Here is a 72089-nt window from a genome sequence, read left to right as displayed (position 1 = left end):
CTGGTAACGACAGTATTACCGGTTTCTTATCAGTCTCATGGGACCACATCTCAAACACCATTACAAGCTACTAATGACACCCAACATCATATCGACCCTATAATCACTACTGAGGATTCATAGCCTCATGGTAGCATAGATACCGGTATGGCTCAGCCTCCCATTAACAGTCCCGTTACTTCTCCCTCTGTCGATGCTTCTCCTCATCCATCTCCACCAGGTATTCAAACACGTGGTCGTGCCGACAAGTTCTTTCCCCATGAATTTACCGATGGAACAGTTCTGTATGATCTTAACAAGCGAGCATTCGTTGCTACACCTACTTCTTATCGCACCGCTTTATCTGAGCCCAAGTGGAAACAAGCTATAGAAGCTGAATTTGCTGCTTTGCAACAAAATCAAACATGGTCACTTGTTCCTCGACCACCTGGGGTTAATATAGTAGGATGTAAATGGATTTTTAAGCTAAAACAACATCCTGATGGCACCATTGATAAATATAAAGCTCGATTAGTGGCACGGGGTTTTACTCAGCAACGTGGTGTTGATTATCAAGACACCTTTAGTCCAGTGGTTGAATCTTCTACGATTCGTTTGATACTTGCTTTAGTTGTTTCCCGTCGTTGGCCTCTTCGACAAATCGATGTTAAAAATGCTTTTCTCCATGGTTTTCTCAATGAAGAGGTGTATATGCAGTAGCCCCCTGGCTTTGCGGATCCACAAAGACCTCATTTTGTGTGTAAATTAAGAAAAGCTATCTATGGTCTCAAATAGTCTCCCCGATCTTGGTTCTCTAGACTCAGTGATAAGTTACTACAACTTGGTTTTCCGACCTTCTAAAGCTGATACTTCTTTATTTGTTTTTCATCATAACGACATCATTATCTACATGCTTGTGTATGTCGATGATATTGTCATCACTGGGTCCTCTTCTTCAGCGATTACCAAGTTGGTTCATGCCTTATCCACTTCTTTTCCAATTAAAGATCTTGGTCAACTGCGTTATTTTCTTGGGATTGAAGTACTTCACAATTCAGGGGGGATAACACTATCACAACACAAATATGCTACAGATTGGGCAGGGTGTTTGGACTTTTGTCGATCCACAGGTGGCTATGCAATATTTCTAGGACCTAATCTGATTTCTTGGAGTTCTCGTAAACAACCGACCGTGTCAAGATCTAGTACAAAGGCTGAATACAAGGCACTTGCAAATGGAACAGCAGAAGCAATATGGCTGCAGAGCTTACTTAGAGAATTAGGAGTCAGACAACCAAGACCTCCTATTTTGTGGTGTGATAATTTAGGTGCAACATATTTGACAGCAAATCCTGTGTTTCATGCTCGTACAACATATAGAAGTCGATTTTCATTTTGTTAGAGAAAAGGTGGCAATGGGTGCACTTGATGTTCGATTCATATCGGCTAAAGATCAGCTAGCCGATGGTTTAACTAAGCCAGCAACTAAGAGCATGTTGGAACATTTAAGACACAATCTCAACCTAATAATGGTTAAGATTGAGGGGGAATGTAAACGTATAGATAAGTGTTAAAATATTTTGAATGTATTTTATTGTAAAGATAGGATCAGGTTTGTTGATCTATCTTATCTCTTAGTTGTATTGTTATATAATACCAATCAATACCCAAAGGGTCATTTACGGCAATAACATTCTTCTACTGTTTTTATATATTTATTTTCCGGTTTAAAAAAAAACAATTTCATCAAAGAATATATCTTTTAATCTTAATACATTCTATCTTATTCAATTATTCTATTATTAAAGTATATATTAAAATAAAACTTTAATATACTATACTATCAAAGTTTCCAATATAGTTTACCTAATTTTAATTTCTAGCACTACAACGTGTTATCACACTTTTTGTCTTGATTTTAACATTATGACATGTAATAGTCTTATTAGCCGGTTCTGATGATGAAGAGATCCTGATTATCTATGCTTGGCAGTCATCTTAACCTAGTTGTTTGAAGTCTCATATCTCATTAATAGTTGTTTGTGTGGACTTATATAAAGTAATAAACTTAAAATTAGTGAATTTGAAGGGACGGGTTTGATTATATTTGTAATGAAGAGTGTTCATTCATACATGTTTTGTTAAAAAGATAATTATTGTAAAAAAAAAGTTAGAACGTTAATAGATAACAAAGGGTAAGATTGTTTTTATTTTATTGTTAATATTTTTTTTACGAAATATATTGGTTAATTGATGGTTTTGTCCCTATTAAGTTTTTATGACATGTTAGTAAGTTTCCGGCGTAACATTGTTTTTGTTTTGTATTCATTTTTTTTTGGAAAGGGAACTTCCCTAACAAGGGTTTCCGGGTCAGCTTACGCGCACCGACTAATCCCCCGCTGCAAACATAAGACTTTGCCTCATACCCTGGAGTCACTGCAGGCGAACCTCCATGACCACAAAGACTGAGTGACTAATGCGATTTATTTATTTATTTATTATTATTTTTCTTTTTTGTAAAATACAATGTTTAACTCTTTGGTTTTGTCCACGTTACCGCCAAAAGATGGATTTTCCGACGCTATTGGCATCTTCGAAAAACCTCCGATCATCTTCTTTAGTGATTGTTTTTTTTTCTACTAATCTCAAAAAATTATATTTTGCCAACAAATCTCCGGAGATTATGCTTTTACGGTCAATCTCCGACAATTTTATTTTTCGGCCCATCTTCAATAACTTTGTTTTTAGGTCAATCTCCGACGATTCTGTTTTTGCGGTCAATCTTGTGATTATGTTTGTGGGTTTCTCTTTCTTCCTCAATTTGTATTTTTCTGGTGTTTCTGTTTTTTCGGCAAAGCTCTGAAGTACATCTCGACAATCATGGCGTCAGCAACCTGCCACAGCTTTGCAATCAGAGTCTTACACTTGTCCTCAAACTCCCTGAGTATACCCATAGCCTTTGTCCACTTTCTGGAGGTTCGCATCCAATGTCGCACCACCAAAACAGCAGCAACGCATACCGTCGCCGTCAGAGATTGGCCCGAAAAACAGATCATTGATGAATTGCCATAAAAAACAGAATCAACAAATTTTGGCCAGAAAAAACATATTCATCGATTGGCCGAAAAAATAAAACCGCCTTAAAAGATGACAACAGGTTTGCCGGAGATCCCAAAATCATCGGAAAATCTATCTTTTGGTCGTAATATGGACAAAACCAACAAGTTAACTAATGCATTTTGCTAAAATAGTATTAGTGACTAAGTGTGTATAAAACAAAGTCAATGTTACGCCAAAACCCTACAACTAGTCATAAAGATGTAACGTGGATAAAACAAATAAGTTAACTCATGTATTTTGCATAAAGAAAAATATTAATGATGAAATACAACAATGTATGTATTGCATATTCTAAATTATTTGGTGGATGTAAATATATGATTTGCAACACGAAGGACAACAACACAAAAATGGCTAGCCAATTTTTGGAAATAATTTGAATTTTTTTAAACGAATGGAACGATGACATGGTTGCCACCATGTTACTTCAACTTTTTGATAAATTTTATAACCCTACAAGCTCAACATGTCATTTAAATGATATAAGTCAAAAATGGCATTAAAATTGTGTAGATGGAAAAATACATGCACATTCTTTCATCGGCAACCCATTATCGTGGGGCTTCTCTTTCTTTGGTATGCCACCATGGTGGGGTGATGTTTGCCGAGTATGCCATCATGGTGTTGAGCTCTTTTCCCCTACCCCACCAAACATTATAAAATAAAAATAGAAAAACAAACGGTTCGGACTCACTGGGTCTAAGGTTGTGTTTGACGCGATAGCTGAAAAGCTAGCTAGTAGCTGAAAAAGAAAAAACTGCGGAAAAGTCCCAAACTTTTTTCCCAAGTTTATGATTTAGTTTGAAATTAATTTTGTTTTATGAAAAATGATAGCTTACCGGATATTACACTCAGTTTAGCCATTCGAACCAATAATCCTTCTATTAGCCGTTTACTCCAGCTGACTCGTCCTTATTACCCTTCATTAACCTTGTAACACTCAGTTCCTGGTATGTATTTAAAAGTATAAGTTATTCATATTTGTATAGGAACTTGACGAGTTGGAGGCCCCAAACTCGTCGAGTAGAGATGGATATTGGACACGGGTGATGAAGTCTACTTGACTAGTTGAGAGCCTCAACTCGACGAGTAGGTCTGACAGAAGGAAACCTTAATTTTAAGGGTTTTACACCCTATTTAAACACCTTAACCTACAAAGGCCGGCCTCATTTAAATCCTTCATCATCCCAAACCCTAGCCTAGAAACCCTAATCCACTTTTGGAGAGTTTTGAGCCATTCTATGCATTATTTGTAACTTTGAAGCTTGTGAATGAAGGAGAAGTTGGAGATTCAACAGGAAGCTAGTAGATCCAGAGTATTTCTGACTCATTTGAGGTATAAAGTTGATACATTGGCTTTATATTACTTAGATCTTCATTTAGGGTAGTATGTTGTCACTTTTGGGCCATATTCAAGTCATTTTCGGGATTTGGGTACATCATGAAGTTGTGACTTCAGATCTAGGTACTCATGAGCTTATAAGTCTAAAAGTTGCTAGCTTTGTTAAGCCTTGGCCCTTCCCCATGCCCTAGATCTCTTATATAGCTTAGTTTTGGTGCTTCTAGCTTCATGACACCACGCATGGACGTAAAGTTAGCAACTTTACATGATATAACAGCCCTAGGGGACCAGATCTATGGTTTGGCAGCATTGCACTCGATTGGAAGTGACTGAATGGATTTAGACAAGGAGAACTCGACAAGTTGTTCATTCAACTCGGCGAGTTGGATCGTGGTCCCCCAAACTTTCTGATTCCTGAGCAAACTTAGTGAGTCTAGGAGACGACTCAGCGGGTTGGTTAAGGTTTTCCACATTTTGAGGATTAAAGAACTCGACGAGTTCAGGGAAGGACTCGACGAGTTGTAGCGAAATGTACAAATTCTTTTATAAGAAGGAACTCGACCAGTTCATGAAAGAACTCGACGCGTTGGGTTGCGATTTCAGGGTTTATGATTTATGGAACACGACGAGTTGAGTCAACCCAGAAGGTTGACTTTGACCAATATGTTGACTTTGACCAGAAGGTTGACTTTGTCTTGGACTTTGACCATATTTGACCCTTAAAGGGGTTATGAGTATGAAAGAGTAATTAAAGGAGATTTTTATATGTAAGAGTTTGAGAGGAGTTGATCCCAGAGTCGAGGACAGTTCAGCTACTACACGACATTTGAGGTGAGTTACCTTCCAGTAGAAGTGGGTCGAAGACACCAATGTCGGCCCACTAGTAAGAGTTATAGTAGAGATAACTGTCTTTATGATAATTATCTGGTATGCATTATCTGTTATGCTTTATGTACTACTATGTTATGATCTTATGTGATAGTGGTAGGAGGGGTAGGATAGGCCCTAATACTGGTTGAAAGGACCGAAGGGGTAGGCCAGCACCCTTATAAGCTAGGCAGTGTGTAGCTTATGTATTTATGTACTAGGATGTTGCATGGTAGTAGTAGGGGGTGGAATAGTCCCCGGTACCAGTCGAAAGGACCGAAGGGGTAAGCCAGCACCCTGATATGCTAGGCGAGGTACCGGTCGAATGGACCGAAGGTGTAGGCTAGCACCCTGATATGCTAGGCAATTTACCGATTGAAAGAGACCAAAGGGGTAGGCCATCACCCTAATATGCTAGGCAGTTACCGGTTGAAAGAGACCGAAGGGTAGTCCAATACCCGGACATGTTAGACAATATGTTTATTATATGATATGTGGTATGTTTGGGGAACTCGCTAAGCTTTGTGCTTATGGTTTTCAGTTTTTGTAACAAGTCCTTCTTCTTCGAAGGGAAAGAAACCGACACGATAGCAGTGCATCACACCACGATTTTCAACACATAAGATTCTTGGGATTTGTACTCTGACATTATCTTCCTATGATATGTTTTTGAGATAGTTGACTTATGGTTTTCATGATATGAGATAACATTGATGGCATTTTCAGTAATCTGTTTTATGAATATTTTAAATTAAAAATGAAATTTTTGGTCTTGAATTTTGGGATGTTACAACTTAGTATCAGAGCCTTGGTTTGAGGGATTCGATCACACCTTCGAGGATGTTTGGACTCAAATCGAGGGTTTGAATTTTTTTTACAAAGAAAACAATTTTTCAAAAATTAAAATTAAGGGTTTTGAGAAAGAACAAGGTGTGTGATGCATTCAATCAGCCGAGCTCAAGTAAGTTTTCCCCAAGATACCCATACATGTTTGTTATGATATATGATATGATTATGAGAACTGCATGCTAGATTAGGGCTAAGGATCTAGGAAGATGCCTGATGTGCCTGCTATATGTGCTTATGGAATTACATGCTAGAATTGGTTAGTCAGTGATATGATGGCCTGAATAGGATATGCTTGGTTTGGTTACTCAATGCTCGAATGTTGCTTGCTTTGTGCTTTTAAGATTTCTAGCTATCTTTAGCTAACTAGTAAATGAATATGCTAAGTTATATATTACGAGGACTAAATAATTTCAGAAGGTTAGTTTTAGCCCAATTTCACAGCTGTTATTTGAGTTTAACCGTTGTTGAGAGTGACATCTCATTCGAAGAATTATCTGGTCTTAGTAATATGTAATGGTATCCACAAGCTAGTTAGGTAAGGGTAGACATAATTTCTTATGCAACTGATGGTGGAGAGTGGATCAGAGGGTTACCCTAGGATAAGCCTAGGATAAGATTAGCATGGAGAGACATATCAGTAGAAGGGACCTGGTGAAGTCAAGGAAATCCTCAAGGAAAGTACGAATAAATGTAGAAGGTAGTATGGGCCCGTACTATTGAAAGCAGAGGATTCGTACTCGAGTCAAGGAGAGCTGAGATAGAACTAGGGAACTTGTAGAGTGTGTGAGACCTCTCGAAGTTATGTATGACCCTGAAGATTATGTATTTTATTTTTGAGTGGTGGTGACACATCACAGAGCAGGAGGTTCAGGTTCTAGATTAGGTTTAGGTTCAGGTTCGAGTGCAGGTTTCGAGCTGGTTGATGACGGATTACGCAATTTCATCACATCTGAGATTACGAGAGGCATCCTTGAGGCAACCCCGGTGATTTTTGGTTTGATCAAGGAAGGGATCATCAAGTTGATGAAGGATCGCCTTAGAGCATTCCAGAGTGACATTGCATCTAGCCAGTCAGGGACGCGCGCACTCCCCCTTACGAGATGAAGGACCCCATTGTAGCCAGGAGATGGATTATAGACATCAAATCCGCACAGTTGACGAGCTTTTACCCCTGAGGGGTCGAAGGTCCGATATGTTGCGGGATGCTTGAGAGACAGAGTTAGAGATTGGTAGGAGGCAGTCAGTGATTCGTTCGGAGCCCCAACCATTGAGGCTATGACTTGGTCAGATTTTGTGACCATGTTTAGGGCTGAGTTTGCGCCAGCTGTGGAGATTCACTATCTAGCCAGGGATTTCTTGATATGATACAGACAACTGAGTCAGTGGCGGAGATTACCGCCAAGTTCAGGGAGAAGGCCTTACCGGTCCCTTAGTACACGAGTGATGAGGATATGAGGAAGACTCGATACTACGATATGTTGACGGCTGACATCTGGAAACATGTCAGCTACTCATCATGCTCGACCTTGGAGGATATGATAGCCAGGGCGAGAGAGAGGGACATTGATATAGATCACATCCAGAAGAGGAAGGCGGAGGCCGGGCAGGCGACTGGGGTTTCTGAGAAGAAACTTCCTAAGGGAGTTGACTCTAGGTCGAAGGGCCAGCAGTGTGACATCCCCTAATTTCTCGGCCAGAAAAGACTGATTTAATTTATGCTTTTTAAAATCAAATCACAGAAATCTTTATAAAAGATGTTGTGGAATTGGTCCCCAAAACAAAATATGATAAAAGTTTTTTCAAAACCTTTCTTTAAGAAATATATCATTTCCTTTTATATCAAAACCTCGGGATATCATGTTCCGATACAGATTAAAAGCATAAACAAGACATTATAAGCCTTACAACAGTTATTTATAACTACTGGCCAATAATCCAAAATTACTCACCATCATCATCTGACTATGCTCGAGGTCCTCTACCTGTAATATAAATAACTGAGTGGGTCAGGCTTGGAAGCCTGGTGAGCATATAGGGTTTTCAACCCACAATACATAATTTAATATGCTTAAACATCAATCAATCAACCAAATTACCCCAACCCCATTATCTTATTTATTTCTTAAGGGTTTACCCTAAGAATCAACTATCACTCCTTCCTAAGGATTCATCCTAAGGAATAGACACAAAGTCACCTCATTACCGGGGTTTATACAACGGGCACTAAGTCCATAGCTGTCAAGGTTTATTCAACATGTGCTAAGTCCATAACTCTCATTTATCGACAGTATTATTTACAGGTATTCCCCCTGCAATACATGTCAATGGGTTTTTAGAGTAAAGCAAATGAACATACAGTTCATTACACCTACAGGTTGCGGGCCTACTAGTGTTCCACAGACTGTCTAGAATAGTCCATGGTTGTCATCCATACTCTACTGAATGACGGGGGCCCTTGTTTGGGTTAGGGCTTTTCTCATATTGCACCACTCACGCCACATGTTTGGGTAAGGGCTTCACCCCTCACTATCAACTCATGATCTCATTTCACCACTCACTCTCAACTCATGATCTCTATCACTGATCATCTCAAGTATCCAACTCACCTTTCATCACACCCACTATTTCATTTACCCATGTTTTACCCAACATTTTTCATAGATAAAAATGCATATACAGTTTAAATTATTTAAAAACCTGTATAAATCATTCCTTTAACACCCATCTCAAATAAACAAACAATATATATTCACACAAAACGTATTTTATGTAAAATACTTCATATCTATGTATAAGGTGAAAGTAACTACACACTCACCTGATTTAATGAAAATCGGGTAGCAATTTGTTTCATAAAATGATCGTTTCTAATAAAACCAAGAGTTTTATTGAGAAACTGGGCTCTGCGAGGGTCGGGCTTCGAAACCGAAAAGATAAATTTTTCGGGCTTCTCGGGCACTTCGTGGTGTATTCCGGGGGTTATAATTGATACCGGGGCTTCGGGGAATGTTAAGATGAAGAAAATATGGAAAAGGGGGTTAAAAGTGGCAAAACTCCAAAACTACCCGAGAAGGCTCGCATACCCCTTCTATTTATAGGGTCCGAAGTTGGCTTAAGGAGGAGAGGAGTCGGCATGAGAGGGCAGGTGGCATCAGGAGTGAAGGCCACGCGGAAGCAGCTGGGCGAGGGTGTGCAGGTGGCTCGCACGTGATCTGCGCATGTGAGGGGCTCACTGTCGCCTCCTGATTGGACCACGGTCTAGTCCGAGGCTTCGGACGTGGCTCCTCCTACGAGACTCGAACACGAGGAATGGGACACACGTCAAACTCCTAGTGGACCACTTCGGATGACTCAGCAGCTCGGATGTCTCAACAATATTTTGGACACGTGGCGCTTTTTGAGCGAGGGTGACGTGGCAAAAACGTGACTATGCGAATTTTCCCGGTTTTTGTGCAAAAACTTCTAAAATCCATAACTTTCGCATACGAGCTCCGTTTTTGATGTTCCTTATATGCACGCGTATGTAAAATTACGCTCTACAACTTTCGTTTAGAATTCATTGGCTAATTTTGACTTTAATTTTTATATTATTATTTTTAACAGATCGGGGCAGGAAATCCGTTAAAAATTCATAATTTCTTCATCCGACGTCCGTTTTCATCAGACTTTTTACCGTTGTGCTACTATTTACGAGACCTTCGATTTTTGTTTAGGTTGTGTCGGCTAAAAATCACTCGATCTAAAATTCGAGTTTTTAGCTGTCTACTACTAAGCTGAAACTTCGAAAAATCATAATTGCCTCATACGAAGTCAGATTTGGGCGTTCTTCTTATACATACTCTCGATTTAACGAACACTACGAGTTTCGTTTGGATCGCTAAGGCAAAAAAGTTTTTATCAAAAACTCACTTCTTACATTCAGCACCGTGCCGGTTTTGTCGCGAAACTTCGACATGTCATAACTTCTTCGTTATAAGTCGGATTTTGGTATTCTTTATATCCCCGGAATCCTTGTTTCTACCACTAAAACTTTATGTAAAGATATCGGCTTTATCTAATATTTATTTTTGACGCTCAATTTTATTCTTAATTAATTAAACCCTAATAATTAAGCATAAAACACATAATTCACATAATATTCACATAATTCCTTTTTCATTTCTTCAAAATGAGTTACAAAGGTTAACCTAGACTATCATATCAAGATTAATGCCTAGGTTAGAAACTCGAGTGTTACAAGCAGGGATGGAGCCATTGTGGGAAATACGGCAAGACACACAAGGGAGTTTGCAGATTACAGTCGTAATCCTCGATCGTCCCAAACCGTAGCCTAGAAACCCTAATCCACTTTTTGAGAGTTTTGAGCCATTTTGTGCATCCTTTGTGACTTTGAAGCTTATGAAGGAAGGAGAAGTTTGGAGATTCAAGAGGAAGCTAGTAGATCCATAGTTTGAGCTGCATTTCTGACTCATTTGAGGTATAAAGTTAAATACCTTCGCTTTCTATTACTTAGATCTTCATTTAGGGTAGTATGTTGTCACTTTTGGTCCATATTGAAGTCATTTTCGGGATTTGGATATATCATAAAGTTGTGACTTCAGATCTAGGCACTTATGAGCTTATGAGGCGTAAAGTTGCCAGCTTTATCAAGCCTTGGCCCTTCCTCATGCCCTAGATCTCTTATATAGCGTAGTTTTAGTGTTTCTAGCTTCATGACACCATGCATAGACGTAATATTAGAAACTTTACATGATATAACAACCATAGGGTACCAGATCTATGGTTGGGAAGCATTGAACTCGATTGGAAGTGATTGAATGGAATTAGACAAGGAGAACTCGACGAATTCTTCATCCAACTCAGCGAGTTGGATCGTGGTCCCCCAACCTTTCTGATTCCTAAGCAAATTGAGTGAGTCTAGGAGACTACTCAGCGGGTTGGTTAAGGTTTCTTGAGTTTTGAAGATTAAAGAACTCGACGAGTTCAGGGAAGGACTCGACGAGTTGTAGCTAAATGTCCCGATTCTTTTATAAGAAGGAACTCTATGAGTTGGGTTGCAATTTCAGGGTTTATGATTTATGGAACTCGATGAGTTGATGGACCAACTCAGCGAGTTGAGTTAACCCAGAAGGTTGACTTTGACCAGTACGTTGACTTTGACCAGAGTTGACCCTTAAAGGGGTTATGAGTATGAAAGAGTAATTAAAGGAGATTTTTATATGTAAGAGTTTGAGAGGAGTTGATCCCATAGCCGAGGACAGTTCAGCTACCATACGATATTTGAGGTGAGTTACCTTCCAGTAGAAGTAGGTTAAAGGCATCGATACCGGCCTACTAGTAAATGTTATAGTAGAGATAATTGTCTTTATGATAATTATCTTGTATGCACTATCTGTTATGCTTTTATGTGCTAGTATGTTATTATATTATGTGATAGTGATAGGAGGGGTAGGATAGGCCCCAGTACCGGTCGAAAGGACCGGATGGGTAGGCCAGCACCCTGATAAGCTAGGCAGTGTGTGACTTATGTCTTTATGTACTAGGATGTTATATGGTAGAAACAGGGGGTGGAATAGTCCCCGGTACCGGCCGAAAGGACCGAAGGGGTAAGCCGGCACCGTAATATGCTAGGCGAGGTACCGGTCGAAAGGACCGAAGGTGTAGGCCAGCACCCTGATATGCTAGGCAAGTTATCGGTTGAAAGAGACTGAATGAGTATGCCATCAACCTGATATGCTAGGCAGTTACTGGTTGAAAGAGACCGAAGGGGTAGTCCAGTACCCAAACATGTTAGAAAATATGTTTATTGTATGGTATGTGGTCTGATGGGGGAACTCACTAAGCTTTGTGCTTACAGTTTTCAGTTTTTGTTTTAGGTCCTTTTTCTTCGAAGGGAAAGGCTCTGGCATGATAGCAGCGCAACACACCACGATTTTCCGTACATGAGATTCTTGGTATTTGTACGCTGACATTATTTTCCTATGATATGTTTTTGGGATAGCTGACTTATGGTTTTCATGATATAAGATAACATTGATGGCATTTTCAGTAATCTGTTTTATGTATATTTAAAATTAAAAATGAAATTTTGGTCTTGAATTTTGGGATGTTACAAACCTTCCCGCTACCCACTCCTCTGTAAAAACCCTTTCTTATCCTCCATCGAAGCACAACTCTACCAAAAATGTCATTTTCAAGCTTAGTAGGAAGCAGTAGCAATATGCGATCACGAAAGCAAGCATTAAGGGCAACATGCTTTTGTGAATACCCCGTTGGTAAGTGGACATCATGGAGGCCAACAAACCCTAGAAGGAGGTTCATCGACTGCCCTAATTTCCAGGTAAGTATCCCTTAATCCTTTTTAATTACATCTCAAATCTCTCGCAATTAGGTTTTATTTTCTATAGGACAGGATGAGCAAAAAGATTGCAAGTATTTTGCTTGGGTCGATCCCCCATTACCAAACAATTGGTACAGAAACATGTTGATGGATTTTCACAACAATGGCATTCAAGTACACAATGATTTCGTGGAAGAAGATGTGGATTTTCACAACAATGACATTCAAGAGGTTCCTATACAAGGTGAAAGTGAAAAATGGAAGATTGGGTTTTTTTTGTGTTTGTTGGTGATCGTGTGGATTATGTTGAAGTAGTTTTAAGTTGTTACAAAACTTTTGGAAATGTATGTAATCTTGATTACTTAAATGAAAGTTAGATGTAAGTTATACGTTGTTGAATGAAAAATGGTTTTATGGAAACCTAGTGTTTAAGCAATGTACAATTGTAAGTGTATGATGTGAGCAAATGAAGGATGTTTTTCAACATAACATAATGACCAAAATGGATGTAACTTATACATCAACAAAACATACCAAAATTAGCCAAAGTGTTAATCATAAATAACACACAAGTCCAAGCCTCTTTGTAATTCCAAGTCATCATGTAAAAGTTCCAAGAACCACTTCCAGTTCGGCTTGTTCTCAATTTCAACTACTGCCCAAGGAATGGGATACACATGGTTACTTGCATCCCTCCATATGGCAGTTAGCAGCTCACTTTTACATCACCCCTTCAAAAAATTCCCATCAAGCCCAATAACTCTTCAACAACCAACTTTCCATCCTTCTTTGATAGACTTAAAACATGTATACATTCTATGCAAAATTAGTAGTGTTATCAGGGTTTATAGTGACATATTGTAACATCCCGATTAAAATAGAATAAATAAATAATAAACCCGGAACCCCGAGATGTAATTTTATTATTATTTTATAGCCAAAATCAAATAATAATTAGTGGGGTGTTGGTTTCGGGATACCAAATGAGACACTTTTGATTTCCGAGGGTTAAAATGTAAGTGCGGGACTTATATTGAAAGGATTTTATGGAGTCAGGGGCCGAAGTGTAAATTTCGGATCTAATTTCAAAAGAATTGAAGTGGGCTGGGTTGAAAAGGTAAATAATGGGCTATGATTGAATGGAATATTATGGGGAGGGACTGTAGTTGCCATCATGGAAAAAATTAATTGGAAGCGGGTATTTAAGGCATCTGAAACCCTAACCCTAGGGACCATTTGTGCAACCGTCATCTTCTTCACTCCCTCTCTCTCAGCCGCTGCTCTATCACCACCTTTCTTCTTCCATTGCCCAGTCGACCTCTTTCTTCCTGTTCCGATCAACCTAGGCCACCGGAACCATTGCTGTGGACAATGACGCTTTGAACGGGCCTGCTCGATGCCACCCTCCGTTGTTCTCCTCTCCTTCTCCTTTCTGTCATTGTTCACAACTGCACTCGGTTGTTGCGGGTGCCTTGTCGATCACCATTGCTATGTTCGCTGTTGTATCCTCCATTGATGAAGCCAGCCTCACGCTTCTTTTCTGTCGGCGAAGGATGAAGACCCACCGAGAGTAGTCGGATGAAGTAGCGCCGGTTGGATCTTGGAGAACCCATTGTCGTGTGGGTTGCTACTGCGGTCGCTCATGAAGAGCTCCTTTCAGCCGTGAACTGCCACACTTTACTCAGCCGGTGAAGTGAGCACCAAGACTGAAGTTGCGCCTGTCAGGAGGTGTGAAGTCGAGATCGGAGCTGTGTCACCAATAGTCACTGCTGCTACCGTTTTCCTATGCCACCACCGTGAACCTCTAGGTGGGTGGTGGTGTAATGGCTCCTAGGGTCTGTGTGTGTGTGTTTACTATTGTGTGAGTTGTTGTTGCCAGACATTGGAGAAAGTCCCACCATGGCGGCCAGCCATTGTGGCCACTGCATGCTGCCATGTTTCGTCGCCACCAGCCACCATGGAATGTGGCTGTGTGTGTGATTTTGTGTACTTTAGGTGTGTGTGTGTGTTTATTTCGTGGGTTCATTGTAAATTGTAACAAAATGGAATAATGGAAAAGAAAATCCGTCACCACCACCGTAGGGTGGTGGTTGCCGCCACCGGCTGCCGTGTTGGGTGGCGGTGTGCTTTGATTGCGTTTGGACCTCGTTTGAGGGATGTTTGGACAATGTGGGACAAATGAAACCCTAATGGGCCCAAAGAAACCCTAGTGGGCCCAATGAGACCTTAATGGGCCCAGTGAGGCTCAAAGTGACCTAAAAAGCCCAACTAATTGATTAATGGGCTAAGATTGGGTAGGAAACCCTAATTGGGGTTGGAAAACCCTAATGGCATAAAACCCTAATTTGGGGGAAATGGTGAGGACACACACACGAGAATTATTTAATAAACTTGAAATACGAAATAATAATTATTAGCAAGTTAATTTAACGCATAATGGACTTAATGGATTAAGTCCTTAGTGGGTTAAGTGAGAAACACTTAACCCTAATTGTCATTTTATGTGAAACCCTAATTCGCTTGGGCTTTGTGTTGGGCCTTTTATTGGGCTTTGGTAATTGGTTTATTAATGGAGCATCCAAGAATGATCATATATACTAGAATATGTTGATGGGCTTTAAGGTAAGGTCCATATGAAGGGTTAGGCCTAATTTGGAATATTTGGGCCATAGTTTGGGCCTTTATGATTATGTGATATTGGGTCATGGGAATTAGATTGGAATAATGGGATGGGCCTTAAAGAAAGACCATGTAGAGGTCTGGGTCCAATTTGGAAAATTAGGTCATATGTTGGGCTTTAAGCCCATTATTTGACTTTTTGGGATTTTGTAGGGTGATTTGGACCTTGGTCTTGGAACCCAATTTTTAATTGGGTGTTGTTTGATGTTGACAGTTCGGGAACCTGTCAACCAGCAGATGGAGTTTTATCTGCGGGACTTCAGCAATGTCAGGTGAGTTATCCTCACTATATCAACAGGGTCTAAGGCACCAAGGCCGGCCCTTTATGGGTTGTATTCGGATTATTGCATGTTATGCTTACTGATTAAGATCCTGGTAGTTAGGATGGTGATATTCTATGCTTTAGTGACCTAGTTGGGTCGGTATCCTGGTATATAGGATGATGCTATGTTAGTGACCTGTTAGGTCGATATCCTAGTTATGGATTGTTGCTATGCTTTGTGCACATGATTGTCCTGGTTATAGAATAATGTTATATTAGTGACCGGTTAGGTCTATATCTCGGTTATTGGGATGTTGCAATGATTAGTGATCTGTTAGATCGATTCGACTGTTATATGATATGTGCTAGCGTATGATATTTATATGTACATGTTTGTTTGATTGGGGGTTGGGTTAAGGCGGTCCTACTTTGTGCTGTAGGCCAACATACCCGGCGAGCGGTCCGGATAGGCTGTAGGCCCTGCGAGGCGGTCCAGACGTGCCGAAGGCCCGGAAAGCGGTCCGGATAGACTAAAGGCTTGCGAGGCAGTCCAGTCAGGCTGAAGGCTCATTATGCATGTCGTCTGTATTTTTTATATGATATGGTTAAACTTGTATGCCGTTGGTATTTTGGGGAAACTCACTCAGCTTCGGGCTTACAGTTGTTGAGTTTGTTCCAGGTACTTTTGATGATCGCGGGAAGGCGAAGGCGTGATCGTGCACCTCCTCATATTTTCGTGATCTGATTCTGGGGATACTCTGATGTTTCAACTATTTTGAAAACAAATTGTAATAACTTAATGGTTTTAAATCAAGGAAGAATTTTCAAAATGATTTCTAAATGGTTTTCAAAATAAGTAAAGGAGGATGCAGGGTGTACGATCAGCCGAAGCCAGTAAGTAGACCCCAAAATACCATACATTTATTTGATTATGTGATATGTTAGAACAACATGCTATTACTAGGCTAGGGATCTTCAGAAATTGCATGATAGAATTGTCTGATTACATGATGCCTGCTAGCCTATGGTTTTCCTTATATGAGATTGACATAATTACTGTAGTTACTTGTGTATGCATCACAACTGTATATAATTAAGATCTTATAGCATGAGAATGTCTGATTTGGCCTTGTGTTCTATTCTCGCTCGGGGGCTTAGGTTAGAATCGGATATTCGAAAGTCCATAGGGTCCAGCGTTATGTATAGCTAGCATACACCAGTGCTGGAGAGTTGGTGGAAGTTTCATGGATGGGTGAGTTGTGTGAGGTCGGTAGGTCAATTGTGAGACAGTTAGCATTCCTCTAGGAGTGAGGATTGAGCACTCTCTATGGTTATGTATATTGTTAGGGCGTTGTGATGATACTTGAGACAAATATGGGTAGGTGTGGAAGGTGGTATGGGCCCGTACTACTGAAAGCACAGGACCCATACGCGTAGCAAGGAAGTCACAACCCGTAGGGTTTGGTTAGTAGTTGGTCCCCTGTCATTATATGGATTATCAGAGATCTTTCTGGTGTCTTTCAAGAATGATGGTTACGAGACATCTTGAGACCGGATCCAGGTTAGGATCGGGAGCTGGTAGCCAGGATAGGCCAACATTGTCAGATGACCATGTCAGTGAGATCATTCGGGAGGTGGTGATCAAGTTTGTCTGGGGATAGTTTCTGGAGATGTTTAGGTCTATTAAGACCACCATGGTTGAGTACTTCGTCGAGCGCTATGCAGCCATTGCTGAGACGGTTGCCGCGACAACTTTAGCAGCTATAACGACGGCAAGGGGAGGAGCTGGTCGAGCTTTCTAGTACCGGGACTTGTTACTGGGACATATTATAATGAGAAGAGGGCTGCAGTAATTGGGATCAGAGAGATGTTCTATACTCTTTACATTCCGCGGGTTGAGCGGGGGAGGATAGAACATGAGTTTCTAGATTTGAGGCTTTGGAGGTTTTGGTCGAGGCCGAAATGTGAGTCGCGAGGACTCCGAAAAGGAGTGATGATTATGTTCAGCTGGAGTTATGCGGCTTGAAGTAGAATGGTTAATTGATAGGATTGGAATGACGTTTTCTAGGGCAAGGATTGTGCCCTTTTCAGCTTTGCAAACTCAAAGGAATGAGCAGGCTTGTGACCCTAGGATCAGGTTGTATTTCAGCTCGGGGTCAGTTAGTCGTCGGGATTGGCGACAGTAGTTCAGCGCGGGTGGGTCGATGTGGCATAAGTATTTTGTGAGGTTTGGTTCGCCTTCGATCTCTTGTATCGGGTGGTAAGGATGGATTGTGCGATCTATTGCACTTTTGGGATTGTAGACTATGTCTTGGGAGTAGTCATAGCCCGGTTTAGGGCAAGGGTTATTTCAGCTACTGCAATTCAGCTGTGGATGATTGAGCTGGTGAGTGAGTTAGGGTGCGAGACCCTGAGTGATATGATTCTAGAGCCGAGAGTGGCATATTTTTGGAGCACTTCGGGTAGAAGGGTATTATATGGGAGGTCTGCGGACAGGGTCCCACAGGATGGTTATTCAGCATTGTAACCGTTATTGATTGATGGAGGAAAGCGCCAAGGAAGTAGCTCGTTGTTGAAATGTTAGTTGGAGCATCTATCTTATGGACTTCAAGATATGAGTGTGGGATCATTCAAGAATTAGGGACTGTCAATTTCAATGGAATTCAGGAAGTGTTCAACTAGTGCTTAGAAGTGTATGACCATTTGCGGTTGGCTAGTAAAGGAGTACTAGTTGGAAAGGTCTGGTTGTTATCAGGCCGATCGTTGGAAAGTGAGAAGGATTGGGAATTCTAAAATTTTCATGTATTGTGAAGACTTAGTTGAATCTAAGTGGGGGAGAATCATCCTGGAATGTAGAAGTAGGATCGGTTTTGAAGATGGGATAAGTTTCGCATCATTTTTAGGAAGGAAGACAACCCTAGTGGTTGCTTGGTTTGAGTGTCATGTGAGTTGGGAGTAAGGTAAAACTCCCCAACATGTGAATCGCGTCTTCTCGGTGCTCGATAGCAGAATTTGGGGAAATCAGGTTGGGATTCTAGCCATGAGTTACATTCAGTTGTGTGTGTAGGTTGAGTGCGTGTTCGACCGGTATGGAAAGTGTTGTAAGACTGCGGGGGTAGCCGTAGCATTCACTAGTGATCAGTTAGTATGGAAAGTGTTGTAAGACTGTGGGGGTAGCCGTAGCATTCACTAGTGATTAGTTAGTATAGGAAGTGTTGTAAGACTGTGGGGGTAGCTGTAGCATTCACCAGTGATCAGTTAGTATGGAAAGTGTTGTAAAAGTGCGGGGGTATCCGTAGCATTCACTAGTGATCAGTTAGTATGGGAAGTGTTGTAATACTGTGGGGGTAGCCGTAGCATTCACTAGTGATCAGTTAGTATGGAAAGTGTTGTAAGACTGCGGGGGTAGCCGTAGCATTCACTAGTGATCAGTTAGTATGGGAAGTGTTGTAAGACTGTGGGGGTAGCCGTAGCATTCACTAGTGATCAGTTAGTATGGGAAGTGTTGTAAGACTACGGGGGTAGCCATAGCATTCACTAGCAGAAGATAGTGCTAGAGTGATGAACGTCTGTGGGTGTAGCCGCAACATTCACTAGGTTGGTAAATAGCATGAGCGTGTTGTTAGGACGCAGAAAGGACAGTAGTAACCACTAGCTCGGGTGTAGCAGTGAGAATATGAAAATCCACGGATGGTTTTATGGGTTCCCCTGAGGGATTAAACTTGGTTAAGCCAGTGATAAGATTGTAGGAACGTCACTACATTTATAAGATCAAGGAAGCAATGGATTGCTGAAGGTTTCTTGTGATGTAAGGCTACCATTGGTCATGTAGCAATCTCTTTTAGCCATGGATTTGGTAACGACAAGATTTGACGCATGGATCCGATCGATTGGATCAGGAGGTTGTTAGAGTCGCAGTGGCATGATAACTAGTGGCAACTAGTTCCAGGGAAGGATTTCGTTCAGAAGTCATGTAAGGCAACTATATGGGACTCCTTTAGCTCTGTGACCAGGCCGAAACCCGGTATGTTAGATGTTTGGTGAACGAATTGAGACCAGGGGGGTCTCGGTGGATTTAGAAAACAGTCATGTGGCAACATATTGCTTTAGGTAGATCGGTGCTCAAACAGTTTCCGTGTTTAGGGTGGTATTGGCAAAATGGGTCTTTAGGTGTATAAGAAGTATCTAGATGTTAGGACCCCCAAATATCAGAAGTTGAATAGTTAGATGAGAGACAAGTCGAGTGGGCTCAACAATAATGATTTGGTATGAAAGGTCTGTCAGGGAGCCAGACCATCTCATGACTTCGGGTTTCGGATCGAGTAAATATGATCACATTGCAAGGGATTCATTTATTTTCAGGTTTTAAAAATCTGCGAGGGTTGGATACGGTTGCCTGGGAAAGGCTAGGGTTATGCTCGAGATTGTAGTTCAAGTTGTTTGGCATGTAAGGAATGATGAGAAACAATTTCGAGGACGAAATCAAATTTAAGTGGGGGAGAGTTGTAACATCCCGATTAAAATAGAATAAATAAATAATAAACCCGGAACCCCGAGATGTAATTTTATTATTATTTTATAGCCAAAATCAAATAATAATTAGTGGGATGTTGGTTTCTGGGTACCAAATGAGACACTTTTGATTTCCGAGGGTTAAAGTGTAAGTGCGGGACTTATATTGAAAGGATTTTATGGAGTCAGGGGCCGAAGTGTAAATTTCAGATCTGATTTGAAAAGAATTGAAGAGGGCAGGGTTGAAAAGGTAAATAATGGGCTATGATTGAAAGGAATATTATTGGGAGGGACTGTATTTGCCATCATGGCAAACTTTAATTGGAAGCGGGTATTTAAGGGATCCGAAACCCTAACCCTAGGGACCATTTGTGCAGCCGTCATCTTCTTCACTCCCTCTCTCTCCGCCGCTGCTCTATCGCCACCTTTCTTCCTCCATTTACCAGTCGACCTCTTTCTTCCTGTTCTGATCAACCTAGGCCGCTGGAACCATTGTTGTGGACAATGACGCTTTGAACGAGCCTACTCGATTGCGGCGCTGCCATCCTCCGTGGTTCTCCTCTCCTTCTCCTGTCTGTCATTGTTCACAGCTACACTCGGTTGTTGCGGGTGCCTTGTCGATCACCATTGCTACGTTCGCTGCTGTATCCTCCATTGATGAAGCCAGCCTCACGCTTCTTTTCTGCCGACGAAGGATGAAGACCCACTGTGATCAGTCGGATGAAGTAGCGGTAGTTGGATCTTGGAGAACCCATTGTCGCGTGGGTTGCTACTGCAGTCGCTCGTGAATAGCTCCTTTCATCCATGAACCGCCACACTTTACTCAGCCGGTGAAGTGAGCACCAAGACTGAAGTCGCGCCTATCAGGAGGTGCTACCGTTTTCCTATGCCACCACCGTGAACCTCTAGGTGGGTGGTGGTGTAATGTCTCCTAGGGTCTGTGTGTGTGTGTTTACTATTGTGCGAGTTGCTGTTGCCAGAGATTGGAGAAAGACCCACCATGGCTGCCAGCCATTGTGGCCACCGCTTGCTGCCATGTTCCGTCGCCACCAGCCACCATGGAATGTGGCTGTGTGTGTAATTTTGTGTACTTTAGGTGTGTGTGTGTGTGTGTGTTTATTTCGTGAGTTCATTGTAAATTGTAACAAAAAGGAATAATGGAAATGAAAATTCGTCACCACCACCGTAGGGTGGTGGTTGCCGCCTCTTGCCGCCACCGGCCGCCGTGGCGGTGTGCTTTGATTGCGTTTGGACCTCGTTTGAGGGATGTTTGGACAATGTGGGACGAATGAAACCCTAATGGGCCCAAAGAAACCCTAGTGGGCCCAATGAGACCTTAATGGGCCCAATGAGGCTTAAAGTGACCTAAAAAGCCCAACTAATTGATTAATGGGCTAAGATTGGGTAGGAAACCCTAATTAGGGGTTGGAAAACCCTAATGACATAAAACCCTAATTTGGGGGAAATGGTCAGGACATACACACGAGAATTATTTAATAAACTTGAAATATTAAATAATAATTATTAGCAAGTTAATTTAAGGCATAATGGACTTAATGGACTAAGTTCTTAGTGGGTTAAGTGAGAAACACTTAACCCTAATTGTCATTTTATGTGAAACCCTAATTTCACTTGGGCTTTGTGTTGGGCCTTTTATTAGGCTTTGGTAATTGGATTATTAATGGACCATCCAAGAATGATCATATAGACTAGAATATGCTGATGGGCTTTAAGGTAAGGTCCATATGAGGGGTTAGGCCCAATTTGGAAAATTGGGCCATAGATGGGCCATAGTTTGGGCCTTTATGATTATGTGATATTGGGTCATGAGAATTAGATTGGAATAATGGGATGGGCCTTAAAGAAAGACCATGTAGAGGTCTGGGCTCAATTTTTAAAATTAGGCCATATGTTGGGCTTTAAGCCCATTATTTGACTTTTTGGGATTTTGTAGGGTGAGTTGGACCTTGGGCTTGGAACCCAATTTTTAATTGGGTGTTGTTTGATGTTGACAGTTCGGGAATCTGTCAACCAGCAGATGGAGTTTTATCTGCGGGACTTCAGCAATGTCAGGTGAGTTATCCTCACTATATCAACAGGGTCTAAGGCACCAAGGCCGACCCTTTATGGATTGTATTCGGATTATTGCATGTAATGCTTACTGATTTACATCCTGGTAGTTAGGATGGTGATATGCTATGCTTTAGTAACCCGGTTGGGTCGGTATCTTGGTATATAGGATGATGCTATGTTAGTGACCTGTTAGGTCGATATCCTGGTTGAGGATTGTTGCTATGCTTTGTGATTTGTTAGATCGGTTTGACTATTATGTACATGCTAGTGTTATATGATATCTATGTGCACATGATTGTCCAGGTTATAGGATAATGCTATGTTAGTGACCGGTTAGGTCTGTATCCCGGTTATTGGGATGTTGCAATGATTAGTGATCTGTTAGATCAGTTCGACTGTTATATGATATGTGCTAGTGTATGATATTTATGTGCACATGTTTGTTTGATTGGGGGTTGGGTTGAGGCGGTCCTGCTTTGTGCTGTAGGCCAACATACCCGGCGAACAGTCTGGATAGGATGTAGGCCCTGCGAGGTGGTCCAGACGTGCTGAAGGCTTGGAGAACGGTCCAGATAGACTAAAGGCCTGCGAGGCAGTCCAGTCAGGCTGAAGGCTCATTATGCATGTCGTCTGTATTTTTTATATGATATGGTTATACTTGTATGGCATTGGTATTTTGGGGAAACTCACTAAGCTTCGGGCTTACAATTGTTGATTTTGTTTCAAGTACTTTTGATGATCGCGGGAAGGCGAAGGCGTGATCGTGTACCTCCTCATATTTTCATGATCTGATTTTGGGGATACTTTGATGCTTAAACTATTTTGAAAACAAATTGTAATAACTTAATGGGTTTAAATGTTTTAAAAAGTTTTAAATTGGCTTGAATTTTATGAGTGTTACACATATATTTGAATTGTACTCACTGGATTGGACCTCATCAACTCATGTCTATAATACCATACTTTTGCATAGTGATCACTCAACTTCTCATCTATTAAAGAAATTTCCCTACACTTTGCTCTATAACATTTTGACCATGAAACCTTGCAATGGAACCTCTTTGAATAATAACTTGCATTTCCTTACATTTTAGATTTGGTTTCCTAACTATCTCCTTCAGAAACTGCCTAGCTATCCATGTAGGATCCATAAGATTAGCACTACGGAAATTCCTAACACAGGTATGTTGCTCAACCAGTTTTTTGATTTGGAATGATCTTTCAGTGCTCATCCATGAAGCCCTTACCACAAAGGGACATTGAAATTTCTCAGGGTCACTTGCACATACAACCATAAACCTTACACTATCACATTTCTTGAACCTAATTGGATAACCCCTACGTATAGAGTAATTTGTCAAACAAAGCTTTAGTTGGTGTGGTGATTCATACCTCTCCCCACGAATTGGCTTCATATTGTTCCTTTTCACTTTCGGATCATGGGTTGAGTACTGAAACTGCAATTTGTCTTCATTGTCACCCTCACTATCACCCAACTTCTCCTGTGGTGCTTCATCTTCTGAGATTCCTTCAAAATCATTTAGGTTTATCTCAGGTATGGTGCATTCATCAAGCGTTTCGTCTTGAGAGTGTTTAGGAACTCATCTTTACATCAAATTCTTTGTTTCTGCTTGAAAAACTCATCCAATTCCACGTCAATGGTATCCAAGTCATATATTGTCTCCATTATCACTACAAAACAAAAATTAATTAGAATATTATAAGGGAAACAAGATACTGGAGGACCACGTGGATTTTCTTACCTTTGATTCTTCTGAGGTAGGGTTTTGCTTCGATGGAGGGTAAGAAAGGGTGTTTATAGATGAGTGGATGACGGGGAGGTTAATGGAGGGTGATAAAGATGAGTCAGGTGGGGTAACCGGCTAATAGAAGGGTTACCGGTTCGAAGGGATAAATTGAGTGTAATAACTGGTAACATGTCATTTTTCATAAATGAAAATTAATTTATGACTAAATCATAAACTGGGGCAAAAGTTTGAGACTTTTCCGTAGATTTTCCTCTGAAAAACTAGTTGATAACTGAAAAACTAGCTGATGGTTAAAAAGCTAGCTATTAGCTGATAAACTAGCCGATAAAAAAGAGTGTTTGGTAAAAACTAGCTGAAAGATATAAAATTATATAAAAAAGACATTTTCCAAAATAAGTTTTCTATAATTAATTAAGGGTATATTTAGAAAGTTTGTAACAAAGCTCTTAAAAAACTACTCCAAATAGCTTTTTAAAAGCTTATAAGTTAGATTTTTAAAAACTAATTTTTTGGCTTATCAATCATGACAACCTAAAAAATCTCGAAAAATAAATTAACTTTTTACCTAATTGTTACATGTCAAACTTAACCTAACTGCATCATTCCACTTGCAATATGTTAATTATTAGTTGTTTCTATATTTTTCCCTGACTCGACAAACTTCTTAGTAACAGTTTAATGATATTGTTATTTGAAAAAAACGAAGCACGTGGTTTTGCCATTAGTCTAGAGTTTTTAAACCTGAGATTTAAAATCTTTGTGTTTATCTACAAAGACAATATTTAGAATAACGCGAAAAGCTTTACTTTGTTTGTTTCATAAATATATAATTTTTAAGTAATAATAGTTATCTAATTTAAAATATAATTTTGATAGTTTTTTGACTTTTAACAAGCACTTATGATATTACTGAATATAGATAAGCAAATTAGTTTTTCAAGATTACGAATTAATACTCTTGATTTTTTAACCTAAAAACTTAATTATTTAGAAATTTTCAAGAACTTATTTACAAGAAGAATAAAAAATAATAAAGCCAAATATTTTGAAAAAATATTTTGTTTCAATTGTCTTATAAGTTAATAAATTTGGCCTTTTGTAGAATTTTGAAGACAAACTTGCAAAAATAGTAAATGTGTTTTGTCATTTTCTTTGGATAGATCCAAACTCCAATTTTTTAAAAGTCGTGGATATAGTTTTTCTTTCGCATAGTTTTATTATGAAAATGGTTATCAAATTTGATATTTTTAAATATTTGTTTTAATTAAAATAGAAAGGACCCATCCCATCCCATCCCACCCTTCCTCCTTCACTTAAGGACGAGAACAAGCACTCACTTTGTCTTCCTCTCTTTCACTCATAGGTGGATCTAGTATATATCATGGGGTATTCCGGGATTCCCCTCAAAAAAAAATTTAGTAGTGTAATTTTTTCCGAAATTTTGTTTTCTTATTGTGTATTACGTGATTTTTTTTGTTAGGGATATCCCTTTACCTATCGGGGATGCCCCTTTATTTTGATATTGGATCCGCCACCGCTTTCACTCATCTATCACATAGATCACTAGATACTAATCCTCTGGTAAACCAACATCATCACCTCCTACTGCAAACCACCCACTGCCACAACCTCTGGGTGTCTCAATTGGTACAGTGGGTAACAATATGTAAAGTGTTTATAGTTTCAATCACACCTCGTGTGTGAGGTCGGCGTATTTATATTAACAAAATACAAACTAATCTCCTGTATTAAAGGAGAGATAATACAAGATACATACAAATATATATTTAAATAATAAGTTGGTGATTATCTAATATCCCCCCTCATGGGTGGTGGACCAAGTCATAGCATAGCGCAAAATTGTTCAAACAAGGCATGCGAAAGACTTTTGGTGAAATATTTGCAACCTGAAGCTCGGTGGAAATGAACTTGGTGTAGAGTTTATCGGAAGCAACTAGTTCTCGAACGAAGTGATAGTGTAGATCAATATGTTTGGCTCGTTTATGGGGGGGAGATTGGATTTTGCGTAAGGAAGAGAGCACTTTTGTTGTCACATAACAAAGTTGGTCGATCCGAAGGTAAGGCATGCAACTCTCGTAAAAGGTGAGTGATCCAAACTATCTCAACTGCAGTGTTAGCTATAACATGATACTCCGATTCACACCTAGATCTTGAGACAATGGGTTGTTTCTTTGCACTCCAAGAAACCAAGTTGCAATCGAGAAATATGGAGTAACCATAAGTGGATCGAAGCGTTTCAAGGCAACAAGCCCAATCAGCATCAGAGTAGCCCAAGATGTTATTAGTATGTGGATGGCGAAAAATAAGACCAAATAAAATAGTGCCCTTGACATACTACAAGATTCGTTTTGCTGATTAAAAGTGAGCATGAGTAGGAGCATGAAGATATTGACTTGCTTGATTAACATCATATGACAAACCAGATCGAGTAATAGTCAAATACTATAAAGCTCCAACTAATGAACGGTAGAGAGTAGGATCAGAAAACAATGGTCCATTTGAAGTAAACGTATCATGAGTAGCTAGTGGTGTGGGAAATGGTTTGGAATCAAGTAAATCAACTCGAGTAAGGACATCCTTACAATATTTGGACTGACATAAAAACAAACCATCTGCGGTATAGGTGACCTCCAAGCCAAGAAAGTAATTAAGATCACTAAGATCTTTGATAGAAAATTCTTGATTTAAGTGAGTAGTAAAAGAAGTGATTCGTGATTCTTGTTACCAGTGAGAATGAGATCACTTACGTAGACCAACAAGTACATAACATAGGAGTGTTTGGCATAGATGAATAAGGAGGTATTTGCACGACTGCAACTGAACCCGTTTTCAAGCAAAAATGGGCTTAGACGATGAAGCCATGCTCGTGGGGCTTGTTTTAGTCCATATAGAACTTTGGACAACTTGCAAACATGATTAGTTGTAACATCTTGATTTTCATGTATTCCATTTATACCTTCGATATGGGAAATGTTGGCAAAATGGTTCCATTATAGTGTTTTGGAGAAAACGCGTATTCTGAAGGACATTATGCGTCCGTTCTGGACACTATGTATTTTCGTCCTAGACTTAAAACCCTAATTTTTAGGTTTTGGACCCTATCTATTCATCCTTAACCCCCATGACTTCTTTGTCTCATCAGCCTTGAACCCACTTTCATCCCCAAGCAAACCCTAGTTCATTCTTGAGCTATTAAAGTGTGTTTTAGTGATCTTTAAGGAGGAGGAAAGAAGAGGAGACAATCTTAGAGGAGTGAAACACATTGGATCCAAAATTTCATCATCATTTGGCATCTTTTGAAGGTAAAAAGATTTGAACTTGATGAAGTTATACCTAGATCTTGTTTAGACATGGTTTTATGTTCATTTTGGTCCCACAAGCTTAGTATTATGAGTATGGGTTACTCTAATTCATATAAGATATATTTTCAAATGTTTTGGAGTGTTTAAAAGCATAAAATGCAATCTTGATTGTTAGTTTCCCTCCATGCATGATCTAGGTTGTCTTTATGAGTTAAAAACTTAGGTTTTTTGTTATTGGGTACTTAATAGCCCTGCTAGACCATATAAGTTAGAAAGTTTATGGTTAAGGACATCATTTGAGGCATAGATTTGGAATTTGGATGAAAGAGCTAAAGGATTAAGCTCGTAATTGAAAAAATGAATCAGCTGGAGAACACTATGCGTCCCCCAGGAATGCTAAGCGTCCGTGGTTTGTTTCACATTCTAAACAAAGGCCTGAGAATGCTATGCGTCCATTCTGGACGCTATGTGTTCTCAGCTGAGTTGAATTGGTTGACTTTTTTACCTTTTGACATGGACCTGATTTTGACCAAGTTTGAACTAAGGGTATTTTGAACTGTAGTCTGAGTTTTGGTCAATGTTATTTGTAAAGGTGACCGATAGATTTGGTTTCCAGAGCAGTGCGTTGTTTCAGCCTTTTCGTCTATCTGTGAGGTGAGCCTCCTAAATGTATCCATGGGTCGAAGGCACCAATGCCGACCCATTATTCGTTTGTACAGAATGCTAGCTGTTATGTAATATATGTGTTTCATGATCGGGTTGAAATACACCCTAGGGTGGGCCCACTATTGTATGCCAAGTTGAAATACACCCCAAGGCGGGGCCCATTATGGCATGTTCGGGTTGAAATACACCTGAGGGTGGGGCCTACTATGTCATATTTGGGTTGAAATATACCCTAGTGCGAGGCCCCAGGGCGGGGCCTATATTTTTCTATTGGGTTGAAATATACCCCAGGGCGGGGCCCACTTGTATGTCTGGTATGTAGTACTTTAGGGGAACTCATTAAGCCTTTTGCTTACAGTTTATGTTTTGGTTTCATGTACTTCCGATACTAAAGAGAAGGGCCCGACATGATGGCACAACATCCTCCCTTCATGATTTCCTTACTTTTGGGATATTATTACTCTGATGGTTTTTGAGATTGTATATGGTGAATGTTTTGGAACATCTTGATATTTGGAAGCTATTGCTTTTAAAATGAAAATTTTTACTATTGTTTTAGGACGTTACATTAGGGAATTTAGGATCAATAAAGCCAGGAGGTTGCTCCATGAAAACCATTTCGTTTAATTAAATGTGAAGAAAATCGGTTTTTACATCGAGTTGATTTAGACGCTAATTATGTAAAACAACAAGTGAAAAAACAATGCAAACAGTTGATGGGTTGACAACTGGACTAAAGGTATGAGAGTAGTCATGACCGGGAATTTGAGTGAAACCTTGAGCCAAAAGACGTGCTTTAAATCGTTCTATTGAATCATCAGAGTTGTATTTTGTGTGATAAACCCATTTGGAGCCAACCACGTTAAAGGCCATTAGACGAGGAACTAACTTCCATGTGTAATTCTGTTTAAGATCATCCATTTCATCATGTATTGGAACCATCCATTTCAGATTTTTGGTGGCTGTCTTGAAACCTTTAGGCTCAAGAGAAGAAAACAATGAAATGTGTAGAGCATGCAGGGAAAAAGAAGCAAATTATGGAAGATGAAGGAGAAGAAAAGATACCCTCTGAGCAACTGGTTGTGGTGGCATGGATGATGGATCAGACGGTTGTTGTGGTGTCTTAGATGAATGAGAAGAAAAGATACCCTTTGAGCCAGGTTGACACTGATGACAAGGCAGAATAACATCAGCGTTTTAGGGATCCAAAACGGGCTTTGTTGTGGGCCAGGAAGAAGAGAAAGAAGCAGCGGATCCATTCTTTGGAGCAGTCAGCGAGGTACTATACCCATCATCAAGGAAGGAGTACAAGTCTGTTTTAGCTAAGTCTGTGTGATTAGAAGCTCCCAAGAAAGGGAATAAAGTTTCATTGAACCTAACATGACGTGTAATATATACTCGAGATGTTATAGGACCAAGGAATTTATAGCCCTTGTATTGAGAATTGTAGCTAATGAAAGTGCATGGAATACTTCACGGGGATAGTTTATGAGCAGAATAGTATCGTAAATAAGGGATAACTTGGTATCCAAAGATGAAAAAATTCCCCTAGTGAGGCACATGTGAATACAATAATTTAAATGGAGAATGATTGTCAAGTACCTTGGTAGGTAAGCGACTTATAATAAACGTTGTTGAAGCAAATGCATCAACCTAATAAGAAGCGGGTACGTGATCATGAAACAACATCGCCAAGCCTGTCTCAACAATATGTCTATGTTTGCGTTTAACATGACCATTTTGTTGCGGGGTGTAAAGACAAGATATTTAGTAAAAAGTGTCATTATCTTCAAAAAATTTACGAACAATGTTATTGAAAAATTCAGTACCCCCGTCACTTTGAAAAACTTTGATGGTCCTGGAAAATTGAGTCTGGACAAGTTTAATAAATGTTGTTAAAACTGCATAAAAAATGCACTTGGACATTAAAGGGTGAAACCAAGTGAAGCATGAGTGATCATCCACAAATGTAACATAATAGAGAAATCTATCTGATGAAATAGGAGCTGGTCCCCACAAGTCATAATGTTATTAAATCTAAGGAATATAAGGAGTGTTTTGGATTTAATTCAAATGGTAATCGTTTCCATTTAGAAAGCTGACAAGGTTCACAAATAATAGGTTTTGGTGAAATGGAAGTAACATGTAAAACACCTAATTTGTTTAAAATAGAGATAACATCAAAAGAAGTTTGTCCTAAGTGATTATGCTAAAACTCGAATGAGGCTTTGTTGGAGACTCCAGAAACTGCAACCAAAGCTATGGGGTAATCTCGAAGCACAAATAAATTGTTTTCACATGATCCTTGTGATATCACCTGTTTTCTTACCCTAACTTGAATATTGAAAAATTGTTGAGAAAAGAGAACATCAACCGGTGATCCATGGCGAGTTTATAAATAGATATAAGATTCTAGGTTAAGTTAGGGACGACCAATACACCACACAATGATAGATTTTTGGAAATCATAGTATTGACCGTATGATAATTAGGGAGTTTATCTCCATTACCAAAAAGAACATGCATATTACCCGAGTAAGGAGTTGGTTGAGAGACATGACCTGGAGAAGAAGTCATATGTATAGTTGTTCTAGATTCAACATACCAAACAAGATGACCTTATGTGACGTGGCACCGAGAATGAAATGTTGGATTTGGTGTCTAAGCCCAAAACTATAACTGATATGTACTTGACCCGATAGTAGCATGGTCCTTTTGGGTTGCCTTCACCAATGCAATTTGATAGGATGGTTTTATGAGAATAAGGTTATTTACGATTTATTCATATATTATAAGTATAATATATTAATATGGTTATTTAATTAGTATTGTCCAAGAATTAATTTTGTGGTCAAAAGAGACTAATTAAATATGGAGGGGTTGATTATGTAAATCAATGATAAGTGATCCATGATTATGTAAGTGGACTAAACCAATAATATAACCCATGGATAGTCCATGGAGGTTAAACCCATGGATCATAAGAATGTGGAAAGTCATGGATCATTAGGGTTTTCAAAGTGTAACCCTAGCACTTGCCACAAATATAAGTAGCCCCCTCCATGCACCAAAATCGATTGCACCAACCATAGATACAAGTAACTTATTCTCTTAGAACCTCCTCTTGTATATTGGTGTTTTTGAACCATTAGAGGCATCACACTTGAGGTGCTCAAGTTTCCAAAGGTCAAAAACTCTATCCTACTCAAAAGGTAAGCATCTTAACTATGTTTTGATTATATATTGCTTCAATTGTATGCTAGCTAGGGTGAATGCTTTGGAAAAAGAAAATGCATGTATAATTAGAGAAAACATAGATCCAAAGCATTTAGGGTTGCATGTGCACGTAGGAAGTGTTATAGTGCTTAAATCCCAATGGTGGTATCAGAGACTAGGATTATTTTCTATTATATTTGATGTTTGCTTGTTTTCAAAGTTGAAAAAATTGAGTTTTCTGCATTCTGACTAATGAACTCGCCGAGTCGACTCGGGAATGAAGCTACTCAACGAGTCCAGTTCATGGACTCGCCGAGTAGGCTGTACAGAGTGCAAAAATTTATGTTTTTGGCCAATATTGGATATGATCATTACCCCAAACTGTTTTGAATCATAAAAATATGTTTTTATAGATATGGTAGTGATCATGCTCATCCATTTGAAAGGTTATTATCAAAGTTTTAAAATTGTTTTTGTTTTATATGATAAACCAAATTGTTTTAGAATTGTTGATATAGAATTGCCTTGTATATGCGTTTAATTAGATCAAGAATTATATGATAATTTAGTTGTTAGAAATATGATCTAACTGATGTTTAATGACCCTCATAACTTGTCCTCATGGAAAATGAAAGGTCTCATCATTAAAATCAAATTAAACTCATAGGTTATGAATATGAAGGGTTTTGACAAGTTTCAAAACTTGCCCTCAAGTTTTGGAATTTGCATAGTCTCATTAAATGAAACTTTCATTCCAAACCCTAGAGTTTTAAAAGTTAAAATTCAACCCCTATACTTTATAATATTATAGTTTAGTAATATATATATATATATATATATATATATATATATATATATATATATATGTATGTATGTATGTATAAGAACAAGTCGCTCTTACCGTTAGTAAGCCTCATTCACGAAGCCGGTCTATAAGTGGGGTATAAGGTTACTGCTTATAAAATGGTGGTTTAATGGGTGTCCACTCTCACCCACCGCTTCCTTGACTAGTGGAGGGTCATTAGCCGAACGTGTAAGATATGACATTAATTCTCCCTCATTAAAAGTATAATGATAAAAATACAAAGTAAATAAACTTTTATTAAATTCCCAATCTTAGTTACTTTAGGAAAATGTGAAAATGGTGCTAATCCATTAAATTGCACTTTGCACCTTGTTAAGTCGTTAGTGGAGCATGTGTGGTTAACCGACACACTAATCTGAGACTGACAGTGCGTGAAAAAGGGTAGCTTGATGTTAATCATAGATCAATGGAGTGTGTGTGGTTAACCGACACATTGATTAAGTGATTTGTAACATTGGGTGTACCAAGCTAATTTGCATGGTTATTCACTCCTTGTTTGTGATCCTCGGTATCCCAATCACAAACTTGAAGGGCACACTCGAGATTTAAACATGTCATTGAAAAGTTCAATGAATCTCAAAGATCTAGGAGTTTCAAACAAATTAAAACTTAATAATCTATTTCGTTTTTCATGGTGGAAATTCGTAAATCGTCATTTACCTACCTTCAAATATTTTTACAACTGGATTACGGTATCCCTCTTCGCAATTATAGAATATTGTGTTGGGTCCAAGCCTTAATATTTCAGTTTGGGTGTTATATTAAGGACTTAAATCAACTAACTTGAATTTCTCCCTTGTAGATGTCTAGTTCGGAAAACTATGGTCTTCCCGAATCTATTGGAAAAAGCTTTCCACATGAAGATGATACTCCACAATATCATCCTTCATTTCCTCCACCTCCTCCAATCATTCTCCCTAACCATAAGTTCAAAGACTTGAAAAGTTCAAGGTTACTCAAGCCCTACTTGCAATGAAACATCAAGATGGAAGGTTTGTGTGTACTTACGTCTTGGAGATGAAGTCACATATTGACAGACTGAGAGTATTGGGTGTCGTTATCTCGAGGAAGTTGGATGTTGACTGGTTTCTTCAATCATTTCCTGAGTCATATAGTGAGTTCATTAAAGATTACTATATGACAGATCGTGACATGAACCTTATCGATCTTACCTACTTGCTAATTGCGGCTGAATGAACAATGATTTGGCACAATGGTAAAGCAAACTTGATTGGAAGATCTACTCCCCAAACTTCCATGGACACTGACAATGGAAACATTGAAAGTCCAAAAAAGTCTTCTCTTCCCAATGGAAAGGGATCGGCCATTGTCAACCCGGTTGACCAAATGGTAAAGAGAAAGGCCAAGTCTGAGATTGTTCTGTGTACCATTCCAAAAGAATTTGTTTTCTTTTGTTGCCAAGAGAAGGGGAATTGGTTGCGAAGCTGCCCAAACTACCTGAAAGATCTAAGAGAAAGTAAAATCAAAAAGTTTGACTCTGCTTCAGTAAGTCCACTTTCTAACTCTATTAAGTTCCTATCTGGAGATTCTTAATACATGATGTGACAGGGTCGCATTTTGATGTTTTGTAGGATTGAAGAAAAGAAAGGAAACTTAAAGGAAGAGTAAGTCGAGTCTGATCGTGAAGAGATGGATTTCGATGACATGGTTCAATGATCAGATGTTTGAGGTGATGCTTAGGAGTTAGGATAGATTGCTTAGAAATTTGTAATAGCATAGTTTTCATTTGTAATTGCATTGTAAGGAAAAGTTTTCCGCATTTTATAAATAAGTAAAATTTTGTTTTTTTTATTTATCTTATTTTATATCTCCTTGCAATGACATTTATGAAAATTTGACTAGTTCAAAAGAGTCACCACCGGTGTAAATGATTTTTTTTTGGATAACACATATATATCATGTTTTATCACATCATGTAAAATGACTAGCACACCCACCTAGTAGTCAACACTTGTCGAAATATGCATATTTTTAGAATATTTTACTAAATTATGGACTTTAAATATGTACAAGAAAATTCTAAAGATTTATACATAACAAATATTAGGGAGTATGTGGCGAAATTAATTCCTAAATTGCTTCACGTCCAATCAAATACTCAAATTTCTCACGATTAAGCTCACTAGTTACTCGTGATAAGCAATGCAGACGATCATCGTGATGTGGATGAAGAACAAATAATGCAATAGAAAACATATATAGTTAAAGAAGGTAAAACTTTCCTTAGAAAATATTTGTGGAAGAAACCAATGCATATCATATATCATGCACTAGTTGTAACAACCAAAAATTTCAACCAAATTAAAACATTTTAATTCATTCAAAAGCCATTAAGTTATTACAACTAGTTTTCAAAAGAGATTAAACATCAGAGTATCCCCAGAACCAAATCGTAAAATCATGAAGTATGAGGAGCGGTACGATCACGCCTTCGCCTTGCCACGATCTTCTGAAGTACCTGAAACAATACACTGAACTGTAAGCCTGAAAGCTTAGTGAGTTACCCCCAAAATACCAACCACACATAAACATACTCATAACATATCACAAATAGAACAACCATGCACATCGGGTCTACTGTGTGACTGGTCTGCCTGCACCGGGCCTTCAGTCCACCTGGTCCACCCTCCGAGTCTAACCATGTACATCGAGTCTACAGTGTGATTGGCCCGCCCGCACCGGGCCTTCAATCCACCTGGTCCACTCGCTAAGTATACAGTATGACTAGTCCGCCCACACCGGACCTTCAGTCGGCCTGGTCCACTCTCCGAGCCTCGGCACGTCTGGTCCGCCCTCTTGGGGACTTCAGCCTATCCGAACCACTCGTTGGGCCTTCAGGATATCCGGTCCGCCTTGGGTATGTTGACCTAAAGCACAAAGTAGGACCCGCCTTAACCCAACACCCGTCAAACAACCATGTGCACATAAAACAATTAATCACATAACAAATTCATAACCATACAAACAGGCTAACAGATCGCATAGCATATCAACATCCTAACCTAGATTCTGACCTAACCGGTCACTAGCATAACATTACCCTATATACCGGGGTACCGACCTTAACCAGGTCACTAACATAACACCATCCTAAATACCAGGATGCAGATCTACCAAAACAATATCATAACAAACAATACCCATATTTCCATCCGATAAAGGGCCGGCCTTGGTGCCGTAGACCTTGTCGATATAGTGAGGATAACTCACCTTGCAACTGCCGAATCGAACCACGAAAGCACTGACCTGAAGCACTGCTCCAAACTCCAACACCTGATGCCATCAATGGACTAAGACATAAATACTCAAAATACCATAACACCCCTGAAGGTCAAACAGGTCAAAGTCAAAGTCCTGGCCAAAGTCAACCTTCCTGATTGACTCTACTCGTCGAGTCAACCCGTCGACTCGCTGAGTTCTCATACTCAGAAAACTCTCATAGCACGACTTAACTCGCCGAGTCGCCCCAAGACTCGTCGAGTCCAACGATCTCTGAGTCCAATCCTGCCCAACTCATTGAGTCGCCAACCGACTCACTAATCCGAGGCTTTAACCAAAAGAGGTTGGGTTCTACGACCAGACTCGCCGAGTCCACGGCAATCTTCAATAGACTCGCCGAGTTGTTCTTCCAAATCGTCGAGTCCAAGCTCATCGTCATAAGACTCGCCAAGTAACCCATGCGACTCGCCGAGTTACTACGCAACTCAAAGTCTGATCTCTAGCCCGACTTGCCAAGTCCATACGTGCATTCCCATAATCTCGAGTCACATAGCTACTCCTTTGCTCCAAACAATTGATTTGGGTATCTAGAGTCCATTAGCAACATAAAGTTTCTACCTTTACGTGCTTCTTGTCCCATAATACCAAAAACCAAGCTAGAAAGGAACTTAACTCTTGGGGAATGGCTTTTGCATAGCAAACAAAAGGGCTTTCTGCATCTTTGATCCAAATAGAGCTCAGATATGGAGTTTCAACTCTAGATCTAACTTATACACCAAGATCTTATCACCTCATCTCCAAACAAACCCTAAAACTCCATGAAAGATGGATCTAGAAAGGAGAAGGCCAAGGATAACGATTCATTACCTCCAAAATGACCTCCTTCTAAAGAGTAATTTGAATCTCCACAAATCCCCTTGATCCAAGCTTCTTGATCTTCAAGATCTCTTCACAAAACACTTATCTAGGCTCCAAATTTGCCTCCAAGGGCTCTCACTCACGATTCTAGGGTTTCTGGATCTCAAAGGGGGCTAAGGGAGCTGAGGGGAGGACATTAAGTCCTTTAAATAGGGTGCAACCCTGAAGATTAGGGTTTTTCCTTGTCCAACACTGACTCGTCGAGTCCAGCCGCCAACTCGCCGAGTCAGGCCACTTATCTCCTTGCCCGGCACTCGTTTCGACTCGACGAGTCAAGAGACCTACTTGCCGAGTCCCTTCCTTTATTTTCACTTAGCACCTTTCAACTTCTTGCTTCTAAACTTGGGATGTTACAATTCTCCCCCACTTAAATTAGGCTTCATCCTCGAAGCCTATGGCAACACGAACTTCCGGATGATACTCCCACAATGTATCCACTGATCTCAAACCGTCCCATATTCTTTCAAACACTGCTATCGAGTCCTTAAAATCCGTCTCTTCCCTTGCAGTATCCTGATAACTACTTCAAGCCGGCCATCGACTTCTTTTCTCTGATGACAACACTCATCTACTAAGTGCCACCTGAAGACACTACCTTACTTCCGTCGTATGCATTCATTTTCCACCTGTGAAAACTGGATACCATTCTAAACCACCGGGTCTTGACCCAATATTAACCCGCTATGTTTCGCCCAACTGACGCTACTTCTATTAACTTGCACCGATGGAAACTCATCCCGTTTCCTCCCTGGATCAAATCCCTTACCGCGCTGACATGATGGAACATTTCACAGCTTCCGAGCAACCCTCCTGAACACCCAACTATAACGTTCATACACATCGTACCTGGCCCAATCATCCTCGGGCTGGAAAATCAGGCACGCCTACGATGGTGCACCCATCCCTAGGATGGAACACCACTACATACATAGCTCATGACCACAACCATAATACGGGACCCAAGGATCTACCCTTGCATCACTTCCAAGCTCCTCTGACTCGACAACCGAGCTAACCATTCCACAACCTCAATGGGCATCCAACCCGTATGTGCTTCCATATATCTGGTACAATCCCAGTGCTTACTACCAATAACTGAAGCACTTTCGATCATCCATTTACTCTACTGCCTTCCTATCAGAGGACCCACACTCCCTTCCAGAGCTACATACCTTTCCTTTCCAGGAAGTATACTCAACAACCCTTACCACACCTATATGTGCCACCGAGATAAACACCACTCTACACTATCCATGTAGAGCAACTGCCATTCTTGAACTCTCATATACTCCGAATCCATTCACATAACTAACAAGGCCCACGCACGGCCTCCAGCCAACTCCATCATCATGATCAATACTTGGGGCCAGACCATATCGATTACTATTGCATGGTGACATATTCACTCCTTCTCCTCATACAGATCCACTAACACATACATAGTCTTCAGCATGACTGGACCGCCTTACCAGGCCTTCAGCCTATCTGGACCACTCACAGAACCTTCAGCATGTCTGGACCGCCCTCCTGGGCCTTCAGCCTGTCTGGACCGCTCCCCGAGCCTTCGGCCTGACTGGTACACCTTCCGGCCTTCAGTCTATCCGGACTGCTCAAAACTGTCGTACGTCACCCTGAACCATCCTTCCCGGGAATCTGTCTCATGCAGTCTGTTCTAGCCCTCTTGGGGTTCCGAACTCCAGTTCCGTTCCCGGAATCCTTTCCATGGCCTAAACCCAGGCCTTACATTGACCAACTACCTTACTTGAAACCATGGTTTGTTCCCTGCCCCACTTGTCTATTACTTGCTCCAATCATGCCACACTCTCGGCTAACAACACTGATAAATCTAAACAGCTAACCAACCTTGAATACTTGCTATTTTACCGGAGAATTTTCCAATTCTCCCCACTTAGTGTACCAACTACTAACTTCCGCTGATAAACCGGCATAACTCGATGGACCTTACTTGATAAAGTTCCCCCTTCTCCAAGAACTAATTCCCTCCGGAGTGAGCAATCTCCACAGAACACTCTCCCGACATTGCACATCCCGAACTCAAAGGAAGTTCGAATCTCAACTGAACACTTCTCGCATCCCAGCTGCTATTCCTAGCAACGAGATCATATACCTTATCTTTCGACCAAGAATCCTCCTGAACGCTAACCAACTACAACTCCTAACTACTAAGATCCTCAATCATACTACGAATCATGTGGAACAAGGCAGACAGATTTACAATACCACACAAATAACATGATAACAAGATGGAAACATACCCACTGCTGCATCTGGCTCTGCCCCGACCTCTTCCACAATAAGCTGGAAAACACGTCCCTGAGCCCTCGGAGGCTCCGCTCCCCTTTGACCTCCACCCATAATCCTTAAGTTGGCCGGTGCTGGAGCCTGCACCGGTCTTGCAACAAGCTGTGGACAGTTGACCCTCTAGTGTCCAACCTGATGACAATGATAACAGATCCTCCTATCTTGACCCGGGACCGCCTGACGGCAATCCCTCGCATAATGCCCCTCTTTCCCACACTTGCGACACGCACCACCGGACCTACAAACTCCGGCATGACCCTGCCCACACTTCTCACAAGTGTGTCTGCTCTGATCTCCAACCCAAGAGTCAACGGTTTTGGACCGTTTCGGCGCCGGCTGCGACTGCACCGGGCCTGCCTCTGCTCTCGCAACTGCAACTCCATCTCTAACTCCTGCCACCTGGCGGCCTCCTGCAACTCTAACAAGGTATCATACCTCTGCGTGGACACAAACTGTCTGATGTCCCTCTTGAGCATACTCAGATATCGGGACATCTGAGCCTGACTCTGAATCCTGCTTCAGCTCTAGGAAGTCTTGAGCCAACCTTTCTCTCTCTCTCAACCTGCAGAACATAACGAGTACTGAACATTTCCCGGGACTGATCCCACGAAGCCACAGCCCGCTGCGCATCAGAATAAGATCCCATAGTCAACCTCCACCAATCCTTCGCACCGAGCCTCAAAAGGTTCAGAGCACACCTCACCCTCTGATCCGCAGGGCATGAACAAGTGAAGAAACAACCCTCCACGTCTGCCAACCATCTCATAGTAACGATCGAATCCTAAACTCCATCGAAAGTAAGGGGTTTCATATTATCGAAGTCCCGATACTGAAAACCTCGACCAGTTCCTCCCCCTGCCGCTGCTACAACCGTTGTAGCTTCTACGACAGCTGTCTCCGTAAGAGCTGCATAGCGCTCATCAAGGTACTCAACCATGGTGGCCTTGATCGACCCAAGCATATCTGGAAACTCAGCCCGGAACATAGCAGCAACCTCATCATGCAGGATCTCACGAATCCTGGCATCCAACTCATCCGTACTCATCTGACCAATGACCTCGGGTGGTATTGGTCCATCCTGACCACCCTCTCCTGATCCCGATCCCAAACCAGATCCTGCCTCGAAACGTCTCGTAATTGCCATACTGAAAATACGACATAAGATATTAGGCATTCCTCATAATAACCCCGAAGACTAACCCCCAACAAAACCCTAGGGGTTGTGACTTCCTTGACACACGTATGGGTCCTGTGCTTTCAGTATTACGGGCCCATACTACCTTACACACCTACCCATATTTGTATAAAGTATCACCACAACACCCTAACAACATATACATAACGAACACTCAATCCTCACTTCTAGAGGAGCACATCTATCTCATAACCGACCTACAGGTCCCACACAACCCACCCATCCATGAAACTTCCGCCAGCCCTGCAGTACTAGTGTATGCTAGTCATACATAACGCTGGACCCTATAGACTTTCGAATACCCAATCCTACCCTAAGCTCCCAATCATACAAGAACATAACATAAGGCCAAATCAGACATTCTCAGGCTATAAGATCTTAATTATGTATAATCGTGATGCATACACTAGATAACTATAGTAATGATGTCAATTTCATATAAAGAGAACCCTAGGCTAGCAGGCATCATGTAATCAGGCAATTCTATCAGGCAATTCCTGAAGATCCCTAGCCTAGTACTAGCATGTTGTTCTAACATATCACATAAACAAATAACTTGTATGGTATTTTGGGGTAACTTACTGGCTCCAGCTGATCGTACCATCTGCGTCCTCCTTTACTTATTTTGAAAACCTTTTGAAAACTATTTTTGAAAACCTCTCCTTGATTTGAGACTGGATTCACACGAATGTTCCTCCAAATCACTCAAACCAAGGCTCTGATACCAACTTGTAACGACAAAAAATTTCAACCAAATTAAAACATTTTAATTCATTCAAAAGCCATTAAGTTATTACAACTTGTTTTCAAAAGAGTTTAAACATCAGAGTATCCCCAGAACCAAATCGTAAAATCATGAAGTATGAGGAGTGGTACGATCACGCCTTCGCTTTGCCACAATCTCCTGAAGTACCTGAAACAATACATTGAACTGTAAGCCTGAAAGCTTAGTGAGTTACCCCCAAAATACCAACCACACATAAACATACTCATAACATATTACAAATAGAACATCCATGCACATCGGGTCTACTGTGTGACTGGTCTGCCTGCACCGGACCTTTAGTCCACCTGGTTCACCCTCCGAGTCTAGCCATGTACATCGAGTCTACAATGTGATTGGTCCGCCCGTACCGGGCCTTCAATCCACATGGTCCACTCTCTGAGTCTATAGTATGACTGCTCCGCCCACACCGGGCCTTTAGTCGGCTTGGTCCACTCTCCGAGCCTCGAAACGTCTGGTCCGCCCTCTTAGGGCCTTCAGCCTATCCGGACCGCTCGCTAGGCCTTCGGGATATCCGGTCCGCCTTGGGTATGTTGACCTAAAGCACAAAGCAGGACTTGCCTCAACCCAACCCTCGTCAAACAACGATGTGCACATAAAACAATTAATCACATAACAAATTCATAACCATACAAACAGGCTAACAGATCACATAGCATATCAACATCCTAACCTGGGTTCCGACCTAACCAGTCACTAGCATAACATTACCCTATATACCGGGGTACCGGCCTTAACCAGGTCACTAACATAACACCATCCTAAATACCAGGATGCAGATCTAGCAAAAAAATATCATAACAAACAATACCCGGATTTCCATCCGATAGAGGATCGACCTTGGTGCCGTAGACCTTGTCGATATAGTGAGGATAACTCACCTTGCAACTGCCGAATCGAACCACGAAAACACTGACCCGAAGCACTGGTCCAAACTCCAACACCTGATGCCATCAATGAACCAAGACATAAAGACTCAAAATACCATAACACCCCTGAAGGTCAAACAGGTCAAAGTCAAAGTCCTGGCCAAAGTCAACCTTCCTGATTGACTCTACTCGTCGAGTCAACCCGTCGACTCGCTGAGTTCTCATACTCAAAAAACTCTCATAGCACGACTTAACTCGCTGAGTCGCCCCAAGACTCGTCGAGTCCAACGATCTCTGAGTCCCATCTTGCCCAACTCACTGAGTCGCCAACCGACTCACTAATCCGAGGCTTTAACCAAAAGAGGTTGGGTTCTGCGACCAGACTCGCTGAGTCTAAGAACAGACTCACCGAGTCCACGACAATCTTCAATAGACTCGCCGAGTTGTTCTTCCAACTCGTCAAGTCCAAGCTCATCATCATAAGACTTGCCGAGTCACCCATGCGACTTGCCGAGATACTACGCGACTCAAAGTCTGATCTCTAGCCCGACTTGCCGAGTTATCTCCCAGACTCGCCGAATCCATACGTGCATTCCCATAATCTCGAGTCACAGAGCTACTCCTTTGCTCCAAACAATTGATTTGGGTCTCTAGAGTCCATTAGCAACATAAAGTTTCTACCTTTACGTGCTTCTTGTCCCATAATACCAAAAACCAAGCTAGAAAGGAACTTATCTCTTGGGGAATGGCTTTTGCATAGCAACCAAAAGCGCTTTCTGCATCTTTGATCCAAATAGAGCTCAGATCTGGAGTTTCAACTCTAGATCTAACTTATACACCAAGATCTTAGCACCTCATCTCCAAACAAACCCTAAAACTCCATGAAAGATGGATCTAGAAAGGAGAAGGCCAAGGATAACGATTCATTACCTCCAAAACGACCTCCTTCTAAAGAGTAATCTGAATCTCCGCAAATCCCCTTGATCCAAGCTTCTTGATCTTCAAGATCTCTTCACAAAACACTTATCTAAGCTCCAAATTTGCTTCCAAGGGCTCTTACTCACGATTCTAGGGTTTCTGGATCTCAAAAGGGGCTAAGGGAGCTGAGGGGAGGACGTTAAGTCCTTTAAATATGGTGCAACCCCGAAGATTAGGGTTTTTCCTTGTCCAACACTGACTCGTCGAGTCAAGTCGCCGACTCGCCGAGTCAGACCACTTATCCCCGTACCCGGCACCCGTTTCGACTCGACGAGTCAAGAGACCTACTTGCCGAGTCTCTTCCTTTATTTTCACTTAGCACCCTTCAACTTCTTGCTTCTGAACTTGAGATGTTACACTATTTCCATGTAACTTGTAAAAATTATCTTTGCTTTTACATAGTTTAAATCTCTCCCGTTTATTTGAATCAATATTAATATTGTTTTTGATTTTTGTAATGGAGAAAGTAAAGACGTAGTTTAAAAATATATTAACATGTTGGCATTTCATGGTCATTTTAATTAATAACTCTATACATATTATTGTTCATGCATAAAACGCAACACTAACATCTTACAGGAATTAATGTACATGTTGTCATAGTATGAGCTAACATGTATTGTTGCTTGCACCAAAGATTCTAGATGGTCTTCGATGACCATGCATTTATTCATATGATGAAATCACATTAACATTGAGAAAAATGCATAGAAAAATTTCATGCTTTCTTAGTGTTTACTATAAGATGATTAACGCTTCATTCATATATTGTGCGTTAATATTATTAAAGTACATGTAATAGTTTGTTCTCTAGTAGGTAATGGAGAGGCATGTGTATTTCCTGCTTCTTAAATGCTACCACCTTTTGTTGGTTTGCATTTTCTATTTCTTATTTTCCTGGTTTGTTGGACTATCGATGTAACATTTGTTATGTAATAATTCATTCTCTAGTATAATGTAAAATCCATTTGATTGGTTGGAGTTTTGGATTGTTGGTTATCTATTTTTTTTGTTTTGTTGGCTATAAAATGAACAATAGTTAGATAATAAACATTACAATAATCAACTATCATGTTAAATACATTACATGTATTTTAACAAACAAATCAAATAGAAAAATGCACAATGTGAAAAAATGTTAACTGCACCATCTGGTCCACATTAACCCACCCAAAGGCCCACATAAGATGTCAGTTGAAGGGAAATATTTTTGGCATGCCATAGTTTAAACCTTGTACATCATTTGGGGAATTAGGACATCCATAAAACCTAATACATGGGTTAAAGGAGTCCAGGAAATAAATAATGAAGCTTCATCATCATAGAGAAACCTTTGGATTTCACCATTTTTTTTTTATCAACCACATGCTCCTTCCGTAGCTTGATATAGATTATGAAGAAGCCATTAAGATAAAGAAGATATAAGCCTCCTTCTTCAAGACTATAAAGTGAAAAGGAAAAACCTTGTGAAGACCTCGTGAGTACTACCTCACAACGGCCAACATTTACATGGGCTTTAAAAGGCAACATGTACACATTAATCGTTCGCGCGCGTTGGTTGTAAGATTATTTACTTAAGCGTTCATTATGCGTGCAACTATGCAAATCATGAATTATTTTTGTAATTTAAAAGGTTATTTAATAAGCATTCACTTCCCATGCAACTATTTATACCGTATCACATGACATCGTTATTGTAAACTATCAATTGATGCGAAGAGTTTGTGTGGTACTTTTGTTTTGTTTATATATATGGAGATTATGGATTAACCAAACTTACATGTGAATTATATCTTGACCAATGCACGATGATGCGTACTTCAAAACTTATATAATAATTACCAACGAACGAATATGTCAACAAACTACCTTCCGTCCATCTTCTCCTATATTCATTTCTAGTAGTTCTTCTTCATCAGACACATCTACTTGGTCGAACCTAAATTTTGATTCATGCAAATATTTATTGACTCTACAATATACCTATTTCTATTTGAGAGTTCTATAAAAACATGTTAGAAGAGCTTCATATCTTGCAAAAATGGATGTTGATATACCTATATGGATTTTACTTGCCAACACTGTTTTCAAAATGTTCCTAACCGCTCACCATCAAGTGTCAGACTAAACAAAATCGAAGCCAATGTAGAGTTATTTCAAACCCAACACATCATTAGCTCTTTCAAACAAGACAAGAAACTTTTGCAAACAAAGAAAAAATGCAAGGAAAATATTGAAAAATAATATTTGTACGTAGTTTTTTGTAATATGTATATAAACTTGTTAATGAATAAATATAAGTCTTTTCTATATTTTTATATATATTTGATGTGTATTCTATGTTAACTTGTTTAGTTATACATTACCAAAAATCTGTTATCGTCAGTTTTATTAATCAACTCTGCGGATGAAGTAGTTCATACATCAAGATATATAACCACGTCATAAGTATTTAGAAAATATAGTTCACGCAAATTGGGTGGCTGTTTTTTCGGGATTAATGGTCATGTCACGTCATCAAAACTGACACGTCATCATGTCACGTCAGCAGGTAACCGGGTTGACCGGTCAAATGTTCAAAATTATAAAAAATTGGAAAACACAATATCAAATTTGAAACAAAAAAACACACAGTGTTAAATTATAATTTTGATGTAAACTTAATGTTTTTTGTACAACTTACCCAAGATCCCAAAAGATATGAATATCTTGAAATAAAGTTTTCTATATTTTTTATTATAATTTTAGTGAATAACAGTTTATTATTTTATTGGAATAATTAATTTATGTTTGATAATCTGAAAAAAAAAAATGTAAATTTTCCCGACTTTCTTTTAAAACACTATATATTATTAAATTGGGAGATTTATCGTAGTAGACAAGATGGGTAATTTCGTTATACTTTGTGGGATACCACAGCATATCTCATGTAGCGATCTTGTTGAAACCAAGGAACAGTTGTGGATTTTCGTCCCTTGTTTTCGTATATTTCTGAACAAATAACGCAATCCATGGGTCACCTTCCAAAATTCAACACCTTTCCTACATAGTTTGGCACGAAGTGGCTACTTGCTGCATCCAAGAATCAACCCTTCGGATTTCCCGATTTTCTCCAGACAAAATGTCAATAACTGCCATAAAATCTCTACCCCAAACATTTCTGTCAATGCTCTTTCGATTGGCTCTGGGTATTTTTGGTGAGTTTTTAAATGTAGTAAATTTGATGTTAGTTTGCTGCATTAAATCTGTATGTTGGTCTTTATAGGAGAACATGATTATACATTCTATGAGTTTGATTATATTCCTCCCACTTTCAGTGCCAAAGCTGTTTCGAGTCTGTTGCACACAATTGTGCCCTTAATTGTAGTACTTAATGGGCTAACAATTGAAAAAAGTGTTTGAAGCTTAGTATTGATATGAAATTAGTTCTGTTCTTGCTTAATTATTTCGTGAAAACCACCCTTCGCAATTTATTCTGTTCACCAATCTCGAGGGGAATTGATTTATCAATTGCAAATTACAGGAACAATAAAAGGAACATACGATATGTGTTGACTAATAGTGATCTTGAATCCCTCAGCTAATTGCAAAGATTTCCCTTTCGTTATGCAGTGTTAACCCATTCTACCAAAATTTCAAACTAAAATTACTTATTCACTCATGCTCTTCGTTACCAATTATTGATTTTTATTATTGTTTTTGTAACAGCGATAGTGAGCATAGATCATCATCATCATCATCACGTATTTCTTTAGAAATCAAGAAAATGAACGACTCATCTTGGTTTACAATTCTCAAGACTTCACATAAAAACAAGGGATTGGAGGCTGAAAACCCAATGATTGGAATCTTATCATTCGAAGTCTCAAGATTGATGTGTAAAGTAGCAAATTTATGGCACTGCCTAACTGACAGACACGTGTCAAGACTAAAAGAAGAACTCAGATATTCACTTGGCATCCGTACACTTATTTCGGATGATCATTCTTACCTTATTGATCTTGCACTATCAGAAATCATTGATAACCTAAAGGGTGTATCAATCTCAGTGGCTAGGCTTGGAAAGAAGTGTGTGGACCCCATGTATCATAATCTTGACCATGTTTTCCACAACCCATTTGAGATTAATCTCAAATGGTGTGGATGGGAATATAGGTTGAAGAAAATGGAGAAAAGGGTTAAGAAGATGAAGAAATTTGCTAATGTTATGTCACAGTTGCATGAAGAACTTGAAACATTGTCTGATTTAGAAACCAGACTAAAAAAAATGCAGTCAAACGGTGTCAACCAAAGTCAACTTCTTGAGTTCCACCAGAAGGTGATGTGGCAACGTGAGGAAGTAAATGGGTTACGTGACATGTCACCATGGGTTCGGACCTTTGACTATATTGTCCGACTATTGCTTAGATCTCTTTTCACAATAGTCGAAAGGATCAAGGTCGTTTTCGGAATTACAACCGAAATGGGAAGAGATGGTTGTTTTGTTCGCAAGTATTCCATTTCTACCCTTGCAGGAGCTTCGGTCTACCCATCTGAAACTTCTTCAAGTAGATCCATGTCAAATCTTAGACATACACCAAATCCTCAAACTTGTTACTCTCCTATCATGTGTGCTAGATACCCATCAATTAAATCGGCTCATATTGGATGCACGACGTCAAGAAGTAACCCTAATTCCATCAGGGTCAAAGGTATTTTTCAAAATGACGCTTTTGACCCTATCAAGAAAGCTAAAAGATTGTCGAAAGGTCAAGAACCGACCCTTGGTGACACTGCTTTAGCTTTACGTTATGCAAATATTATCATATTTATTGAGAATTTAGCGATGTCTCCTCGTTATTTGAGACCCGATGCAAGAGAAGACTTGTATGATATGTTGACCACAGGTATCAAAAACTCATTAAGACAAAAACTTTTTCTTTCCTCAAAAAAAATTGATCATCGTGTTGCATCAGATTGGAGATCATCATTGAAAAGGATTCTTGATTGGTTATCTCCAGTTGCTCATAACATGATAAAATGGTATTCTGAGAGAAATTTTGAGAAGCAACCTATGGGTTCAAAGGGACAAGTGCTTCTTGTTCAGACATTACATTATGCAGATCAAGCAACAAGTGAAATTGCAATTACAGAACTTCTTGTGGGGCTTCATCATGTTTGGAGGTTTAGTCAAGAAATCATTGACAAATCATTAATGGGGTCTGCATGATGAGCATAAAACCTGTTTACTCTCTTTTCTTCTTGTAGTTTGATAGATTTCTTTTTGTAGAAACAAATGTGGGTAATTACTCATTATATCTCATTATTACCATAGTAGCTCTTCTTGAAAGAGTAAGCTGGTAAGTTTGAGGATAAAATGGGTGGTTGCCATGTACTTATAAATGCAGGTTTATGTTATTTTCCTTGTAAATAATGTTCATAATGTAAGATATTTGTGGTTTCTTGGGATGTCTTTGTATTATCCAATACTTGAAGTACAACATAAATAAAAACATGATCCTAAAATTACATTAGAATTTACTTAAGCAAAGTTTAGAGTGACCCACAGAAAAGGTTTCACTACAATTTTGGATTTTGTTGCGATTTTCATCCTTGAATCGTTATATCTAACCCCTCACATCTTAATATTGACATAAGGACCAATTTGCCCTATACCAAACTGGAAAAAACCAACATAGTCCATATATAACTCAATATTACTATTAAACTAGTTTTTCAGATGACACATTTTACTTAAAAAAAAAAAAAAGTTAACCTACACAACCCTAATCTTAGTCTTAAATCTACATAATTGTCCATCACATAATCCTCGACCAATGACACATTTACAATTTACCTGCTACTACCGATTGTCCATAGACCATTTGGTAAATAACACTTGATTGATATTAATTTTATATTACATAAGACTAAAGAAAAAGTATAACAAATTGCATATGCACGTTCATGCTCGGTTGCTTGTGCGTGAACACATATACGCACACTTGTACACACAACTTTGGGTGCTTTAGATTCATAGAAAATACTTTCAGATCTTTCATATCCCGTTGACAAATGTTTTCCCTTGACTGAATAATATTATTCCACCAAATATATATATATACAAAAATGATAAGGTCTAAGAATGTAGAAAAATAATACATGGGTCACACAATAAAAAAAATACTACAACATAAAAATACTATACACAAAACATATATACGGCTAACATCCCCCCGCAGTAAGAACGGGAGGTCTAGAACGGACGTTCGGACTGGATGTGAAGTCAAGAAACAAAGTCGAAGGGAGCCCTTTGGTGAAGATATTAGCATAATGAGACGAGGATGGGACATGTAATACACAAATCTGACCCATAACGACTTTGTCTCGCACAAAATGAATGTCAATCTCTATGTGTATTGTGTGTTGACATTGAACTAGATTGTTGGATAAGTAAATGACACTAACGTTATCACAATATACAAGGCTAGCAGAAAGTGGTGGATAATAAAGCTCGCAAAGTAGGTTACATAGCCAACAGGTCTCAACAACCGTGTTTGCAACGCCCTGATATTCAGCCTCAACACTGGACCTAGAAATGGTACCCTGTCTCTTGGAAGACCAAGAGAGAAGGTTCTGACCCATGAAAACACAATAACCAGAAGTGGAGTGGCGTGTAGAGGGGCAGCCAGCCCAATCGGCATCAGAGTAAGCAATCAGACCACGAGATGGGGAATCATAAAGTTGTAGGCCGTGATCAATAGTACCACGAATATAGCGTAAAATGCGCTTGAGAGCGGTGAAGTTAGGCTCTCGAGGATCATGCATGTAAATGCAAGCGTGCTGAACCGCATAAGTGATGCCAGGTGTCGTGAAAGTAAGTTATTGAAGAGCCCTTGCAAGGCTCCTGTAGAATGTCGGATCAGTGAAAGGAGGTCTTTTAATGTCCCAAAAATTCAGAGTAAAAATTTTCATTATAAAAACACTTAATCCATACAATTGAGTTGTTCCAAAACTAGTTACACTAATTAAATATTTTATCATCAGAGTAAAAGTCATAAATAGCCAATGCGGAATTCGTTGGCGGATGCTGTGTAGTCACGTCAGGTCCTTTCCTTTGCAACCGGAAGCACCTAAAACCATAAACACATAAGCGTAAGCACAAAACTTAGTGAGTTCCTTAAAATACCACATACCATACATATCATTGGGCCTAGCCCGTATATTTGGCCCATCCCATAATAATAGGCCTAGCCCTTCCTAATCAATGGACCCATCCCTACATACAAATGGGCCTATCCCGACATACAATAGGCCTAGCCCCATCATACGATGGGCCCAACCCACTCATGCAAATTGGCCCAACCCTATACGCATGCTAATGGGCCCAGCCCAACATACAATGCAAGAGTCACAAAGACAGCTAGCATTCTATATAACTCCTCCTAGTGGGCCGACATCGGTGCCTTCAACCCACGAATACACTGAAGAGACTCACCTCCAACTAAAGATAACTGAATCACACGCACAAGGCTGGTACAAGGGCTCGTAACTAAGCATATCTAAAATCATTCCTAATCAATAATTAAGGTAATAACCCATTACCAAGGGTCGAATTCTTATTCTAACTTAATAAGGTTAAAAGATCCCTTTTACCCTTTCCATATTTGACCCAAAAATCATGGCCCAAAACTCCTAATGACCCAAGGCCCAAAAAAGGCCAAAATATGCATCTGGGATTACGCCTAGCGTACTCCACACATATGCCCCGTGTACTGGCTGATCACCGAAAAGGAAGTGGGTCGAGACCTGTTACGCCTAGCTTGCCAAAGAGGTACGACCAACCTACTCTAGCTGAGGCCAAACCAACTTTCTAAGCTCTTAATACTCGAAGACCTAATGCCCAACTCTCTTATTTGACTCTAAGGGACATCTTAATTCATAATTTTCATGAATTTATGACTTTGTATGGCTTAATGGAGTCCTAGATTCATAACTTCACCAAAGGAACATTAACTCATGCATAGAAGAGTTATACCCATGAAGATTCGGTTTTTATGACTTAATAACCTCAAAAATGACTAGAAATGAGGCTCAAAGTTTATGGAGTAACTTCTACTCACAAGATCCAAGCCATGGGACCAAAACATGCTCAAAACATAACCTAAAACTAGATCTACACTAAAGAGCCATAAAGTTTGAAGCTTTATACCTCCAGAAGCTTGGAAAGATGATACAAGTACTAGATCTCCAAGCTCTAGCCACAATAATCCATAAGGATGAACTTCTCCTTCTCCTATAAGGCACCAAGAACACTTTAAAGGTCCAAAACAAGCTCTCAAATATTAGGGTTCCGAAACTAGGGTTGGGGAGGATGGAAGCTAAAAATGGGGAGGCCTCAAGGGACTTAAGGTGCTTAAATACGGGCACAACCCTAAAAATTAGGGTTTGGAGTCTGGATGAGTATGACTAGCGTACTCCATATGTACGCCCAACATACTCAAAGATGCTCGCAATCCTTTTAATGATTTACACAAATAGTACACCTTGTGTACGCCCATCGTAAATCGAAAATCCATAAATCCCACTCAACTTCAAATAGCTATAACTTCTTTGTTTCAAATTCGATTCTGATGATCTTTATATGCTCAGAAAGGAATTGAAGATCGCCACAAACCTATCGCATTACTTTGACTAAAATCATATTGAACTAAGATTCTTAATTCACACAAGAAGCCTGAAACATCACTTCTTCTCATATTACCCCTTTGACTCCAAAACACGAATCGAGGGCTTAGATCACATAATCTATCTTACCCACATCCAAATGGGTCTAAAGATTTCGTCCCTCAAAGTCCGAAGCCTTATGATAATTGATCTTCGGATCGTGGCCCTAAATTAAGAAACAACCTGAAACATGGTGTTACAACTCTCCCCCACTTAAATTAGATTTCGTCCTCAAAATTATACCTTACTACCTCTTCTACCACACTGTCCAATCTAGATAGAATTTTCCTGAAATACAAATAGGGCTGCGATGTCGCCTCATACCAACGATTGTTCTTCCAATAATGCAATCAAAACCCCAGCCATAAGAGAAAACATAAACCATGACGAAGAAACGAGCATTGCCAAACTAATTTTAACTTATGAAGAGTAACATCACTACTTTTCCCAATAATTCAGAAATCCAATAACTTGTCTGACTTCCTGACCTACAAAACCATTCTGATACGTAGTCAATACGACACCACTTTGCAACTCAACCAAATGAAACTCTTCCGACCCTGAATTATCTTGCTGAAACCACTGGAAAACAGAATCCTTAACCATTTATTGTTGCCGAAAGGACCTTCTATTAAGTTGGGATACAAAATCCCCTACCGTCTGTGACATCCGACCATCTCACACAGAGTCACCCAATGAGACTTCGCCCATGAGTCTAACTGCTACAAGCTACCTGAACCTAAATACCACATGGATTCCATTTGCCGATCAAAGATTTATATTACTCTAAGCGTGATCCAACACCTTAATCATAACAATTTCTATCGGGTTTCACCCCTACCGCCATAACCAAATTGGCCTCGCCCACGGGTCTCACCCAATCTACATAATTGAACGGGCCTCACCCACGAGTCTTACTCCTCGAGGGCCATACAAATCTAGAACATTGTCACAAATCCAAATATCCTCATTCCAAATAAGGAGTGGTCGACCAACAAAACTATCTGAATTGACCCATGCATTCGTTGTGATCCTCCAACAGCCCAACCATCACTTATACAATGGCTTATCTCATTCTGGTAGATGCAACGACTCCATCGCAGGCTTACAACACTTCCTTGACAGCCTATCAACCTAGTGTATGCTACAACTACCCTGTAGTCTTACAACACTCCCATTTATTGTGCAAACCTCAATCCACACCGCAACTAGACCTGGCTCTCCACTTGACTAACGTATGGAATTCTTCCTTTTTCCGTACCTGGAATTATTCCCAATAATCCTAGCAGTTCTCCCCACTTAGATTCAACCGCGCTCTGCCAACCTAGATAATGACAACGAATGTTAAACCCTTTACCGGAACGGACAGATCACTAATCCAACAACCCACTTTCTGAAAGATCGACGCACTTAGAACATCTCTAATGAATATAGTTTATATTCCTTGACAATCCCAGCGTCTGAAAATACTTATGCGACCAAAATCGTTACTCACTCACTATTGCTCTCACCTTACTAGCGATAGCGATCGGGTCAAAGAGTCTTTCCATAGTCGATGGTCGTCCATCCGGAGCGATACAAGCACCCTTGAACTATAATTTCATTGTCCTAGAAGGGAACGACCAGCTTCCATGAGATCCTCCTGGGAAGCTTCTGATGCGTGGACCACATTTACAATCCCAGAACATGAACTTGGAGACAAACCCCTTTAAATCGTGTTCTGACCAATCCCTTACACCCTACACTATCTTGAAATTCAGTAATCAAATGAACCTGTACTACAGCTCTCACTGATCCACTGTGTTGAATTAACACATCAAAACTGACTACAAATTCCTCCGAGAAGGACCCCTAGCTCACTACCAATAAGGGCCCATACCATAATAGCTGATAACCTAAATCTATCTCAACAAGATGTGATCCACTCATGACTCTCGGTATGCAAAATGGCATATGACGACCCTTGATAATAATAATCAGGCAATCATATAGAAACTAAACGGGAAATAATGTTTTACAAACACAAATGCATGATCCAAAAGCATATATATATATATATATATATATATATATATATATATATATATATATATATATATATATATATATATATATATATATATATGATATGGTGTGAAGAAAATGAAAATGGAACATACCTGTAGTAGCGTCTGATGAAACTTTGTTCTCCCATGCATGCAACTGCAATGCTCGACCCCTTACTGTTAGAACTTCTACCCTTCCCTCGCGGCCATCAATAATCCTCAAAGTAACTGGAGCAGGTGCTTTCACTACTCCACTCATTAACCTCAGACAATCGACCTTCTTGTGGACCACCTGATTGTAGTGAAAACACATTGAAACCGATCCCCGAGGACAATCCCTGCTGAAATGATCCATCTAACCGCAACTAAAACATCCCCTTCATGTCTTCTGATAGCTCCCATCATGAGTTCTCTCACACTTGGCACACCGACCCCATCCCTGATGGCCTCCTACTCGCGAATCCTGAGTCTTTGGCCTCTTCGCAAGATCCACAACTGTCCAAACCTAATTTGTCTTCCTTTTTCCCGATGTGCTCCAAATCAATCTCCCGTTCCCAGGATCTAGCAATCACATCCTAAAGGGTCTTGCAGTTGGGTATGCTCACATATTCCTTAATATCGTCCATCAGCATATTATCGTACCTTGTCTTCTTCATCTCCTCATCTGCAGCGTACTGTCGAACTAATAAAGCCCTTTCCATGAATTTGGCTTTGATCTCTGCCACAGTCTCGGTCGTCTGGAGAAGGTCATAAAACTCCCTCGCCAACTGCTACACCTCGATAGCTGGTGTAAACTCTGACCTAAACCAAGTCACAACCTCATCCCAAGTCATTATCTCAATAGCTTCTCCTCCCAAAGCGAAATTTACTTCCTCCTACCATACACAAGCTTTGTCTTTCCAAAGACAATAAGAAATATGACCTTCGTCCCGTCGGGGCAGAAGCTTGTTCGGAAAGCGTTCACCATGTCCGCTAACCACCTCCTACTAGCAATGGGATCCTTATCCCCAAAGAACTTGGGAGCTCCACAAGCACGGAACTCGCGAAAGGACAAAGTGCGAGCTCCCATAATATCCACAATCTCGGTGCGGAACACACCTATACGCTCATTCATAAACTCCATATCCCCGCCTTGACTGAACCGAAGATCACAGGAGTCTGCTCCAAAATACCGTGGGTGATCTCCGACGCAATGAACTCCCATATTCGCTCCTCAAACGGCTCAGTACCAACACCTGCCTAAACCAGAACCTGAACCTCCTCTACCCATTCTCATCACCATATTGAAAAGAAATCACACAATTGATCAGAAAATACCCAAAGAATCCTCATCGTACAGGCTTCCTATAATCTCTATGACTTTCCTCGATTCGAGTACGGATCTTGTGCTTTCAGTAGTACGAGTCAAATACAACCTTCCACATCTATCCATACTCTCCCTAAGAATTATCGTGGATCCTCTAAGTCGCCTTCTAAAACTGGAAGTCCAAGTACCCTGCCAAGCAGCGCATCCAAACCCACTAAAACACTTCTTAGGCTCTCCTAGGTTCCTGACCTCACCATGCCATCAGCTGCTGAAGAACTCCCACTAATTTCAGTTAACTACTTTATGAATACAATTACATGCAACAAAGCTTAGATAATCCTTTAAGTAAAAGACTCATCCCTACAACGGTTGGACTCAAATGAGAGTTGCGTAATAGGGCCAAATCAGTCACTCTGAGATTGTTTAACCTTTTCAGCATGTAAGTTAACACATTCACTTAATAGTTAACTCACATCCACAAGAGTCCCACAAAGCACAAAGCAAACAACATTCGTTCAGTAACACTCCAAACCACAAATCAATCAAAAAGGCATCTAAAACTCACTTGCTACTACCATGCAAGGAACTAACACTCTACTGTCGGTTACCTTATGCATGCAAATTATCCACAATATTGGATCAAATAGGCAGTCGAATAAATGATTCTACCCTAGGACCATAACCAAACAAGGAACAGGAAATAAGGCTAAATCAGTCATTCTAGGGCTATATGATCCTAACGTATACAATTTTTAAAGCATACACTTAAAAATCACTTTCACCAATATAGATTCCAAATCTAGCATAACATCCAAATCCTCCTAGGCTACAAGGCATCACAAATCAGGCCAATCTATCATGCAATTCCTGAAGGTATCCTTAGCCTTATCCTAGCATGCAAGCATTCCATATCATAAAATATATCAACATCCATAGGTATTCTAGGAATCACTTACTTGAGCTCAACTAATTGCACACATCACACCCCCTTTTTATTTATAAAAATCTTTTTAGAAACTTGTTTTCATTCAAAAGATTACCAAATCCTTAGTTTAATTTCAGTTACACCTGAAAGCACTACTAGAAAAACAGCCTTTTACGACGCGCAATCAATGACACGCGCTAATAGAGGATACGCATTTGTGCGTGCCCTAAAAATCGATGTCAGTTTTCCAAAATTTAAAGGATAGAAGACACGCATTTGTGCGTGCCGTACAATTAGTGTCAAACAAAACAAAATTAAAAACACGGAGGGCGCTTATTTTAAGTGTGTGTCGTCTACAAATGTCGCTTTATATTTTTTTAACTAAACGCGCGTTTTTAAATAGGGATCTGAAATTCTAAAATTTTGAATACCCCGCTTCTCACTCTGATCCTATGGGTCGCCTTACCTCTCGCACAGAGCCATTCTCTCCCTTTTCCCTCTCTCTTTCTCTCTCTCTCTCTCTCTCTCTCTCTCTCTCTCTAACCCTAGACATAACCACTGGCCATTCATGTTCCTTCTTCCCCGCCGCTATATTCTTCTTGCTCCATATAATAAAATCGGCGACCAAACAATCAGGCTCACTTCTTATTTTGCTTCTCCGTCTCCCACAAAAACCCTAGTTTCTATCACCACTTCTTTTTCCTCACCGACGATCTCATCTAAACCTCATTCTTCCGTTCTCTTCTTATACTTCTTAAACCCCGCTTCAAAGAACTAGGGATGCGGACATCACAAAATCCTTCATAGAACCGGCGATTGGGGATCTGCAACTCTTCACGTTGACAACGCCCTACTGCAACTTACGGTGGGGCCCAATGGTGAAGCAATTACATAACACGGTTGACTACTCTGGAGTCCTCACTTTTTCTGTGTGGGAAGAGGGTAAGAGGATGAAGAGGTGGAAGATTTTCAAAAGTCAAGGCTGAAGAAGGAGAAAAATATTCAACGGTACGTATTTACTTTCGTATTCATCTTCTTCGTATCTATCTTCCCGTAAATACAAAATTAATCCCACTATTGAATTAGTGAATTGGGGGTTAGGGTTTGGAGTGATTTGGGGAGAATATGAGATTGGGTAGTCTTCTTCCTATCTATCATCTTCCTCTACATATAAATCCACCCCTCATCGTCATCTAAACACAAATTAACCTTCATACTTCTTCACTCAGAAGGGTTCAGAAACAAGCTCAAAGCCTGAACACAAGATCCCCATGATGTCCATATCTCGATCCAGCCTGCTTCTGAGCCTTCTGCTTTCTCTTTCTTTTACTACAATATTCGCATAAACACATAACTATGTGTTCAAAGTACACCCTTATATTATACATAGTGTACCATAATCATCATATACGTTTTTTGTGCAACTAATGTTCATGTTAATTTCAACAGTTATGCAAGATGGTATTACATCTTTTCTTTTACTTAGCTCTTGTGATGCGTCTTAGACAACATGAGGAAACTGTAATGCAAGATGGTATGACATCTTTTCTTTTACTGAACTCAATCTTTAATTTCTATTTCAGTGAATATTTATGCTTTCTGCATCTATCTATACTTTGGGTTGGTTTCTTTTTTGTGTTATGTTGCTGTTTGTTGGAATTTGAAATTCCCTTATTTAAGGTTCTATTGAGTTTTCCTCCTGTTGCTGTTTGTTGGGAATTATGATGTTGATATTTACCTTTTCTACCCTCAAATTCCAGGTACGTGATTACATCCATGTTGTAAATTTAGCAGATGGACACACTGCTGCTTTGAAGATACTCTCGGACCCTAATATAGGTGTGTATCTCTTTCTGATTGCAGATGACATTTTTTAGTTTTGGAAATTTTGTTCTGTTTGACATTAAATCAAACCATTATCTTTTTTTTAGGCTGTGAAGTCTACAACTTAGGAACGGGTAAGGGCACATATGTGTTGGAGATGGTAGCAGCTTTTGAAAAGGCATCCGGAAAGGTATTACAATTACAATCTTGTAAATATGTTATCTAGTTTCTACCCAATGTTGATAAAGAAAATATACTTGTATTTAGTTGTTTATTTTAAGAAAATTTACCCAAGTATAGCAATCTCATCCAAATCCCAACAATTTTCACTGCTATAATAATAATAAAACCGAAAGTAGGCGTCAACCTGTAATGTTTTTGTTTGTCCAGCGAATTCCTGTTGTGACAGCTAGGCGTCGACCTGGCAATGCTGAGGTGGTAAAAACCTTACACTAGCTTCTGGGAATCTTAAAACTGCAAGATCAACTGAAAATTTTACAAATTAATTATAATTTTCAGAAACAGGTGGAAGGTTTGTTAATTTATAATCTAAATACTATTACTAAATGGGCTCTATAGCACATAGCAGCCAGTTCTTAATCAAGCAGTCAATACCGTGTTAACTTTTTTTATAAATAAATGCAAATAAAGAAGTTTTTAATTAAGGAGAAACCAAGGAACTTGATTCCGTTGGTATGTATACATGCCTTGCATATGCCTAGCAGAGCACCTGGTCAAAAATAAACTGAAATTATAAGACAATTAGATAACATAATTATTAACAAAGAAAGGCTTGAATGAAACACTAACACAATTGCATTAGTCTATGAATTGCATAGAATCAAACAAACTGATATATTACAAAGCATGATTTTGTCAAGCTTAAACTTTTTACATTTTGAACTGAAAGTTGCAGCCAAGGCCACAAGCTCAAGAATTGCATACAATATATTTAAAAATCTATAACACAGAAAAAAGAAAATTGGAGTTGATTTTCAGATTTATACATATTTAGAAAATAGAATTCACAAACAATATCTATCCTAATGACCAATGCAGTTAATCTAAATCGATAAATAGGACTAAGACAAACTGCTATAGAAGAGCCATCATAATTAAACAAATAAAGAACCAACATGACATTTAAAGATAGTACAAATAGAGAATGAAACAGAGGGCACTACGAACATGTTATAACTCCACTTATGACCTGTGTTTACATAAATATAATTTAGAGTCAGGGTATTGTAGGTTGCAGTTTGTGTCAAAAAGATACTGAGTTGAAACCCCCAAAATTAGAGTTTAAATATATATATATATATATATATATATATATATATATATATATTGCATGTTATCCTTAGATTATATAATGTGTCAAATGGACTTCTTCAGTTTTTTAAATATCCCACAAAAAGACACCTGATAGTAACAAATATATAAGGATTGACAGATCATCTTTCAAGTGCTAATTTTGCAAATAACCTATATTGAGTATTGGTTAAAAGAAAAAATAAATAATAATAACTACATGAAATAATGAACTTTTCAAAATGTCTCATTCCATTATAATATCTTTGTGACTTAATGTTTTGGAACTTGATTGCTTATTGATAGTTGTTTGATTCTGGTGTTCTATTTTTCAGAGAAACTGGATGACTAGCTAATCCAAAGGCTTCCATTTACGGATTAGTCGCCTCTTCCTCTTTAAGAAAATTAGGGCGTTCATCAAGAAACCTTCAATTGCAGTTGATAACTCAATATTTAAGGGTCCTAATCAGGTATTTTGTTTTCCCAAAACATGAACATTTGTAAAGTGAGACTGAGAGCCACTTGGTATAAAAAAAATACATCTTTTCTACTGTAGTGCCAGAGAGTGTAAAAAACAACTGACCAATTAAACTGTTATCATTTCCAAGATCCTTGTTCTCCTAAACAAAAAGATTCAACATTTTATAAAATTAACCAATTAATGTAATGTAGTACATATTTGCTAATGATTTATATGAAAGAAGGTAAAGTACCACTTTGAGAAATGGTTCCAAGGCAGTTTATTAGTTCTTCTTTGGTCATTCCAATACCAGTGTCTCTACAATAAGGGTAAAAAAGGTTTATAAATCTCTTGTAGAGTTGTATTTTATGAGGAAAGATTCAAGAATGAAGAAAAGTAAGTAATCTTATGATATTGTGATTGTCCCTTTTTCTGGATCAGGTTTAATTTGGATTTCAAGCTCACCAGCATCTCCAAGTAATGAGGGATCCGTTACACTTAAGAACATCAGCTTATCAAGAGCATCACTTGCATTACTAAAAGAAGGTTTCTTGTTAGAACTTTTGTTTTTAAAAACGATAAAAGATGGAAATCAAGCATGAAACATGTAGACTGTAGAGATGTTTTTACATGTAAATTTATATATTGTAAGAAATAGAATTGTAAGACATTAAATTTTATGAAATGGATTATATTTTTTGTATATGATATTTTATTTTCTATTGTGATGCATTAAATGCAAATTTAATTTGAAAATTAGTAAATCTATAAAAAATATTTTTTTTTAAACATTTAAAATTATGATACGCAAACATGCGTGTCATCTTCATTTATGACATGGCCTTTCTTGACAGAGGCTTTCTTGATACGCATTGCGTGTCATTAACACGCGCGTCGTAAGGTTACAACACGCGAATGCGTATCGTCTTCCTTTATGACAGGGCCTTCCTTGATACGCATTGCGTGTCGTAACCGTGCGTCGTAAATGCACGTCATAAATGCGCGTCGTCTATAGACGACGCGCAAAAGCGCGTCATCTCTCTTTATGACAGGGCCTTCCTTGACACGCATTTGCGCGTCGTCTGAGCGTTTTACGACGCGCAATGAGCGTCGTAAAAGGCCTTTTTTCTAGTAGTGAAGTGTGCCTGAATCCCTCAAACCAAGGCTCTGATACCAACTTGTAACGTCCTAAAAATTAAGAGTAAAATTTTCATTTTAAAAACACTTAAACCATACAATTTAGGTGTTCCAAAACCAGTTACAATAATTAAATCATTTTATCATCAGAGTATATGTCATAAATAGCAAATGTGGAAAACACTGGGGATGTTGTGCAGTCACGCTGGGCTCTTCCCTTTTGCAACCGGAAGTACCTGAAACCATAAACACATAACTAAGCACAAAGATCAGTGAGTTCCCAAAATACCACATACCATACATATCATTAGACCTAGCCCCCGTATATTGGGCCCAACCCATAATAATGGGCATAACCCTTCCTAGTCAATAGGCCCAACCGTACTTACAAATGGACCTAGCCTGTCATACAATGGGCCTAGCCCCAACATATGATGGGCCCAGTCTACTTATATAAATAAGCCCAACCTTATATGCATGCTAATGAGCCCAACCCAACATACAATGCAAGAGTCACAAAGACAACTAGCATTCTACATAACTCACCCTAGTGGGCTGACATTGGTGCCTTCGACCCACGGGTACAGTGAAGAGACTCACCTCGAATTGAAGATATCTGAATCACAAGCATGCGGCTGCTATAAGGGCTCCTCACACTGAACATATCTAAAATCATTCCTAATCAATAATTAAGGTAATAACCCATTACCAAGGGTCCAATTTTTATTCTAAGTTAATAATGGTAAAAGACCCCTTTTATCCTTCCCATACTTAACCTAACAATCATGAACCAAAACTCCTAATGACCTAAGCCCCAAAAATGGACCACATGCGCATCTGGGAGAATGCTCAACGTACTCCACATATACGCCCCACATACTGGTTGATCACCAAAAAAGAAGTAGGTCGAGACTCGTTAAGCATAACGTACCAGAGAGATACGTACAACGTACTCTAGCTGAGGCCAAAACAACTTTCTAAAATCTTAATACTTTAAGACCCAATGCCCAACTCTCAGACCTGACTCTAAGGGACATCTTAAGTCATAAAGTTCCTGACTTTATGACTTTGGATTCATAACTTCACCAAAGGACAACTAACTTATACATAGAAGAGTTATGTCCATCAAGATTCATTTTTTATGACTTAGTGACCTTAAAAATGACTTGAAATGAGGCTCAAAGGTTCTAGAGTAACTTCTACTCACAAGATCCAAGCCATGGGACTAAAACATGCTCAAAACATAACCCAAAACTAGATCTACACTAAAGAGCCATAAATTTTGAAGCTTGATGCCTCTAGAAGCTTGCAAATATGATAAAAGTCATGGATATCCAAGCTCTAGCCACAACAATCCACAAGGATGAACTTCTCTATCTTCTACAAGGCACCAAGAACCCTTTAAAGGTCTAAAACAAGCTCTCAAATATTAAGGTTTTGAAACTAGGGTTAGGGAGGATGGAGGCTGGAGGTTGGAAATGGGTAGGCCTCAAGGTACTTAAGTTGCTTAAATCGGGACAGAACCCTAAAAATTAGGGTTTGGATTCTGGATGAGTACCCCCAACATACTCCATACGTACGCCCAACGTACTCAATGATGCTCGTGATCCTTTTTATGGTTTACAACCAACGTACACCTTTTGTATGCCCAACGTAAATTGAAAATCCATAAATCCCACTCAACTTTAAATAGCTATAACATCTTCGTTTAAACTCCGATTTCGATGATCTTTATATGCTCAGAAAGGTATTGAAGAGCTTTACAAACCTATCATATTACTTTGACTAAAACCATATCGAACTAAGATTCTTAATTCATGTAAGAAGCCTGAAACATCACTTCTTCCCATATTACCCCTTTGACTCCAAAACACGTACCGAGGGCTTGGATCCCATAACCTATATTACCGACATCCCAATAGGTCTAAATCTTTCTTCCCTTAAAGACCAAAGCCTTATGATAATCGATATTCAGATCACGATCCCGAATTAAGAAATGACCAGAAACTAGGTGTTACAGGTCTGGTGTCGTCAAACTTAGCTAATGTGTTAGCAGGAGTGTGGGTGGGTTTGCAATTAAGCATCTAAGCCCGCTTAAGAATCCCGGTGGCATACTTCTGCTCAGATAAGAACATGCCATGGTTGTCTCTAGTTACCGTAATACCTAAATAATAGTTCAGAGTACCTAGGTCAGTCATGGCAAATTTTGAACGAAGAACAGTGATGACGTATTGTAGGAGAGTGGAAGATGATACAGTCAAAAAGATATCTTCGACATAGAGTAATAAGTATGCAATCTGAGCACCCTGTATGTAGATGAACAAAGAAGAATCATATTTGTTGTTAGTGAACCCGAAACCTATAATAAACTAAGCAACCCGATGATACCACACTCACAGTGCTTGCTTGAGTCCAAATACAAACTTCTGAAGTAAGCAAACATGATCCGGTAGGGATCTATCACGAAAACCCAAGGGTGATGTGCGTAAACAATCTCCTATAAGTAACCATGGAGAAATGCATTTTTCACATCCAACCGGTGAACCGACAAGTGGTGTGAAATAGTCGGGCTGAGGATAGTCCTGATAGTAGCCGGTTTCACAATCGGGATAAAAGTCTCATCACAATTAGCACCAGGTCATTTACTATGACCATTAGTCATTTACTATGACCATTAGCACTAGTTGTGCCTTATAGCGAGCTAGCAAGCAATCTGCATTATGTTTCTGTTTTAAAAATCCAAATACAATTAACAACATTTGCAGTGGGAGGCCGAGGCACAAGTACCCAAGTCTTATTAGAAACAAGTGCATTAAATTCTTCAATCATAGAGTTGTACCAATTTCGATCTTGAAATGCTTGAGAATAGTTTTGGGGAAGCAGAGACTAAGAAAACTAGGTGTGAAGATTTAGTTTTTCAATGGGCTTAAAGATGCCATGACGAGCACGGGTTTGCATAGGATGAGTGCGAGTGGAATTAGGAACAATGGGAGGAGTGTTTGATGGAGGATTATTGTTCGTGAGAGGGGGCGAATTAGAAATAGAAGGAGAAGACTCGAGATTAGACTAGGAGGGAATGTTATCAGCATTGCTGCCAATATTTTGGGTGGGGGTATCGATGGTGGTTGAATTTGTTCGGGATGTGATAGAGAAGATTGAGAGGGAATGGTTGGATCATTGAAACAGTTTCGTTGATCTTCAATATTTAATAAATCATAGTCAGGAGATTGATGAGGAGTGATGGAACCAAAAGGAAAGCCAAATTCATCAAATCTAATATGATGGGAAATGATGATTTCTTTGGTATGAAGATTGAGACACTGATACCCTTTGTGATTAGAAGGGTAACCAAGGAAGATGTATATGACGGATCGGGGTTGAAGTTTATTAGTGTTGTTGAGGTGAGGATAACATAGGCAACCAAAAACACGAAGAGGGGTGTATGAAGGGTGTTTGTGGAAGAGTTTGTGAAATTGAGTGTCATGTTTGAGGGTGGTGGAAGGAAGGATACTTAAGAAATGAGCGATCATATAATGGGATTCCACCCAATTAGTTGGTTGAAGATGGGCTTGGAACAAAAAGGTTCGCATAGTGTTATTTAGAGTACAAAGCATGCGTTCGGATTTGCCATTTTGTTGAGATGTGTAAGGGCAAGATAAATGCATGTGAATACCATTAGTGGCACAAATATGGTGAAAATGTTTGGTATCAAATTCTCTGCCATTATCACATTGAAATATTTGGATATTGACATATACACGAAAATGGGGAAATTTAGAAAACACATCAGGTTTATTGCACAATGTATATACCCACACAAAATAAGAATATTGATCAAGAAAAATGACATAATATTATATTCCATTATGACTTATTAAATGAGAAGTCCAAACATCATAATGAATGACATGAAATGGGAAAGTAGCATGGCATGTTGACAAGCATGACATAATATACTAGGATCTTTTTTATTACACGAGATAAACTTTTTGGAAAGTAAATGTTGGAAGACTTGAGTCTCAGGATGACCAAGTCGTTCACGCCACGTGGATGAACTAACACTGAGAAATGCTTGAGGAAGTTGTTTTGAGAAGGGATAAGGGATAGTTGTTGACAAATGTTTTCCTTTAGGTGAATAATATTATTCCACCAAAATATATATATATATATATATATATATATATATATATATATATATATATATATATATATATATATATATATATATATATATATAGTTTAGAATTTTGTTGCTAACACTTTTTAATTGTTTCCAAATCAAAATTTCCATCATCTCTTGATACATAATCCTCCACCGCTACCTCATAATAGGTTGCTATAAGTTTATATACTTTAATATCCAAAGTTTTATCACTATACAAGACAGTTATCTCATTTTCTTGCATGATATTTGGAAGACAGTTATATATACCGCTAATAAAACTATATAGAAAAAATAAATGGGTACGATTAGATTAGCAAGAGCCAAGAAGCTAAGACGAAGGCAACAGATAAGATATAATTGCATAAAAAGATGAATAAAACTAAAAGGGGGACATGACTAAACCTACCTAACTTTTTTTTTTTTTGGAAACGGCTAACGATTTTATAAAAGGGTCACACCTAGCAAGAAACTAGATGAGCCCAGCAAGAAAAAGTACAACATAAAGATTACATGAGAGAAAAGAAGGAAATATAGAAATACACCGCTTATAAATGAGCAAATGGAGACACGATCCAATCACACCACCGAATATGCCTCATTGATCCCCTATATTTTAACTAATAGAGAACCAATTCTTGTATGTCATCCATAACCTGAGTCGGACTCCTCTTCACCTGGTTGAAGATCCTCTCATTCCGGGCTTTCCAAATACTCCAAATCATGCCATAATATATCAGCGTAAGTATTCTCCGCTTCTTCGTGCACTGGCTCCAATTGGCTACAGAGTGTAAGAGTGTGTCTAAATTATCGATATCTCCCGAATTGATACCACACCAATTCATTATCCAATTGCGCACAATAACTGCAAACTTACACTGAATGAGAATATGGTCTGCAGATTCAACACCATTTAGACAATACCCACAAATTATTGAGGGTACTTGAACACCTCTACCTTCCAATGCCTGTGCTGATGGGATTCTGCCCCATTTGGCCCGCCAAATGAAACACAACACTTTGAGTGGGACTTCTTTCAACCATTCAACTCTAGGTCCTGGTAAGGTGGGGGTAAATTCGTCCATTTTTTCGGAGATCCTCCACCGTATACACCCCATTCGTACCAATTTTGCAACTCCACGTGTCCAATCTGTTTGATATACGAAATTGCCCCAAAGATCCTTCAAGATGTATTAGGTTTCGATTCAGATCTGGTGCCATGGGATCCGATTTCCAATTCCATGTGAAAACCTACCTAACTACCACAACCAATGTTTACATACTTACATTTATATTTACACCACATAATAGGGAGATGACATTTAAGACGCCTATTTTTAAAAAAAAAAATCCTTTTCACTTCTGGCGTTCATATATTCCAAAGGGTACAAAAAGATCATACTGGGCTACTGGCTAGCTATCAATCTTTTCCGAGGGCAGTTACCCACGAAGTTACACACGAACACGAAGCTCGTCATTGGTATTTATTATATAAGATTATTATAACGGAGAAATGCAGAAAAGTTTGATATAATGTCCTTTTTATTTTTGTATCATAAATCACATTTTTATGTTTTCTTTATTTTCAATCGCTATAAATTTATAACATTGTTCTTGATCTCTTCTTTTATTAGAATTTTATACCACTAAAATATTTTCAATTGTAACAAAAAAAAAAAAAAAAAAAAAAAAAAAAAAAAAAAAAAACATTCTTTGCTGTATTTCAATATGTTTTTTTTAATATATTGTTCTACTAGGAAATATGAAAATAAAACTATATCATAAAAAAGAACACGCAACTTATCATTTCTTGCCCTTAATCCTAACATAAATTTCACAATACATGAAGATTTACTTGAATAAAGTTCATAATGTAGCGATAAACAAACATATATATAAACTAACATTTAATCTTTTTGGGTATCGCTATTAGTGGTTCCCGTTTCCTAACAACAATTCCCATTTTATCATTCATGTCCAGCGTCTCGGCTTTCACATGGCTTTCAAGCTCCCAATCAAACTCGTGTAACAACGAACCCAATACAAGGTGCAACACACGGTGCGCTAGTGGTACCCCTACACACATCCTTCTCCCTCCACCAAATGGTATGAGTTCAAAGTGTTGACCTCGGTAATCAACTTTTGAGCCCAAAAACCTCTCGGGCTCAAATGAATTAGGGTTTTCCCAACATTCTGGGTCCCTTCCTATGGCCCATGCATTCACAAACAATTGGGTATCTTTTAGGATATGGTATCCCATGAAGTCGGTGTCGTGGGCAGCCTTTCGTGGGACCAGAAATGGGATCGGAGCATGGAGACGTAGGGTTTCCTTTATGATGGCTTGTAGGTAAGGAAGGTTATCAATGGAACTCTCTTCGAGTTTTTCGTTTGAGCCAATCACTGAATTCAACTCATGTTTGGCCCGTATCATTTTGTCAGGTGCCCTGAGTAACTCGCTTAGGGCCCATTCAACCGTACTACTAGTTGTTTCAGACCCAGCCAGAAATATCTCCTGAAAAAAATTAGAAAGATGCGCTATTAGTATTGAAAACACCAACAAATTAATAGTCAAAAACTCACCAAAATAAAAATAGTGATATCCCTCTCTGACATCTTCTCTAGTTCATCTTTTCCGGTGCCCTCATAGTCCAACAACACGTCCAAAAAGTCCTTATGTCTATCGATGCCATTTTTCCGCTCCTCCACCCGCTCTTCTACCCACCCCGTTGCTATTTCTATCGCTTTTCCAACATCTCGGTCCATTTTCTTTCTCACCCCTTGTAAATCGAACCATTTCAGCCACGGGTACAAATCCGATATATTCGGATGACCGCCCCATTCCATCATCCCTACCATCACAGTAAAAAACTCGGATGCAAGTTTAGAATCCGGGCCTGCCAAGTTGCGGGAGAGCATGAGGTTGCCTAGTAGGTTAAACGATGAGAGGAACACAAACTTTGCAACGTGGATCCCAGTCCCAGTTTCACTTGAATCGGCTTCTTTTTCAATCCAAGTTAACATGTCATCAACGCACCGTCTCCTAACGGCGATCGACTCGTTGATCCTTTTTGCCACAAGCATCTCGACTGTACAGATCTTCCTTAGCACTCGCCAGTACATTCCGTATGGAGCGAGTGCTAAGGAAGATTTGTCATAGCCGTGAGACTTACTGGCCTCGGTGATCGTGCGTTCCATGAACGTCAGATCATGATTCTTGAAAAACTCAGTGGCGGCCTTGGCACTCAAGATCGCCACTGTGTTCACCGAGCCAAGTTTTAAGCTAATGACCGGACCATATTCAGCGGCAAGTCCGGCCACAGTTCTATGTGGCATGGCACCAAGATTGAAAAGGTTACCAAACACAGGCCACCCTGGTGGAGCTGGTGGTTGCCGTTTTCCGCCGGTTGTGGCATATTTTTTTCGGAGGTAAAGAAGAAAGAGAATAGTTATGAAAGAAACGAAAACAAAAGTCCAATTAAACTCCATCGTATTTTGGATCGTTCTTTGATATATTTTATGTATTTATAGATCTTAATGACAATTAATGGCTTGCCCGTCGGCCGGCTGCTAAATAAAAAGGGTTTGTATTTTTACACTCCACCTATTTATTAAAATACAAACTCCAGTCTAGATATAGGCTATAAAAGTTGTAAAACCCAAATTCCAACAAATTTTAGCCTCACTTGGGACACACGCGCCACCTCTCATTTATTTCGTTTATTTTATGTGGGGCCTTTTGCATCTTTGTTTAAGGGATTCTTTTCTCTGTTTAATTTTTTTTTTTTGAAAAATATTTTTATATGTACATAATCTAAATGGGAGTGTAATAAAAAAAATCTCTTCACATCAATAGCAAAAGAAAAAGACATTTTATGATCACAAAAAAAGATAACTTTTTTGGGGTCATACCATCTACAGGGAAGAAAAAACAGAAAAAAAAATTACTTTGTATTGTTTGTGTCAAGTAAGTTGGTTTTTTCATTTCCTTTTTTTTAAACTTAATTTTTTTCTTTTCAAAAAATAAAAATTACGTAGGCACGTAAAAAAAACTCATTCAGCGCATACAAAAACAACATACCATATTTTTGTTATATTATATTTAAAATTATATAAAACAAAAAATCTGAAAGGATTAACTTTGAATATATTTTTATAATAATATTTATATTAGCAGGGACATTATTGGTTTGGAATGCCTTTTATAAATTTTTAAAAGTCCGTAACCTTTATATATATATATATATATATATATATATATATATATATATATATATATATATATATATATATAAACTTCAATTATTATATTTAAAATTAAGAAGAAATATCTTTAATTTCAGTATTCATTATACACATTTTTTGTAATTAATTTGAATGATGTATCAATTCCGTTACCTTGATATGGCTTCAAACAATAATAATAATAATAATAATAATAATAATAATAATAATAATAAAAGAAAAAAAATGAAAGAGAAAAGTACTTTTTTTTTGGTAGTAATCATTAATTATGATTATGAAATTTAGACTATAATAGTATTAGAACATGTGTCTATAATAGATTATTAGGATGGAGTCTCTATAATAACACCCAAATAAAAATCTCGAAGTACACTCTGATCTATAGTAAAAAAAAACATGATATATCATCCTTTACTTTCTAAAATAAATAACAGTACTTTTTTTATAAGATGATGTTGTCACGTGTCTTACATTTACTTCATGGTGATTCAGTAGAAATATTATTTTTTATGTGAATAAAAATTTCAATAGATTCGAAAAAAAGAATCCTTAAATTACCAAAGGGCATTTGTCCTAATATTAAAAAGTGACTCTTAATTAGAAATATATTAGTTTGTTAATTAGAAATAGATTAGTTTGTTGCCTTAAAAAAACTAAAAGAAAATGTCACACGTGACTTTAAATAACAAAAGTGACAATTTAAATTTCTTCGTAAATTTGGTCCGTATTTGCATCTGACTTTTTATTTTGAAAAAATAATATTTTGGTACTCTCGGAATGGTATCCTCTAAATTATTCATCTCAAGTTGGATCACTCTTTTCCATATTCTTGAACCCTTAACTGTCGTCTTCTGTCAAATTGGTCAAACTAGGGTTTTGTGCACCATTTTGATTTTATTTTTCAAACATCAATTTTTTTATAAATTCGCAAAAGAAAATCAAAATGATGCACATAATACCGTATGTAGCACTTAAATAATCAATATGCAAATCAATATGTAACACATTTTTATCAGGTGATTCATGATTAGTCTAGTTGAGAACATTTTCGGTGGATAAGACATATTTATTTGAGTAGGTAAATAACAAATTTATATAATATGAATATATGATTTATTTGTCGTTTAATAACATTTTTTTAGCATGTGATCTCATAAGTTCAAATACGATGAGCAATATATTATATTACTTGTTCATTGAGTTATTTTCAAGCCACTTGTGCAAATAGCAACAGGGTTGGTATCCAATGGTGTGTTTGGGAGTATTTTTTGAATTTTAAAAGTGTTTTTAGATAAAAATGTTTATTGGTTTATAGGAGTGGTAAAATGAGTTCTTTAAAAAAGATATGTGGATTAGTTTTTATGGTAAAGAACCAATAACCTAATAAGTTAAAAAGTGTTTTTTAAGTTATTTTGGTTAAAAAACTAAAAATAATTTTAAAAAACTAAATTTTACATGCTTTTTTAAAAGTGATTTTTGAAATAATGGAAAAGTTATTTTGAAAAGTGCTTTTGAATTTGTCAAACATTTTTTTAATTTATTAGTTTTTCAAAAATCCAATAAACCAATAAATTGTTTTGAAAAGCAATCCAAACACACCCCAAATATCTAAGGTATATATTTGTATTGTGTATACTTTGTAGAGCAACCCACTTTATTGTGTGTATGTATCGGCCAAAAGCCTTGTAAGTTATATTTATATATTATGTTTAAAATGTAATCATGATTCAATGGGAAAATACCCATTAGCATTGTATTGATGACCCTTTCAATATCTTCGTCTTTCCTCCCTTCCAGCAATCCTTCCTGATTTCTATTTTTTTCTTAACAGCCTAAAATCTAATGGCCGCCAACCAACCAGACCTCCATTATGGCATCACCAACATAAAAACCTACGTATATTTTTTTCTTGATCTCGATTGCATCAACTACGATGCTTGGTGTGTTAGAACAAGTAGGGTTTATAGTGGAGATGTGGATACCAACTTTGATCGTGTGAAAACACTTTCCAAACTGATATTTCTACCATATGTTTGGGTTACAAAAAATTCAACCTATGATAATCTATAACGCCCACAGATCCGGGCTAGTCAATTTAGAGACAATGAGCGTCAAAAATGAGTTTTTAATGGAAGATTATTTAGAATGATTAATCTTAAACAAGTTGTAGTATATGTTACAAGGATTCCGTACATATAAAGAACGCCGGAATCCTAGTTATAACGAAGAAGTTATGGTTCGTCGAAGTTTTACGGCAAAACCAGCACGGCACCAGAAGACGTAAACAATGAATTTTTGATAAAGGACTTTTTAGCCTTAGTGATCTAAACAAAAGTTGTAGTATACATTAAACCGAGAACATACAAGAAAAGAACGCCCAAATCTGACTTCGTATGAGGAAGTTATGAATTTTCTAAGATTTGGCATAACAGTGCATGATCCGAAATTCGAATTTTAGTTCGAGCGGTTTTTGGCGTACGCGACCTAAATGAGAGTTGAAGATCTCATTAATAGGAACTCAACGATATAAAGACAGACGAAAACGGAGTCCGTATGTAGAAGTTATGAATTTTACGCAGATATTTAACAATATAATCTCCTCCTACTGTTAAATTTAAGATCGGTCGAGATGAAAGTTGTAGATCTTCTTTTTACCTACGCATGGATATAAAAAACGTCGAAAACGGAGCTCGTATGTGAAAGTTACGGGGTTTAGAAGTCTGCAGGGTGCTGTGCGAAATCGGGTGACGTGGCTGAATATGGGCCAAGGCTTTCTCCCCAAGGCAAGCCACCAGAAGGTGACATGTGGCATGGACTCAACGAGTAGGAGGACCTACTCGACGAGTAGAGCTGTTTTCCAGCCTATAAATAGAGGTGTCGGGTTCCTTCATTCTTCACACCATCCCAACTTCACTTTCCCTCTCTAAACTCTCTCTCTAGCCCCCAAACCCCCCCCCCCCTAAAGTCTAGGTAAACCACCTAGCACCCGAAGAAAGCCCCGAGGCTCCCGAAGCCCTGAGAAAAGAGCCTTTCGGCTCAGAAACGCTGCTCCAGCGAAGCCCAGTTTTCGAGAAAACCCGCTGTAAGTGAGCTACGCCTACCGTATCTTTAGTATAGCTTATGTTTCAATATAGTAATGTTATTAGGACCTTATAAGAAGTATTTGGGCTATTATTATGGATTATATAAGTATTGTTTAATGCTTATATAATAGTAATAATAGCAAGACTATTAATTGGTCTCGGTGAATATTATACTAAACTCTAGTGGTAATGATATTAGGTTTTGTCTGACGGAAATTATTTTAACAGTAACGAAGTGTTGTCCGAGTACCGAGTCATTACCTTATCAGGTGAGTGCATGGTCCCTTTCATCTTACACATAGATATGAAGTATTTTATATAAACTACGTGTCATGTGTGCATATTATCTGTACAATTGCTATCTATGTTGGATGAACGATTTTATATAAGTTTTATATGATTTAAATTGTATATGTATTTATATCTACATAATATATTGGGTAAAACATGGGTAGATGAAATATGAGTTGGATGATGAGTTGAGAGGTGATATAGACCATAAGGTGAGGGTGAGAGGTGGACGATGTGAGAAGCCTTATTCCCAGATGCTGGCCCTATCATCTAGCAGAGTATGGATGACAACCACAGACTATTCTAGACAGTCCAGTGGAACACTAGCAGGCTCGCAACCTGTAGGTGTTGTGAACGATGTGCTCACCGGTGTACTCTAAAAACCCATTTACCTGTATTGGGAGTGGACTCTCGAAAACGATACTGTCA

The 72089-nt window shown here is 38.9% G+C and overlaps 3 protein-coding genes and 1 long non-coding RNA gene across 5 annotated transcripts; 1 reads left to right on the top strand and 3 right to left on the bottom strand.

Moving 5' to 3' along the window:
• Positions 1 to 45114: 45114 nt before the first annotated feature.
• On the top strand, positions 45115 to 47616 carry LOC111894165 (protein PSK SIMULATOR 1). Of its 2 annotated transcripts, XM_052764606.1 has the most exons (3): positions 45115 to 45365; positions 45877 to 47054; positions 47124 to 47616. In XM_052764606.1, the coding sequence occupies exons 2-3, from the start codon at positions 45935 to 45937 to the stop codon at positions 47375 to 47377; spliced, it is 1374 nt and encodes a 457-aa protein (XP_052620566.1). In that variant the 5' UTR covers positions 45115 to 45365; positions 45877 to 45934; the 3' UTR covers positions 47378 to 47616. The 2 variants fall into 2 exon arrangements, with proteins under 2 accessions (XP_052620566.1, XP_023746018.1); XM_023890250.3 differs by having other exon boundaries at positions 45877 to 47616.
• Positions 47617 to 56738: 9122 nt separating this feature from the next.
• On the bottom strand, positions 56739 to 59283 carry LOC128126595 (uncharacterized). Its single transcript, XR_008224570.1, has 3 exons — positions 59211 to 59283; positions 58999 to 59063; positions 56739 to 57448 (listed from the first exon to the last, which is right to left on the bottom strand). It is a non-coding gene; the product is annotated as an uncharacterized LOC128126595 (long non-coding RNA).
• A 5381-nt stretch (positions 59284 to 64664) lies between these two features.
• Positions 64665 to 65129, bottom strand: LOC128126776 (uncharacterized). Its single transcript, XM_052764886.1, has one exon. The coding sequence runs from the start codon at positions 65127 to 65129 to the stop codon at positions 64665 to 64667; it is 465 nt and encodes a 154-aa protein (XP_052620846.1).
• A 697-nt stretch (positions 65130 to 65826) lies between these two features.
• On the bottom strand, positions 65827 to 67536 carry LOC111894060 (cytochrome P450 76A2). Its single transcript, XM_023890134.3, has 2 exons — positions 66625 to 67536; positions 65827 to 66556 (listed from the first exon to the last, which is right to left on the bottom strand). Exons 1-2 carry the CDS (start codon positions 67528 to 67530, stop codon positions 65945 to 65947), a joined length of 1518 nt encoding a protein of 505 aa, XP_023745902.1. The 5' UTR covers positions 67531 to 67536; the 3' UTR covers positions 65827 to 65944.
• Between the last annotated feature and the right edge of the window lie 4553 nt (positions 67537 to 72089).

The sequence above is a fragment of the Lactuca sativa genome, chromosome 6, assembly GCF_002870075.4.
Source record: "Lactuca sativa cultivar Salinas chromosome 6, Lsat_Salinas_v11, whole genome shotgun sequence".
NCBI lineage: Eukaryota > Viridiplantae > Streptophyta > Magnoliopsida > Asterales > Asteraceae > Lactuca > Lactuca sativa.
Note: the sequence above shows the minus strand (reverse complement) of the source record. Positions and strands in the feature narration are given on the sequence as shown.

Coding starts and splice junctions, on each gene's coding strand:
- LOC111894060 (XM_023890134.3), bottom strand. CDS start 67,530: ATGGAGTTTAATTGGACTTTTGTTTTCGTTTCTTTCATAACTATTCTC. Junction 66,557..66,624: donor ATATCACTATTTTTATTTTG/GTGAGTTTTTGA, acceptor AATTTTTTTCAG/GAGATATTTCTGGCTGGGTC.
- LOC128126776 (XM_052764886.1), bottom strand. CDS start 65,129: ATGGACGAATTTACCCCCACCTTACCAGGACCTAGAGTTGAATGGTTG.
- LOC111894165 (XM_023890250.3), top strand. CDS start 45,935: ATGAACGACTCATCTTGGTTTACAATTCTCAAGACTTCACATAAAAAC.